General features: G+C 45.4%; 5 protein-coding genes across 11 annotated transcripts; 2 read left to right on the top strand and 3 right to left on the bottom strand.

Annotated features, from left to right (window-relative positions):
* Positions 1–2,107: 2,107 nt before the first annotated feature.
* LOC121530755 (cysteine-rich PDZ-binding protein) lies at positions 2,108–3,669 on the bottom strand. Its single transcript, XM_041836014.1, has 5 exons — positions 3,548–3,669; positions 3,089–3,154; positions 2,943–2,997; positions 2,734–2,846; positions 2,108–2,613 (listed from the first exon to the last, which is right to left on the bottom strand). The coding sequence occupies exons 1-5, from the start codon at positions 3,561–3,563 to the stop codon at positions 2,549–2,551; spliced, it is 315 nt and encodes a 104-aa protein (XP_041691948.1). The 5' UTR covers positions 3,564–3,669; the 3' UTR covers positions 2,108–2,548.
* Positions 3,670–3,770: 101 nt separating this feature from the next.
* On the top strand, positions 3,771–7,634 carry LOC121530691 (phosphatidylinositol-glycan biosynthesis class F protein). Its single transcript, XM_041835889.2, has 6 exons — positions 3,771–3,998; positions 4,281–4,538; positions 4,635–4,726; positions 4,826–4,942; positions 7,022–7,130; positions 7,245–7,634. The coding sequence occupies exons 2-6, from the start codon at positions 4,311–4,313 to the stop codon at positions 7,356–7,358; spliced, it is 660 nt and encodes a 219-aa protein (XP_041691823.1). The 5' UTR covers positions 3,771–3,998; positions 4,281–4,310; the 3' UTR covers positions 7,359–7,634.
* Positions 7,635–10,335: 2,701 nt separating this feature from the next.
* On the bottom strand, positions 10,336–12,412 carry LOC121581997 (cytochrome c oxidase subunit 7A-related protein, mitochondrial). Its single transcript, XM_041897485.2, has 3 exons — positions 12,230–12,412; positions 11,733–11,867; positions 10,336–10,817 (listed from the first exon to the last, which is right to left on the bottom strand). Exons 1-3 carry the CDS (start codon positions 12,302–12,304, stop codon positions 10,674–10,676), a joined length of 354 nt encoding a protein of 117 aa, XP_041753419.1. The 5' UTR covers positions 12,305–12,412; the 3' UTR covers positions 10,336–10,673.
* Positions 12,413–22,623: 10,211 nt separating this feature from the next.
* Positions 22,624–30,543, bottom strand: LOC121581989 (potassium voltage-gated channel subfamily G member 3-like). Its single transcript, XM_041897474.2, has 4 exons — positions 29,735–30,543; positions 27,959–28,133; positions 27,547–27,613; positions 22,624–24,940 (listed from the first exon to the last, which is right to left on the bottom strand). Exons 1-4 carry the CDS (start codon positions 30,153–30,155, stop codon positions 24,356–24,358), a joined length of 1,248 nt encoding a protein of 415 aa, XP_041753408.1. The 5' UTR covers positions 30,156–30,543; the 3' UTR covers positions 22,624–24,355.
* Positions 30,544–37,621: 7,078 nt separating this feature from the next.
* On the top strand, positions 37,622–68,427 carry LOC121587218 (metastasis-associated protein MTA3). 7 transcript variants are annotated; one of them, XM_041904273.2, is made up of 20 exons: positions 37,622–37,899; positions 43,751–43,818; positions 44,471–44,564; positions 44,747–44,873; positions 50,326–50,389; positions 50,522–50,639; positions 50,726–50,828; positions 50,938–51,037; positions 51,168–51,356; positions 59,261–59,335; positions 59,484–59,542; positions 59,759–59,877; positions 60,031–60,188; positions 60,353–60,575; positions 62,806–62,898; positions 63,040–63,201; positions 63,287–63,315; positions 63,701–63,831; positions 64,521–64,548; positions 68,240–68,378. In XM_041904273.2, exons 1-20 carry the CDS (start codon positions 37,872–37,874, stop codon positions 68,297–68,299), a joined length of 2,028 nt encoding a protein of 675 aa, XP_041760207.1. In that variant the 5' UTR covers positions 37,622–37,871; the 3' UTR covers positions 68,300–68,378. The 7 variants fall into 7 exon arrangements, with proteins under 7 accessions (XP_041760207.1, XP_041760265.1, XP_041760157.2 ...); XM_041904331.2 differs by having other exon boundaries at positions 64,496–64,548; positions 68,240–68,358; XM_041904223.2 differs by lacking the exon at positions 64,521–64,548 and having other exon boundaries at positions 63,704–63,831; positions 68,240–68,427.
* Positions 68,428–69,921: the final 1,494 nt, after the last annotated feature.

Below are 69,921 nucleotides of genomic sequence, written 5' to 3'. Positions count from 1 at the left end.
TACAATTTTTTTTCTGAGGTCTTTGCTGATTTCTTTTGATTTTCCCATGATGTCAAGCAAAGAGGCACGGAGTTTGAAGGTAAGCCTTGAAATACATCCACAGGTACACCTCCAATTGGCTAAAATGATATCAATTAGCCTATCAGAAGCTTCTAAAGCCATGACATCATTTTCTGGAATTTCTCAAGCTGTTTAAAGGCACCATCAACTTCTGACCCACTGGAATTGTGATACAGTGAATTATAAGTGAAATAATCTGTCTGTAAAGAATTGTTGGAAAAATTACTTGTGTCATGCACAAAGTAGATGTCCTAACCGACTTGCCAAAACTATAGTTTGTTAGCAAGAAATGTGTGTAGTGGTTGAAAAACGAGTTTTAATGACTCCAACCTAAGTGTATCGAAACTTCCGACTTCAACTGTATGTAGACACTGTTATGGTGCTGCAGCACAGGAGGCTGGTGAGAGGAGGACAGCTCATAATAATGGCTGGAATGGAGTGGTATCAAACACATGTTTGATACCGTTTTCTTTATTCCATTCCAGCCATTACTATGAGCCCGCCCTCCCAAATTATGGTGCCACCAGCCTCCTTTGTACTGGAGATAATGGGCACGTTCCACAGCGGGAAGCAACAACCAATGGTTGCATGCCACATCAAAGACTGTGTCATTGATTGACAAATTGCTATAATATATTATGTTAGCTGATAGTTAAAATTAAATTAAATAAATTGGTCATTTAGCAGACGCTCTTATCCAGAGCGACTTACAGGAGCAATTAGGGTTAAAAATTCCTATCCAGTTGTGAGACGTCAGCAACATCTAAGCATAGGAATGTGCCCCAAGACTATGAAGTTGAAAAGGTGGAATTCCCCTTTAATAGAGTTTGTATTTGTAACAAATACAATTTGTTAAAAGTGTATTTGAGCACTAGTCAGGAAAACCATCACTATAGTTTATAAGCCAGTATGTTCTACTATAGCTACACTGAGTGTACAAAACATTAGGAACACCTGCTCTTTCCATGACAGACTGACCAGGTGAAAGCTATGATCCCTTATTGATGTCACCTGTTCAATCCACGTCAATCGGTGTAGATGAAGGGGAGGAGACAGGTTAAAGAAGGATTTTTAAGCCTTGAGACAGTTGACATGGATTCTGTATGTGGGCCATTCAGAGGGTGAATGGGCAAGACAAAATATTTAATTGCCTTTGAACGGGGTATGGCAGTAGGTGCCAGGCGCACTGGTTTGAGTGTGTAAGAACTGCAACGCTGCTGGGTTTTTCATGCTCAGCAGTTTCCCACGTGTATCAAGAATGGTCCAGCCAACTTGACACAACTGTGGGAAGCATTGGAGTCAACATGGGCCAGCATCCCTGTAGAACTCTTTCGACATCTTGGAGTCCATGCCCTGGCGAATTGAGGCTGTTCTGAGGGCAAAGGGGGGTGCAACTCAATATTAGGAAGGTGTTCCTAATGTTTTGTATACTCAGTGTATATTTCCTATTATGTGTAACAATGTTTTCCTCTATGTTGCCATATTTATTATTTTCATGAATCATGTTTGTTCTCAATAAAACTATATCACTACGATGGTAGTGGTTTGGCACTTCCTTTCTGTGCGACAGGCTGGATGTGTGTATGGTGGGGTAGAGTGGAGAGCCTGAGAGGTGATCAGGACATTTAAATGTCAATGACTCAGCCAACCTGTTCTCGAACCTGACCCTGGGTTGCACAGGAAGTTACAGCATGCTGCGTCACATCATGCTGATGTCAGAGGTTCTAAACCAATCACTGTGGGGTATACAGCTGACAGAGATGCTGCGTTCACGTGCTAGTCGGAACTAGGAAACGCCGAAATTTCCGACTAGCTAACTGGTTGTAGTTATACACGTGCCGCGTTAAACCAGTTATCAAGTCAGAAATTTCAGTTTCCTAGTTCCGACTAGCACATGAACATGGCAAGAGACACAGAAGAGGGTAATGACTTGTTCATGCCTATTGAATTAGACCCTGTACACTGAACATACATATTTGTTGTAATGTTTTGGTTTTTCGTCTGTGACTACACAAAACAATGGTAATAAATAATCATGTCATTGCCATTACATATTGAATATTTTAATGCACTCAAAAAAACATGACTTTATATAATTCACAAAGAATCGATAAAAGGAAACTCCTGCATCAGAGCCGGTTTTACACAACAGAAGAGAAACCATCAGTTCAGGTATTAAAACTAAAAGTAGTCTCCGATTTGGTGTGTGGAACAGTGCTGGCCACGTATTGCTGCTACAAAGCTGAGGATTATAGGAGTTTTACAATAGAGAGGGAAACCCTGCTCCACATCTCACACACACAGCTGGAAAGAGTAAAAACCCCTTGACTGCATCTCTGCTATGAGAGTTTTAGACAGGGGGTCAAAACAACATGATAAAGTCGTCATTCCTCGTGCACACCATCCTCCCCCTCTATCTTATTTTCTCCCACACTCCTTCTCCAGTCATCCTGGTGGTCACCTTCTCTCTCTCCCGGTCAGAAGCTTGTTAGACAGAGGTCTGCTTGTAGTTCTTGGTGTCCAGAACCTTCTTCCCACACATGGCACAGATACCTAAGAAAGAGAAAGCAATATAAGGGAGATTGTTATCAGGTGAAAGTGTTACACAATTTGCTTCTGAAAGAGCAACCAAAATGTCATATAACATGGGGTGTGTGTAGGTAGATATAGTACCTTTCTTGTAGGCGCAGCCTTGGCAGTAGTGAGATCCTGATTGGTGAACAGAGCTCTTGCAGATTCTGCAGATGCCAAAGCCTGACTTTCCTGGCTTCCCATAAGGATCAAACCTGTTGACAAATTCATATTACTGTAACATAATCATAACCTGACCATATACAACATCAACCTGCTCTCATCATCATTAACAACAACAACAGTCTTACCTGGCCTTCTTAGATGTCAGAGCCTTGTTCTCGTTCAGCTTCCGCCCACCGCTCTCTAAAAAACATAATACAATACTGTAATGAATAAAGAGTATCAAAGAATTCTAAACTATGTAATACAAAATTATGTAACTACACTACTCTACCTGTTGTGTTTCTAGCTCCATCCTTCCAGGTGTCGGGAGTTATCACCCTGCCCAGCTTCTTCTCACCTGAGAGAGAAAGAGAAGAGATAGAGGCCGAGGGTGGAAAAAGAGAGGAAGAAAAGTTCAGAAATATGAGTGGTAGAAATGAAGAAAAAAAAATAGGTCGAGATGGGAATTCATTGCTAGCTGCAGAAGTCACACAAACACTTCTCGTTCGTTCTCTGATACACAGTCGGGCATGTTAATTACGTAGACTAAACAACAAAACAAGCCTTCAACAACAGTTTCTAGCTAGATACCGTAGCTCAGATAAACAGAATCAGCTAACGTTAGCTAGCCAGTTAGCTGGCCAGAGTAAGCTAGCTGGCAAGCTGCTAGCACAGCATCGCTTTCTAACGTAAGCGTTATTACATGCTTTACGGATATAACTTCCTATAATCCCAAAAAGGTCGTACTTACAATTGTCACAAACCATATTTTCTTTGTTTAGACGAAAAAACAACACTTTTTGCTAAGAAATTGTACCTAAATGTGTAGCTCGTGTGTCAACAACGATTGTAAACTTCCTGTTAATCTGGGACATCAGAATCCGATTGGTTGAGCTCCCAGGTGTGGTGAATCGTTATTGGCTGCCAGATATGTCAGTCAATGTAGGGTAGGTTCAAGCATCTGGCCTTGCTCGGCTCCATGTTTACGGAAGTGAGTCTGATGAATGAACACTACATAATGTCCGTGTCGATGTGAAATTTTGAAAAACTGTCACGTATAGTTAATTTGTCTAATTTAGAATAGTAGCTACTGTCATATGTCTAAGGATGAAGCTAGCTAGGCCACAAAGGCAGTAGCTAGGAGCCAAAAAACGTCAACTAGACTCAACGTCGCAACAGCTCAGTAGTAAGAGGTTCTTAAGGTAAGGCTTTTCAGACTATCCACTGGCACTGCCTGTATCTGCCCAAGTTAGTTGGTTTTGTGCTAATAGCTGTTAAAGTTATTACCAGGGGGGTTAGTGGTTCAGACTATTATGATGATCATTTACAATGCAACCAGCCTGGTCTGGCATCCCTGAGTCTGCATCTGTTAACCATGCCTTTATTGCACAGGTGGTTGTGCACTCGCCCTGTAACGGCTACGTCTTTTCCTCTCAATCGATGCAACATGATACCATAATACCATATTTCCTATCCCCGTACAGGTAGACCTGACCAGACCTCTCTCCAGCACAATGTGGGACCAGGAGATCAGACAGATGGCATCCAGCCACGCCATCATGGCGTCGGGGGTGTTTATGGCGACAGTGGTGCCGGCGGTGCTAGTGCCGGGTTTCTCTGTGTACGGGACACACCTGCTGTGGCTGTACTCTGTTGCCGGGGCCGTCGCCGTGGTCAACATCACCCTGTTCTGGCTGTTGGGGGTCAGCCCTCCCACCAAGAAACACACTATCACCTACAAGGTACAGAGGCATACACACATCTGAGGTTATGATCAGTTTTATATCAGACCAGTACTGAATAGTATAAGCTGATCATCTCCTCTTCCTCTCCTCCAGGTGTCTAGGTTGGTGCGTTCCTGTCTCTACCTGCTCCTCTCCTGTCTGTTCTTCCACACTGTAGTGATCCTGTATGGAGCACCGCTCCTGGAGTGAGTTCTGCCAAGAGTGTGTGTGTTTCCAACTGCCAAGATTGAGTGTGTCAGATTGTGTTGTACATCTTTGTTTCTGACTCTTTTCACTGTGTTTAGGACTGCGTTGGAGACGTTCTCTCTGGCGGTGTTGTTGACCAGTCTAACCACTCTGAGGTGTGTGTGTGTCCTTGGGCCCAACGTCCAGGCTTGGATAAGAGTGTTCAGCCGACATGGGTACTACCTCTATCTACATCTACTTCTGACTCTCTCGGTCTCACACATTTCCTCATCCTCATATTCTCTCTCTAGTCAAACTCTCTCTTCAACTAGGGCTGGCTGATATCGAATTAATTCGATTAATTTGAATTTGAAATTAGCGCGAAGTTCCAAATGCCTGTATCGTTTTTATATTTTTCTGTTTTTGAGTGTTTGTCTTTTTGGCCTCATCTCCTTCGCTCCGTCTGTGCTGTGCACCTTGCCACTTGCACACAGACACCAAGCTCCTCCGCCTGTCACTAACAACAACGAAGAGCATCTTCTTCCTCTCTGACAACAAGCCGTTTCAACTCGCTATTTGCATTTGAGGTTTGGTCCAACATAATCGGTAATATGGACACCAAAACACATTTTACTGTAATAGAGAACTTAACCTTTGTAAATGTATCCTTTTTATGTCTCAACTCCCAAAATGTAGAACAGAGCAGACTCTACAAGACGGGAGTATCAATGAACATGATTGTGAAAAATGTACTGTATACGCAGTTTCTGTCGCGCGCGGCATTGCAGTACCGCTAGCAGCATTTTAGCCAGACGGTTATGTGCTAGCTGTCTAGTCTGTGTTTTATAGATGTGCAATGAGCATAAAAATCCGTATTTATATAAGCAATTGGCAACTCGTTCTCATTCTGAGAAATAACCATCTTATCCAGGTAGGTCACTTGATTTCAACATTGAAACAAAGTGAACAGGCTATATTGTTCAAACAGTTGGAGACAGACAGGTGGGTGTGAATGTATAACAGTTCAACTGTTCTACCTTGTTAGCAAGCAAATAGATACAAGTTTGCTTTAATATAAATATAAATATTAGCTGGCTACTCACTAACAGGTGGGCTTGTGCTTGAGAGATTGTTTATTAGACCTGTGTTAATTTCCTATAATGTCTGCTACCAGAAGTTGGTCATTATTAGTGGATGAGCATGCTTCTGGTTAAATTTGTAATAAAAAGGGCATTTTCATAGACAGACTTGAAACAACATAAAAAGCAGGTTAAACTATTTTGATCAAATAATTAAATTATTAGTGGGCCTTAGGGTTGAAGGCTTATATTTAGGCCTAGGTATAATTGTACAAGCCCTGAATTCATTAGATTATTCCCGACTGTTTGAAATGCAGTGTATTGATAATTAATTGTGTAACAAAGCTTATTTAGATAACTTAGTTTTTTAAAATCGAGATATCGTGAATCGCCCATACGTTTGAAAAATTTGAGATTTTTAGGCCATATCGCCCAACTCCTCCTTTCTCTCTCTCTCGCCCTCTCTCTCGTATGTCCACCAGGAGGCAGTCTTCAAAACTACATCACAAGCTTCACAATGACGACGCTTTGTGTGTGTCTGTGAATGTGAAATGTGTATTTAGTGCCAATAGTCTACACCCCATTGAACTTTTGTCACATTTTGCTGGCTTAAATTAAATTATATATTTTCCCCTACATATCTACACAACCTACACTTTTTTAAATTGAATGAAAGTTATAGAACATTTTCCAAATTAAGAAAAAAAAAACTGAAACATCATAATTGGGTAAGTCTCCACCCCCCTGAGTTAATACTAGGTGGAAGTACCTTTGGCAGTCATTACCGCTGTGAATCCTTTTCATTAAGATTCTACCAACTTTGCACAACTCTTAGGGCGACATATATCCATAGTTTTTGTCAAAATCGCACAGGCTCAGTAAATTTGGTTGGGAATCATTGATGGGCAGCGATATTTAAACCTTGTCTCAGATTTTTTAAGCAGATTTAAGTCAGCACTGAGACTGGACCACTCAGGAACACTCAGAACCTATTGGAAAGCCATTCTGGTGTGTCGTTTACATAAAGATGTGTGTAATTGCTCCGCAGAAAAATAAAACCCTATCATAGGGTTACGTTTTCAGAAGACAGGTAGGTTTTCCTGTAACATTTTTACATTTGCTCCTTTCATATTTATTTTGATCCTAACAAACTCCACAGTCCCTGCCGGTGACAAGCATACCCATAACATGATGCTGCCAACACAATATTTGTGTGTGTGTGTGTGTGTGTTTCAGGGCCATGTCAGTGTGGGACACCTCTCTACAGATGGTGGTCGGCTGCAGTGTTGTTGGAGCCTGGCTGGGAGCCTTCCCTATCCCTTTGGACTGGGACCGACCCTGGCAGGTCAGAACACACACAGACAGAAAGGCCATGAGTAGATTGACACGATTCTTTACTTTCATATCAGCAAGCCATGTCTGTTCTACACAATGTATTTCTATCTACAATTGTCTGTAGGTGTGGCCCGTCTCCTGCAGTCTGGGTGCAGTGATTGGTTACCTGACTGGGCTAGTCGCCGCCCCCGCCTGGATCCACTGGCACCGCAAACACCTCACCTACAAGAGCAAGTGATGGACTGGGGAGAGAGTGAGGAAGTGATCGACTGGGGGGAGAGAGTGAGTGAGGAAGTGATGGACTGGGGAGAGAGTGAGTGATTGTGTTTGTATACGTGCATGCGGTTTATATGACAGTCCTCCAGGCAGCTGATCCATTATCCCTGTAGTAATCCTATATTCCATTGGTATCTGAATATGTATTGGAGTGTTGGAGTAGACAGGCCCTCTCCTGTAAAATATGTTGCCATGTAAAAAGATTTTGACAAATAAAGTCTTAGTTCTCTACAAACTTTTTCTTTGTAATCCTCTGATTATGGTTAATCCAATAGGCTTGTAACTGGGTAATTACAGACAAAAAAACACAAACAGCCACAGATGTGCATTACACACACTGCTCCATTAACTCTAATAACTGCCATCTTTCAATGTCACAACTTATTGTATTCATTTTCTGTACTATGGCTAGGCTATTGTGTGTGTTGCTGTGTACTGAAAGGTCATTTGTCTTTCTTCTTCCCTGGAGAACTGCTCCAATCTTTACCTTCTGTTCAGGGAGTGAGATGGAGAGAGTGTGCAGTAAGAAAGAGAGTGGGTGGAAAGAGAGGAGAAAGGGGGGGGTGCAATAAGGAGAGAGAGAGAGGGGGTGAGTGGGTACAGAAATTGGCTGTGGAATGAGTCAATACTCTCTCTAATTGAGGGACTAACATTTCATGACCATTTGTCTTCAGCGGTCTCATCATACAAGCTCTCCCTCATTTTTATTACCCTCTCTCTCCCCCTCCTTTTCTGTCTTTCACCCTCTTCTTTCTCGCGCCCTTCTATTCTTTCTATATAACCCCCTCCTGTCTGTGTGTGTGTGGGGGGGGGCAGGTAGAGATACTGAAGTTCTCTCCAGTCGCTCTTTTTCTAAGAGCAGGAACAATAGAACACATGACAGAGAGCTGCAGTGGGCCATCGTGACACTCAACCACAGAGAAATGGTGAAGGAGGTAGACAGTAGGTAGGGATTGGATGAGGAGAGACGGTAGGTAGGGATTGGATGAGGTAGAGACGGTAGGTAGGGATTGGATGAGGTAGAGACGGTAGGTAGGGATTGGATGAGGTAGAGACGGTAGGTAGGGATTGGATGAGGAGAGACGGTAGGTAGGGATTGGATGAGGTAGAGACGGTAGGTAGGGATTGGATGAGGTAGAGACGGTAGGTAGGGATTGGATGAGGTAGAGACAGTAGGTAGGGATGAGGTAGAGACGGTAGGTAGGGATTGGATGAGGTAGAGACGGGGAAGGGGTAGATGTATTGTATGTGTAGCTGGGCAGCATAGTGTCGGCCAAGCCAAAGGAACCTATAGATGTAAAACCTTAGCAAAGAAAATTAGAAAAGAGCCTGACATGTCTCTTTGGCTTATAGAGGCAAAGAGGAGCATCCGTCATAACAGCACAGCCACCCACCCCTCTCTACAAGAGACGAAAGATGTCCAAGAGCCAAGTGAACAGCAGCTCAGACTGCACCAGATGGAGGTCTTTCTTAAACACATCCTTCCTCTGGCAGACCTGTGGTGCTGTCTAAAGCTGTGTGGGAATAGAAGGTCTGTCACATCTCCATTCTAAAGCTGTCGGTCAGAGAGAGAGCGAAAGAGAGCCAATGATGTACAGTGCATTCGGAAAGTATTCAGAGTCCTTGACTTTTTCCACATTTTGTTAGGTTACAGCCTTATTCTAAAATGGATTAAATTGTTTTTCCCCATTTTTTTACATTTTTAGTCATTTAGCAGACGATCTTATCCAGAGCGACTCACAGTTAGTCAGTGCATACATTTTCCTTTTCAGTCCCCTCATCAATCTACACACAATACCCCATGACAAAGCAAAAACAGGTTTTTAGATATTCTCATTTATATCATAAATAAATAAGAAAAACTGAAATATTACATAAGTATTCAGACACTTTACTCTGTACTTTGTTGAAGCACCTTTGGCAGCAATTACAGCCTTGAGTTTTCTTTGGTATGACACCTGTATTTGGGGAGTTTCTCCCATTCTTCTGTGTAGATCCTCTCAAGCTCTGTCAGGTTGGATGGGGAGCGTCGCTGCACAGCTATTTTCAGGTCTCTCCAGAGATGTTCAATCGGTTTCAAGTCTGGGCTCTGGCTGGGCCACTCAAGGACATTCAGAGACTTGTCCAGAAGCCACTCCTGCGTTGTCTTGGCTGTGTGCTTAGGGTCGTTGTCCTGTTGGAAGGTGAACCTTCGCTCCCAGTCTGAGGTCCTGAGCACTCTGGAGAAGGTTTTCATCAAGGATCTCTCTGTACTTTGCTCCATTCATCTTTCCCTCTATCCTGACTAGTCTCCCAGTCCCTGCCACTGAAAAACATCCCCACAGCACGATGCTGCCACCATCATGCTTCACCATAGGGATGGTGCCAGGTTTCCTCCAGACATGAAGCTTGGCATTCAGGCAAAGAGTTCAATCTTGGTTTCATCAGACCAGAGGATCTTGTTTCTCATGGTCTGAGAGTCCTTTATGTGCCTTTTGGTGAACTCCAAGCGGGCTGTCATGTGCCTTTTACTGAAGAGTGGCTTCCGTCTGGCCACTACCATAAAGGCTTGTTTGGTGGAGTGCTGCAGAGATGGTTGTCCTTCTGGAAGGTTCTCCCATCCCCACAGAGGAACTCTGGAGCACTGTCAGAGTGACCATCGGGTTATTGGTCACCTCCCTGACCATGGCCCTTCTCCCCCGATTGCTCAATTTGGGCAGGCGGCCAGCTCTAGGAAGAGTGTTGGTGGTTCCAAACTTCTTCCATTTAAGAATGATGGAGGCCACTGTTTTCTTGGGGACCTTCAATGCGGCAGACTTTTTTTGGTGATGAACTACACGCAAGCAATAAATGACTGTAGTCTACATTTCTATAGAAATATACTACGACTCTGAGGGGGGGTTGATGCAGACGAGACACAGTCGGGTGCTTTGGGAACCAAGCCAATAAGGGACAGAGGATCACTGGGTAGTTAACTGCTTTTATCACATTTATCAACTATTTTTATACAAATGTGCCAGACATACATCATATAATTACGTTAATATTTTTGTTCCTCCTCATCATCAACATCATAATTTCTCTGTATAGTTTCAGTCTTAGAGCCGTGGATGACGTGATAGGGGTGAGTCGGGTTAGTTGATCCTAGGCCAAGCCAGGGGTGTATTCAGTGAGGTGAAACTTTCAGAATATTATACAAATAAATCAGAACACTTCTGTAACATTCCCCCCTTCTGAACAGACCCCTGGTGAACTTGGCTGGTCTGAGCTGGGCTTGGGATATAGGGCTGGACTGGGTTTAGGTCGTTTTCCTGGGTTGTGCAGCCATGTAGAGGGCCACGAGGCAGTAGAGTGCGCCTCCTACTGTCAGAGCCATGGTGGTGCGGTACAACAGTCTGTCAGGGACACCTCTCTTCAGATGAACTGGAATACCATCTGACGTCTGAGGCAGGGACAGAGAAAGAGAGAGGGACTGTTAAGCCCAAAACACACAGGGAGAGTTGTATTTTACGTGTGTGAACGAGCGTGCTCACGCTGTAAATACAGGGGAGTGAAAAAGACAAAACAGACATCTGCGAGCGTCAATGGCGTCACGAGCATATAGCAAGTCAAATTAGAAAGAACGTTTCTTTTTCTCGCGGAGCAATGCTGGTCAAATTAGCCGATAAGTTGTCAGAAAATAGACTGTTTGTGCATCGTAACATTGAATTGTGACATATATAGTTAAAAAGTGTCTATTTAGTGTTGCTAAGTTTAACTGCCAGTGCCAACATTATGTATAGGATAGAGCTTATAATAAATGATGTAACAATGCATGAATGCAACGACATTCTATACATTTATCAACTGGATTGTGTTTCGGAATTGCACATCACGTTGTCGATGTCATTTATTGTCGATGTCATTTAATGACAGTAGGCTATCACCGTTGTAGCTTACAGCCAATTTCATTGATGAAATTCAAATAAAGTGCATGTTTGGGGAGGGCCTTGGGTAATTTGTAGAAAAGGAATTAGAAGAGATGTTATGATCTTCCCTGTGATTTGTTGTAGTTTAAAATGTATTGGGCTGTAGGCTAGGGTTTATCAGTAAAATAGGCTACCTATATAAAAAAAAACAATGGCAGTATATCAGTGTTGATTTCCATCAAAGGCATATAACCTAGGTGGGCTATGGCTGGAAAACTCAAGGAACTCCAATTTCGAGAGAGAATACAACTGTTTATTATGGCTTTTTATGACAATCATGCTGCCTTACGTTACGCAGTGTATGAATTAATGCCAACTTCACATCGTTGACAGACATCGCCCCGTGTGACTTGGGCTTTAGAGGAAAGAGAGAGGGGGGGAGTGTGTACCTGGAACAGTCTCTGGAAGTCTGGCACCTTGTTCACCCCTAGGTATTCCATCATGGCCCCTGACTCTGACACCATCTTGGTGGGTGTAGCAAACGTCATGGTGGGAGGCTCTGCTGGCAAACCAGGCCTCAGACCCTGGAAAAGAACACACAGTTTTATCTCAACACCAACAAGTTAGGACAACTCATTTAAGCACTTTTGACAAGCAATATAACCAGGTGCTAGTCAACTCAGTAAGGACAGGAGGGACGCTGCCACCTCTGGACATAGCTAACTAGTTACACAAGCAATGAAGTTAAGGTTAAAAAGTAGAAATATACGTATCCCTATTAATACAACTCAAAAGAAATACATTTTTCACGTTTAGGCTCGGCCTCTTGGATACCCCACGACCTTTGTTCTGTCAGGCATCGCCGCACCGTCAGTTAATGAAGGTCACTGACGCTGGGTACCCAGCCTCTCACTGTCCGACTAGTGCAGTCTTCTCCCGGACTTACCTGCGGGCTGTAGGCGGTGGCCGGTGCCGACCCTGTCAACCTCTGGCTGAAGCCGCTGAACTTGTAGTATGTCATGTTGCCAGCTGAAGGACAGGTCAGATGGTGATTAGTTACGGTTACAACACACAGCTTCCCTCGAGAAAAACACCCGGCGAAAAGGGTCTTTCCTGAGGCAGCGTCGAAGGAAAGTGACGTAATGAGGTGTCTCTGCACTGCCCGTTCATAAATACAACCGCTATGTCTACCCTATGGCCTCACCACAGTACCAAAGAGTATTGCGTCCCTTTAAAATTTTAAGTAGAAATTGTGCACCAGTATTGAATTTTAAATGCCTGTTATATTAAATGAAGTTTCCTTTAACATAGACCACATGGACAATGAAATCAATCAGATTTTTAATATGAATAAAGACTTGCTAAAGTGCCAAAATTCTGCATTTTGAAATGTCCCTTTGTGCACCCTCTGTTACTTCTATGAAGATTTCAATCCACATAACCCCAAGATTTCTGCACGTTTTCATGATCAGTGTAAAGCCATAGTTATTTTGTTGCTTTGAGAAAGTCATTTCTGAAGATTATTATTTATTTTATGTTATTAATGATTCACATAGGCTACGTCTGTGCCATTATTTTAAGGGCAACCCCGTTATGTGAACTGAACTCACATTTTAAAATGGTGAAAATATATATATTTTTCTAAAGAAACATTGAACATCTAAAAGCCAAATCATAGTGTAAAAGCAGGTGAGCTGGTTCTACTGTTTTGGGCCATTTTCTGGTGTTTTTGTGGTGGAAAACTAAGTGGTTTGAGCGTAACACGTCAACCCTGTTACCCATTGATAGACAGGCTATTCATGTTTTAACAATGTAAAAAGATTGTGTGAAGCTTGCATTCAATTGCCACACCCTGTTGCACACAACACGCTTACATTCCCCCTGTCACAACGGGATTTACGGCTGATTTAAAATCAAATCAAATCAATTTTTATTTGCCACATGCACCGAATACAACAGGTGTAGACCTTACAGTGAAATGTTTACTTACAAGCCCTTAACCAACAATGCAGTTTTTTAAAGAAAAAATCTAATACAAAAAGTGTTAAGTAAAAAATAGATAAGTAAAAAATAAAAGCAAATAACTAAAGAGCAGCAGTAAAATAAAATAACAGTAGGGAGGCTATATAAAGGGGGGTATCGGTACAGAGTCAATGTGTGAGGGCACCGTCAAGTTGAGGTAATTGAAGTAATATGTACATGTGGGTAGAGTTAAAGTGACTATGCATAAATAATAAACAGAGTAGCAGCAGCGTAAAAGAGGGGGATGGGGTGGAGTGGAGGGGCAGTGCAAATAGTCTGGGTAGCCATGATTAGCTGTTCAGGAGTCTTATGGCTTGGGGGTAGAAGCTGTTAAGAAGCCTTTTGGACCTAGACTTGGCGCTCCGGTACCGCTTGCCATGCGGTAGCAGAGAGAACAGTCTATGACTAGGGTAGTTGGAGTCTTTGACAATTTTTAGGGCCTTCCTCTGACACCGCCTGGTATAGAGGTCCTGGATGGCAGGAAGCTTGGCCGCAGTGATGTACTGGGCCGTACGCACTACCCTCTGTAGTGCCTTGTGGTCGGTGGCCGAGCAGTTGCCATACCAGGCGGTGATGCAACCAGTCAGGATGCTCTCGACAGTTAACTTTTTGAGGATCTGAGGACCCATGCCAAATCTTTTCAGTCTCCTGAGGGGGAATAGGCTTTGTTGTGCCCTCTTAATGACTGTCTTGGTGTGTTTGGACCATGATAGTTTGTTGGTAATGTGGACACCAAGGAACTTGAAGTTCTCAACCTGTTCCTCTACAGCCCCGTCAATGAGAATGGGGGCGTGCTCAGTCCTCTTTTTTTCCCCTGTAGTCCACAATCATCTCCTTTGTGTTGATCACGTAGAGGGAGAGGTTGTTATCCTGGCACCACACGGCCATGTCTCTGACCTCCTCCCTATAGGCTGTCTCATCGTTGTCAGTGATCAGGCCTACCACTGTTGTGTCGTCGGCAAACTTAATGATGGTGTTGGCCATGCAGTCATGGGTGAACAGGGAGTACAGGAGTGGACTGAGCACGCACCCCTGAGGGACTCCCGTGTTGAGGATCAGTGTGGCAGATGTGTTGTTACCTACCCTTACCACCTGGGGCGGCCTGTCAGGAAGTCCAGGATCTTGTCGCAGAGGGAGGTGTTTAGTCCCAGGGTCCTTAGCTCAGTGATGAGCTTTGAGGGCACTATGGTGTTGAACGCTGAGCTGTAGTCAATGTATAGCATTCTCACATACAGTTGAAGTCGGAAGTTTACATACACTTTAGCCAAATACATTTAAACTCAGTTTTACACAATTCCTGACATGTAATCCTAGTAAAAATACCCTGTCTTAGGTCAGTTAAGATCACCACTTTATTTTAAGGATGTGAAATGTCAGAATAATATTAGAGATAATTATTTCTTTTAGCTTTTATTTATTTCATCATATTCCCAGTGGGTCAGAAGTTTACATACACTCAATTAGTATTTGGTAGCATTGCCTTTAAATTGTTTAACTTGGGTCAAACGTTTCGGGTAGCCTTCCACAAGCTTCCCACAATAAGTTGGATGAATTTTGGCCTATTCCTCCTGACAGAGCTGGTGTAACTGAGTCAGGTTTGTAGGCCTCCTTGCTCACACATGCTTTTTTCAGTTCTGCCCACATATTTTCTATAGGGTTGAGGTCAGGGCTTTGTTATGGCCACCCCAATACCTTGACTTTGTTGTCATTAAGCCATTTTGCCACAACTTTGGAAGTATGCTTGGGGTCATTGTCCATTTGGAAGACCCATTTGTGACCAAGCTTTAACTTCCTGACTGATGTCTTGAGATGTTGCTTCAATATATCCACATAATTTTCCTTCCTCGTGATGCCATCTATTTTGTGAAGTGCACCAGTCCCTCCTGCAGCAAAGCACCCCCACAGCATGATGCTGCCACCCCCGTGCTTCACGGTTGGGATGGTGTTCTTCGGCTTGCAAGGAACCCCCTTTTTCCTCCAAACATAACGATGGTCATTATGGCCAAACAGTAATTTTTTTGTTTTATCAGACCAGAGGACATTTCTCCAAAAAGTACGATCTTTGTCCCCATGTGCAGTTGTAAACCGTATTCTGGCTTTTTTATGGCGGTTTTGGAGCAGTGGCTTCTTCATTGCTGAGCGGCCTTTCAGGTTATGTCGATATAGGACTCGTTTTACAGTGGATATAGATACTTTTGTACCTTTTTCCTCCAGCATCTTCACAAGGTCATTTGCTGTTGTTCTGGATTGATTTGCACTTTTCGCACCAAAGTACATTCTTCTCTAGGAGACAGAACGCGTCTCCTTCCTGAGCGGTATGACGGCTGCGTGGTCCCATGTTGTTTATACTTGCATACTATTGTTTGTACAGATGAACGTGGAACCTTCAGGCATTTGGAAATTGCTCCCAAGGATGAACCAGACTTTTCCTATGATGTCAAGCAAAGAGGCACTGAGTTTGAAGGTAGACCTTGAAATACATCCACAGGTACACCTCCAATTGACTCAAATTATGTCAATTATCCTATCAGAAGCTTCTAAAGCCATGACATCATTTTCAGGAATTTTCCAAGCTGTTTAAAGGCACAGTCAACTTAGTGTATGTAAACTTCTGACCCACTGGAATTGTGATACAGTGAATTCTAAGTGAAATAATCTGTCTGTAAACAATTGTTGGAAAAATTACTTGTGTCATGCACAAAGTAGATGTCCTAACTGACTTGCCAAAACTATAGTTTGTTAACAAGAAATGTGTGGAGTGGTTGAAAAACAAGTTTTAATGACTCCAACTTAAGTGTATGTAAACTTCCGACTTCAATTGTAGGTGTTCCTCTTGTCCAGGTGGGAAAGGGCAGTGTGGAGTGCAATAGAGATTGCATCATCTGTGGATCTGTTGGGGCGGAATGCAAATTGGAGTGGGTCTAGGGTTTCTGGGATAATGGTGTTGATGTGAGCCATGACCAGCTTTTCGAAGCACTTCATAGCTACAGACGTGAGTACTATGGGTCGGTAGTCATTTAGGCAGGTTATCTTAGTGTCCTTGGGCACAGAGACTATGGTGGTCTGCTTGAAACATGTTGGTATTACAGACTCAGTCAGGGACATGTTGAAAATGTCAGTGAAGACACTTGCCAGTTGGTCAGCGCATGCTCGTCCTGGTAATCCGTCTGGCCCTGCGGCCTTGTGAATGTTGACCTGCTTAAAAGTCTTACTCACATTGGCTACGGAGAGTGTGATCACATAGTCATCCGGAACAGCTGATGCTCTCATTCATGCTTCAGTGTTGCTTGCCTCGAAGCGAGCATAGAAGTGATTTAGCTCATCTGGTAGGCTTGTGTCACTGGGCAGCTCGCGGCTGTGCTTTCCTTTGTAGTCTGTAATAGTTTTCAAGCCCTGCCACATCCGACGAGCGTCAGAGCCAGTGTAGTACGATTCAATCTTAGTCCTGTATTGACTCTTTGCCTGTTTGATGGTTCGTCGGAGGGCATAGCGGGATTTCATATAAGCGTCCGGGTTAGAGTCCCGCTCCTTGAAAGCGGCAGCTCTACCCTTTAGCTCAGTGCGGATGTTGCCTGTAATCCATGGCTTCTGGTTGGGGTATGTAGGTATGGTCACTGTGGGGATTTAAGATGAAATCGTCAACGCTGTTATGGTCAACCCTGTTATGGTCAACCCTGTTATGGTCAACCCTATTACTTTATTAGGCACTTAATAGGCACTTACTATAGTAATAATAATAATAATATGCCATTTAGCAGACGCTTTTATCCAAAGCGACTTACAGTCATAGTATTTTTTCCTTCTTTTTTTAACCTCTTGAGATGGGAAAACTAGTTTTTTATGAAGTTGAAGATGTGCTCTTTATGACAGAATGTTAAAATTAGGTGAAATCTATGTTTTTTTTATGTTCAAAAGGCACCAAATGTGACGAGGTGTGAATGAAGGAGTCAGGCGCAGGAGGTAAAATATCGAAGTCCAGAGTTTATTCCATTTACATAAATCAAACGCCCCAAGTGTCAAACTAAACTATTACAAGGGAAAACATCCACCTTGGCATAAACACAGTGAATAGTAGCTCAACCGAGCTACACGTTCTCACAACAAACAATCACTCACAAAGACAAGGGGAACAGAGGGAACACTTATACAGGACATATGTTGGGAGCTTTTGGGAAAGAGCACAGTTAGAAAGATATGGCATATAGAAGCAAACCGGATGGACATCATGAAAATGATCGGAGAAGTTGAGAGTAGAAGAAGTTCAGGAGCAAAAACAAAAAAAACAAATAAAATATAATTATTGTAAAATTGACTGTGTCCATAAGGTGTAGATAGTAAGTATAGGCTGGAAGTAGAGGCCTGGGCATTGTTGTTCACTAATTTACCCCAAGTAGGGAAAGGATGGCGGGGTTGAAAAGTAATAAAGAGGAGTATATATATAAATACATGGGGGATTGGAAGTGATGCAGACAATTACATTGATAGAAGTTACAATCTATCTGCAATATTAAGCTGATCTACCCCCAGAAAAAATAAAATAATAAAAAATAAAATAAAATAACACTTATACACATACTAATTAGGGGAATGAGCACCAGGTGTGTGTGATTTACAAGACATGACAAGTGGAGTGATGAGAATGGGATCGGCAGTAGCTAGTACTCCGGTGACGACGAACGCCGAAGTCTGCCCGAACCAGGAGGGGGGGCAGCCTTGGCGGAAGTCGTGACAGTACCCCCCCCTCACACCGACGCGCGGTTCCAGCTGTGCGCCGACCCCGGCCTCGGGGAAGGCCAGGAGGACGCGGAGCAGGGCGAGTCGGATGGCAACGGTGGAAATCCCTCAACAGGGAGGGATCGAGGATGACCCGCCTTGGGACCCAGCACCGTTCCTCCGGACCGTACCCCTCCCACTCCAAGAGATACTGAATGCCCCCCACCCGATGTCTCGAATCCAGGATGGAACGGACCGAGTACGCCGGGGCCCCCTCAATGTCCAGAGGAGGTGGAGGAACCTCCCGTACCTCAGACTCCTGGAGCGGACCAGCTACCACTGGCCTGAGGAGAGACACGTGAAACGAGGGGTTAACAACCTGTATGTCACCTCGTTTATTCTCCTCAGGACTTTAAATGGCCCCACAAACCGCGGGCTCAGCTTCCGGCAGGGCAGGCAGAGGGTAAGATTCCGGGTTGAGAGCCAGACCCGATACCCCGGTACGAACACCGGGGCCTCCCTGCGGTGGCGGTCAGTGTTGGCCTTCTGACGACGCACGGCGCACTGGAGGCGAACGTGGGCAGCGTCCCAAGTCTCCTTCGCGCACCGAAACCAGTCTTCCACCGCAGGAGCCTCGGTCTGGCTCTGGTGCCACGGTGCCAGGACTGGTTGGTAACCCAAAACACATTGGAAGGGTGTTAGGTTAGTGGAGGAGAGTTCTGAGCATATTCTGCCCATGGCAGGAACACCGACCACTCCCCCGGCCGGTCCTGACAGTGGGTCCGCAGGAACCTACCCACATCTTGATTCACCCTTTCCACATGCCCATTACTCTCGGGGTGAAATCCAGAGGTCAGGCTGACCGAGACCCCCAGACGTTCCATGAACGCCTTCCAGACTCTAGACATGAACTGGGGACCTCGGTCGGACACTATATCCTCTGGTACCCCATAGTGCCGGAAGACGTGAATAAACAGAGCCTCCGCAGTTTGTAGGGCCGTGGGGAGACCGGCAGGGGAAGGAGGCGGCAGGACTTTGAAAAGCGGTCCACAACGACCAGGATAGTGGTGTTACCTTGGGAGGGGGGAAGATCAGTGAGAAAATCAATACTCAGGTGAGACCATGGTCGTTGTGGAACTGATAAAAGTTGTAGCTTACCCGCTGGGAGGTGCCTAGGTGCCTTACTCTGGGCGCACACTGAGCATGATGAAACATATACCCTCTCGTCCTTAGCCAAGGTAGGCCACCAGTACTTCTCGGTCAGGCAGTGCATTGTACGACCGTTACCTGGATGACCAGAGGAGGGTGACGTGTGTGCCCAGTTGATCAGACGATCACGGATAAGCGCAGGCACGTACTGCAGCCCAGCTGGACACTGCGGTGGAGATGTAATGCCTGCACTATATCTGCGTCCATCGCCATACTACCGGCACCACAATGCATGAGGCCGGGAGTATGGGGGTGTTGTCTCTGGGCCTCTCCTCTGTGTCATACAGCGAGACAACACGTTTTTCGTACCCGGAATGTATGAGAGTGTGAAATCAAACCGGGTAAAGAAGAGGGCTCACCTGGCCTGGTGAGGATTCAGCCTCCTCGCTGTCCGAATGTACTCCAGGTTACGGTGGTCTGTCCAGACGAGGAAAGGGTGTTTCGCCACCTTCGAGCCAATGTCTCCACACCGTCAAAGCTCGGACAACAGCCAGCAGCTCCCGATCACCAACGCCGTAGTACTGCTCCAGCTAGCTTCTTAGAAAAGAAGGCACAGGAGCGGAGCTTGGGTGGCGTGTATTAGCGTTGGGATAAGACAGCTCCTATCCCTACCTCGGATGCATCCACCTCCACTACGAACGGTAGTGATGGATCGGGGTGAGCCAGTACCGGGGCTGAGGTGAACAGACCCCACAATCTACTGAAGGCGAAATCAGCCTCAGCAGACCAGCGGAGACGGGACAGCCCACCCTTCAACATGGAGGTAATGGGCGCTGTGACCTTGCCAAAGCCCCGAATAAACCTTTGATAGTAGTTGGCAAAGCCAAGGAAGCGCTGCTCCTCCTTTACCGTGGTTGGAGTCGGCCAATTATGCACGGCTGTAATGCGGTCTCCCTCCATCTCCACACCTGTGGTGGTAATGTGATATCCGAGGAAGGAGATTGACTGATGGAAAAACTCGCACTTCTCTGCCTTGGCATAAAGATAATTTTCCAGCAGTCAGACCAGTACCTTGCGAACCAGGGACACATACTCGGCGCGCGTAGCGGAATACACCAGGATGTCATCGATGTAGACCACCACACCGCGACCAAGCATGTCCCGAAACACCTCGTTCACAAAGGACTGGAAAACAGATGGAGCATTCATCAAACCGTAGGGCATCACCAGGTATTCATAATGCCCCGAGGTTGTGCTGAATGCTGTTTTCCACTCATCCCCTACCCGAATATGCACCAGGTTGTAAGCACTCCTGAGGTCTAATTTGGTGAAAAAGCGGGCCCCATGCATTGACTCAATCACTGAAGGAATGAGGGGAAGAGGATAACTAAATCGTACCGTCACATTATTCAGTGGTCGATAATCAATGCACGGGCGTAAACTGCCATCTTTCTACTTCACAAAGAAGAAACTCGAGGAGGCAGGTGAAGTGGAGGGACGTATATACCCTTGGCGCAGGGACTCAGTGACGTATGTTTCCATAGCTTCCGTTTCAGCCTGCGACAGGGGATACACATGACTCCTGGGAGGTACAGCGTCTACCCAAAGGTTTATCGCACAATCCCCCTCCTGATGAGGTGGTAATTTAGTCGCTTGCGTCTTGGAAAACGTGAGCGCCAGATCATGGTATTCGGGGGGAATGCGCACGGTGGGGGTACCGTCTGGACTTTCCACCATGGTCGCACCAACGGAAACACCTAGACACCTACCCGGACACTCACGCGACCACCCCGTAAGAACCCTCTGCGGCCATGAGAAATTGGGGTTGTGAAGGGCTAACCACGGGATACCCAAGACTACAGAGTAAGCAGGAGACTCAATAATCATTACATTTACATTTTACATTTTAGTCATTTAGCAGACGCTCTTATCCAGAGCGACTTACAGTTAGTGAGTGCATACATGGTACCTTCCTTAACCAACCCGACCCCTAATGGTCGACTATCAAGTGCTCTGATGGGGAGTGGAATGGTTAGGGGAACCAATGAAATGTCTTGACGGCGTGCAAATGCCCTGTCCATAAAATTCCCAGCTGCGCCTGAATCGACTAGCGTCTTACACTGGGAACCTACCAAGTGATCGGGAAAGGAGATAGATAAAGTACAGTGCGCCGCAAAGGGCTCTGAACCGTTTGGGTGTTCGTTACCTGGGGTGATGCGTGAGTACCCTGCCTACCGCCTCCAGACCCAAAAGAATGTTGACTGCGACGTGAGGTGGATTGTCCCTTCGTGCCACCAGAGTGGCACTGTCGCTGTCCTCCTGCGCTCTCTCGACCAGCGGCTCCCCCCAGCTCCATCTGCTCGGGGTCAGAGTCGTCCGGAGTGGGAACGGGCAGACCCCTACCAGGACATCCTCTGGCTGCTAGCAGATTGTCCAGCCGGATGGCCATGTCCACCAGTTGGGAGAACGATAGCATGTATCCCGGCAGGCTAGCTCCTGTCGAACGTCCTCCCTTAGGTGGCACCGGAAATGGTCGATCAGGGCCCGCTCGTTCCACCCGGACCCCACTGCCAGCGTCCGGAACTCCAGCACGTAGTCCTGAGCGGTCCTCGTCCCCTGCCTCAGATGAACCAGTCGTTTGCCCGCCTCTCGACCCTCAGGCGGGTGATCAAAAACGGCCCGAAAGAGGAGAGCAAACTCCCTGTAGTCCTCCAACGCGGTACCTCCCTCGTTCCACACCGCGTTGGCCTACTCCAGGGCTCTCCCACAAAGGCAGGAAACGAGGACGGATACCTTCTCCCGCTCCCGGGGCTCCGGCCTGATGCTGGAGAAATACAACTCCAGTTGGAGTAGGAATCCCTTACATCGCGCTGCCATCCCATCAAACGCCGGTGGCCGGGATATCTGGATCCCTCCAGGGGCTGGGGTGTAGGTGGCTGGATCCGGTTGACCAGCTGGTCTCGATAGATCGGATCCTCTCCTCTCCAGGCGTTCTACCACCTGAAGTACCCGATCCATCGCTTCCCCCATGTTGGCCAACATCGAGGAATGCTCCTGGCCCTTGCCACAACTCCAGGCATGCGGTCTTCTCCTGCTGACTCCATATCAGATCAGGTGAGTGATTCTGTGACGAGGTGTGAATGAAGGAGTCAGGCGCAGGAGGTAAAACACCGAAGTCCAGAGTTTATGCCATTTACATAAATCAAACGCCCCAAGCGTCAAACGAAACTATTACAAGGGAAAACATCCACCTTGGCATAAACACAGTGAATAGTAGCTCAACCGAGCTACACGCTCTCACAACAAACAATCACTCACAAAGACAAGGGGAACAGAGGGAACACTTATACACATACTAATGAGGGGAATGAGCACCAGGTGTGTGTGATTGACAAGACATGACAAGTGGAGTGATGAGAATGGTATCGGCAGTAGCTAGTACTCCGGTGACGATGAACGCCGAAGCCTGCCCGAACCAGGAGGGGGGGCAGCCTCGGCGGAAGTTGTGACACCAAATTGGTGGAAGGAACTGTGACAGTACCAAAGAAGACAGGGTAACACTTTACAATTAGATTATCTTTATAAAGGTTTATAATTAGTTTATTAGACTACCTGTCAATCAAACATTAGGATATAATAAGTGCACCTAGCTATGCATCCTATCAAAAACGAAGAATGTTCTTCAACTGTGAAATGCTTGCCAATAAAGTTGGATGCTTGAATGAGAGTTCAATTTATAAGCATTTAAAAAGGCAATCGTAAAGCATTAATAACAGTGCAGCTACATAAGGGGGAAGAGGGGGCAGCAAGAGGAAGCAGAGAGTCAGATGAGAGGGAGTGAGAGAGGGATGAACAGGGGATGAGAGGGAGTGTGTGTGTGTGTTTGGTTCACATGTTTCTCCTCTCAGAATCACAGCGACTCACAGGCACAGGCAGCCAATCAACTGCAGACTTCTGTCCAGTCTGAAACTATGGTCTATGTAGCTACACAATTGTTAACAGGATATGTGATGCTCCATACCCGTTACAGCTTGGCTAATGGAAAGCCTCGCAAGGAATTTTTCAACTAACCTGTTCTTACTGGAGCATATTGAGAAAGATATTAAATTCATGTTTTGCACCGAGTGAGGAGTTCCCTTGCCATTTTAGCTGCCAGACAGCTTGCATTTCCCAACATCTTTGCAGGACCTAGTCTTTTTTTATGTGACGCGGCCGCTGCCATGTGTAGAAGTAGACGACAGCGCATCGCACAGTGCGACCAAAACAAAGATCTAGTCACATGCAAGAGGCATTTCTCACTCAATACAAAACGTGGATTTTTTTTATTTATATTTAATTTAATATCTTTCTGAATATTCTCTGGTTTTTGGAAAAAAAACCTGCAACTGGACACAGACATTTATAAGATACACTTTTTACCGAATCGAGAACAAAGAAAGTATCTTCCTTGCTGTATCTCCAAGAACAGGTTAGTTGAAAACTTCATTGTGTGGCTTTCCATTAGCCAATCTGTAATTAATGGAGCATCACATATCCTGTTAACAATTCTGTAGCTACAGTCTATGATCTGAACAGTCTGGTTTGTGTGTTTGTGTTTGTGTGTGTGTGCGTGTGCGTGTGTGCATGTGTGTGTGTGTGCATGTGTGTGTGCGTGCGTGAGCAGCAGCATCACAGCTATGATTGACAGTCATACAGTAACTGAACTAGGCGAGAAACCTGTTGCCCATAGAGACCAGAAACACATAATTTGTCACTTTGTAGTCTGCGAAGTGAAAATGGATAGAAATTCACACATGCATACACACACACACACAGTCTCTGTTGATCTTTTATCCTGAGCTCATGCCGACTGTCTTTTGTCTGTTTCTGTCATCTCTGTCAGGCTATCTCATCCTCTCTTTGTCTCTCTCTTTTTATTTCAGACTGAAACCTACACAAATGGGAAAGATGTCTCTGCGAAAGTAGTTACCATGGGGATACGATGCAAACATGGACTTGTGGTGTGTGTGTGTGTCTTCTGTCATCTACCCTGCGTCCAGATTGTGGCACAGTATTGGTGGAGACACAAGGGACGTACAAAAGTATATTAGTTAATTAAAGTTCCATGTTTAGGGGGAGGGGCCGAAGGGGTCAGTTCAACTGGGCAGCTGGGCGAAGCTGTAGAAGATAACAGTGTGTGTGTGTGTATTCAGTGTGTGTGAATGTGTGTGTACCTAGCAGAGCGGAGCTTCAGTTCGTTGTAACACTGGACAAAGCTGTGGTAGATGAAGGTGATTGGCAACGCCAGAAGAACGATGCCACTGACCACACACAGACCGCCCAGCATGCGCCCGCCAACCGTTACTGGGTAAACGTCACCGTAACCAACGGTCGTCATGGAGATGACAGCCCACCAGGCGGCAGCTGGGATGCTGGCGTAGTCTCCTCCTCTGTTACTGCGGTCGTCAAGGTTACGGTGGTCAGGGTCGAGGCCGTGCTCCAGCAGCTGAGCCAATGCGCTGTATATTGCCGTGGCAACGGTAAGGAAAATGGCGAGGGTTGCCATCTCGTGACGACAGCGGCGTAGCGTCAGCCCAAGAGTCTGCAGGCCCAGGAAGTGTCTGGCCAGCTTCACCAGCCAGAACACACGCATCATCCTCAGAACCCTCAGGGTTACCCCGGCGACGCCTGACAACCCCCCTGCCCCGCCTGGCATCACCATGGAGACGTAGTAAGGTGTGATGGCCGCCACGTCGATCAGGTTCAGCGGCCGACACAGGAAGACCAGCTTGTCCTGGATTCGATTTAGATTTTGGAGTTAGAAAATTAATGTAATGAAAAAATAAGGAAACAGAATGTGTAATAAACACACCATTTTCCCCCTTCTAAATAGTACCAGATAGGGGTTCTTTGACTTGTAACCATAGTGGAACCCTTTTTGGTACTATATAGAACCCTTTTTTTAAGGTTCAATAAAAATCCATGCTCATAAGGTTCTAAAAGGGTTCCGCTATGGTTACAACCCTTTTTGGGGCTATATGAACCCTTTTTTATGGTTCTTTATAGAACTTTTATGGAGAATGTTTCTATAAAAAACCTTTCTCAATCTGAAAGGCTGTTTGTAGATCCTTTTGAAGAACCATACAGGGTTTTTTATTCTGGTCAGCCATATTATATTTTTAAAATGCCATAGGTGTAATTATTGTGTTAATTGACAAGTTGAATCAAATGAGCTACCTCTGGATCATCTAGGGGTCCCTGGGCAGAAATTTGAGAACCACTGACTGATTTAGTCAACTGTTCTCAAATTACACAAGACATACAGTGGGGAAAAAAAGTATTTAGTCAGCTACCAATTGTGCAAGTTCTCCCACTTAAAAAGATGAGAGAGGCCTGTAATTTTCATCATAGGTACACGTCAACTATGACAGACAAAATGAGGAAAAAAATTCCAGAAAATCACATTGTAGGATTTTGTATGAATTTATTTGCAAATTATGGTGGAAAATAAGTATTTGGTCACCTACAAACAAGCAAGATTTCTGGCTCTCACAGAACTGTAACTTCTTCTTTAAGAGGCTCCTCTGTCCTCCACTCGTTACCTGTATTAATGGCACCTGTTTGAACTTGTTATCAGTATAAAAGACACCTGTCCACAACCTCAAACAGTCACACTCCAAACTCCACTATGTCCAAGACTAAAGAGCTGTCAAAGGACACCAGAAACAAAATTGTAGACCTGCACCAGGCTGGGAAGACTGAATCTGCAATAGGTAAACAGCTTGGTTTGAAGAAATCAACTGTGGGAGCAATTATTAGGAAATGGAAGACATACAAGACCACTGATAATCTCCCTCGATCTGGGGCTCCACGCAAGATCTCACCCCGTGGGGTCAAAATGATCACAAGAACGGTGAGCAAAAATCCCAGAACCACACGGGGGGACCTAGTGAATGACCTGCAGAGAGCTGGGACCAAAGTAACAAAGCCTTCCATCAGTAACACACTACGCCGCCAGGGACTCAAATCCTGCAGTGCGAGACGTGTCCCCCTGCTTAAGCCAGTACATGTCCAGGCCCGTCTGAAGTTTGCTAGAGTGCATTTGGATGATCCAGAAGAGGATTGGGAGAATGTCATATGGTCAGATGAAACCAAAATAGAACTTTTTGGTAAAAACTCAACTCGTCGTGTTTGGAGGACAAAGAATGCTGAGTTGCATCCAAAGAACACCATACCTACTGTGAAGCATGGGGGGTGGAAACATCATGCTTTGGAGCTGTTTTTCTGCAAAGGGACCAGGACGACTGATCCGTGTAAAGGAAAGAATGAATAGGGCCATGTATCGTGAGATTTTGAGTGAAAACCTCCTTCCATCAGCAAGGGCATTGAAGATGAAACGTGGCTGGGTCTTTCAGCATGACAATGATCCCAAACACACCGCCCGGGCAACGAAGGAGTGGCTTCGTAAGAAGCATTTCAAGGTCCTGGAGTGGCCTAGCCAGTCTCCAGATCTCAACCCCATAGAAAATCTTTGGAGGGAGTTGAAAGTCCGTGTTGCCCAGCGACAGCCCCAAAACATCACTGCTCTAGAGGAGATCTGCATGGAGGAATGGGCCAAAATACCAGCAACAGTGTGTGAAAACCTTGTGAAGACTTACAGAAAACGTTTGACCTGTGTCATTGCCAACAAAGGGTATATAACAAAGTATTGAGAAACGTTTGTTATTGACCAAATACTTATTTTCCACCATAATTTGCAAATAAATTCATTAAAAATCCTACAATGTGATTTTCTGGAATTTTTTTCCTCATTTTGTCTGTCATAGTTGGCGTGTACCTATGATGAAAATTACAGGCCTCTCTCATCTTTTTAAGTGGGAGAACTTGCACAATTGGTGGCTGACTAAATACTTTTTTTCCCCACTGTATGTAAATCTTTCACAAAACAAAAACACTAGCCACAATCAGATGTAATGACACAACACACTAGATAAACTGGAATGACACTCTCGCTCACGGTTGCACAAAAAGGAGCTGTACGTAAATCACGCCCCAAAATATTCGAATGAGCCGCCCTACATTTTAATTATCACTAAAAGAGCAAAGAACCATTGAAGAGCTCAAAGTGTTCTTTGAACCATTATGGTTCCACATAGAACCATCACCCTTACCAAAAGACCCTTGAGGAACCCTCATATTTTACATTTACGTCATTTAGCAGACGCTCTTATCCAGAGCGACTAGGGTTAAGTGCCTTGCTCAAGGGCACATCGACAGATTTTTCACCTAGTCGGCTCAGGGATTAGAACCAGCGACCTTTCAGTTACTGGCACAAACGCTCTTAACCACTAAGCTACCTGCCGGGCCATTTTAGTGTGTAAAACCAAGAAGATAACACACCTTAGCCACGAGGAAACGCACCACACACTCCGCTGTGAACCAACCGATACACACCGCCTCCACAATCCTGTAATAAGAAGGAGGTGTAAAGGAAACAGGTTGAAAAACAGAAACACGGAGAGGGGAAAGGAATGGAGGGACACAGAGAAGAAGAGAGGTCTGTTAGTGTTAATGTAACCAGTCAAAACATCCCCCTGATGTTGTAGCTAAGTCTGATTGCTTATTGATTCGCTACCAGGTTATTAGAGGTCTCTGTGTGTGGATAATGAATGTTTTAAATGAATGCCAATGGCTGTCTGCGGCGCAGCATTCGGCTGCTCATTGTCACAGATCAATCTTAAGCCCACCCCAGTTCGACTGATATGCCATGACCCCTGCTTGCGTGCGTGTTTGTGAGTGTGTGTGTGTGTACCTGTGCTCCTCCACTGTGTTGTGTTTGGCGGTGTCCCAATCTGGCAGCGTGCTCATACACAGCATCACCATGGAGATGATGACGAAGATGACGGATAGCAAAGCGAGGAGTTGAGCCACCACCGATGACCCCGGTTCCTCAAAGGTCCGACGCATCCACTCTAGCCACCCCGATCCTACACACACACACACACAAATATACACACACACACAGACACAGACAGTGACGTCATGCCCATAGGGGGCACAAAGGCACTTGGCCCCTCAGATTTGTCCTATTTGTTTATTTTTCAGATGTTAGTGGTTCTTTCCCAGGTGCAAGGAGCAAAGAGATGCCTGGGCTGGATGCTACTCTAGTGTGTGCAGTATTGTCAGTGGAGGAGAGAGAGTGTAAAGCGACACACACAGGATTTGATTTTAGCTGCTGGTGATGGAGGTATGTTTGTAAATTAATTTGATTAAGCTATACTGAACAAAAATATAAACCCAACATGTAAAGTGTTGGTCCCATGTTTCATGAGCTGAAATAAAAGATCCCCAAAAAATTTCTTATACGCACACAAAGCTTGTTTCTCTCAAATGTAGTGCACAAATTAGTTTACATCCCTGTTAGTGAGAATTTCTCCTTTGCCAAGATCATCCATCCACCTGACAGGTGTGGCATATAAAAAAGCTGATTAAACAGCATGATCATTACACAAGTGCACCTTGTGCTGGGGACAATAAAAGGCCACTCTAAAATGTGCAGTATTGTCACACACGTTTTGAGGGAGCGTGCAATTGGCATGCTTACTGCAGGAATGTCCACCAGAGCTGTTGCCAGAGAATTGAATGTTAATTTCTCTACCATAAGCTGCCTCCAACGTTGTTTAGAGAATTTGGCAATACGTCCAACCGGCCTCACAACCGCAGACCACATGCAACCACGCCAGCTCAGGACCTCCACATCGGGCTTCTTCACCTGCAGCATTGTCTGAGACCAGCCTTTTCGTGGGGAAAAACTAATTCAGATTTTGCTGGGCCTGGCTCCCCAGTGGGTGGGACTGGCTCCCAAGCCCACCCATGGCTGCGCCCCTGCCCAGTCATGTGAAATCCATAGATTAGGGCCTAATGAACTTATTTCAATTGACTGATTTCCTTATATGACCTGTAACTCAGTAAAATTGTTGAAATTGTTCCATGTTGCGTTTATATTTTTGTTCAGTATATGTAGCCTATTGACTCCTTCTTGATGAATAAATAAAATGCTAATGTTTTGTTGTTTCTCTGTAATACTAGCCACCTAGCAATTTTATGAAGTTGGAAATTCATAGACAGCTAATTCAAATTCAGTGCCTATGAATTCCTAGACATTTTCCACTGTGAAATTCATAGACAGATTTATGCATGCAAAGATTGACGGCCATTTAGATTGTTCTTTTCAAAACTCAAATAACAATAAATAGATACACAATTGACTAAAATGTATTTAATTATTGGGTCATGATACTATATACCAGTGTGTTGTACTAAACTCAAGCCATAACAGTTCTTAATGAATCAATGTGCATCATTAATTAAAATGACAATTGAAAAGGTAAAGAGGTATGCTTAGATAACCTATGCAGAAAAGTATACTTTTTTTAAAATACAGAATTAGGCATAATATACCAGTGCACACACACACACACTAGATTGCAGGTGTTTGAAAAATGCAAAAAACCCACTCCCCCCCATCCTCATGTTTTTGTGCCCCCTCTAAAATAATGGGTGCATGACGCCCCTGACACACACACACCTTTCTCCACCTCCACCTCGCTCAGGGACTCGTTGTCCTCCGCGCGCATAATCAGGTCCTCTTCGGAGTAGCCGGTGTCGTCTAGTCTCCGCTGGCAACAGAACTCCAGATGCGCGCTCCCAAGCCCCCAGTACAGCATTTCGCTGTAAAATGAGAGCGCGCACACTCCCGGGACGAATCGGAGCTTCCCGGAACGCAAATAGAGCATAATGAAGACAAAGGCTTGCGCGTGCCGGTCGAAGAAGAACTCATTGCTGTCCTGGTCGTAGTCGTCGCAGACCTCGAGGACTTCTTTCTCCGTGACACAGGCGTGCAGGCGGCTCACGCGCTGTAGCGGGAAATCACGGATCACCTCGCGGGGGAAGGCGTACCGGGTACCCCCCACATTTAGCACGCAGACACTCTTCTTACCGAACTTCATCACTCTCTCCGGCCCACGGTAGCCTAACCGTACACTCACAATCCAGAAAGGTCCTCAGGGCTGGTGGTGTCCCATCTCCTCTCCAACCATGGAGGTCAAAAGTCAAGCAAACCAAAGCACTCTGGACGTAACCATCAGGCAGAGCAGAAACTTCCTATACTGTCTGTATAGACCCGGGTTCTCCGGATCCGTCCTGGCGCACTGCTTGACTCCAGGCTCTCCTCTGTGTTTTACGCACTGCCAGCGCCTGGCACAAGACAGGAGATAGACTCAAACTGACCTCCACTATAGATAAAAGGGTAATGTCTCTGCTCCCATGGATTGATGAATCAGGTTGCGCTCAGAGCGGGATGGAAACTGCTCCTCTCCTCTCTCTGCTCCGTGTGCATCAAACACTCGCTTTCCTCCACCCCTCTCCCTCTCTGTGATGTCACAAATCTCTCCCTTCCTCAACACACACACACACACGCACACACACACAGCCCAGATAAACATTACGCACCATGGTAACACGTCTGGGATAGAGCTGCCAACGAGAGGCGATCAGAACATGAAATAGGGCCGTTTTTGAACAGCTTATAGCCTATACTTCACACCCACACACAGACTCACAGACAGACAGACAGACAGACAGACAGACAGACAGACAGACAGACAGACAGACAGACACAAAGAGCACAAATTACATTGGAAATGATTACTTGGCAGTGACAGCCTATAGTTTAAAAAATGTTTTATGTTAATGCAAGTGTTATGGGCTATGTTTTTATTTAACCTTTATTTAACTAGGCAAGTCAGTTAAGAATACATTCTTATTTACCGGCCAAACCCAGACGACGCTGTGCGCCGCCCTACGGGACTCCCAATCACGGCCGGTTGTAATAAATCCTGGAATTGAATCAGGGGGTCTGTAGTGACGCCTCAAGCACTGAGATGCAGTGCCTTAGACCACTGCGCCACTCGGGAGCCCATGTTGGTTAGAACAGATATACACTGTAAAACATTTCCTGTTAAATTTACAGTAATTTACTGGCAGCAATTGGCCAGTAAGTTACTGTCATTATTTTTACAGTACATCTACTGTAATCCATTTTACGGTAATCCATTTTACGTCACCTCAAATGTTACTGTAATCTAATTTACAGTATATTACTGGAATTACCCATGCAGCGACATGTGACCAAGTGTTCTTTGCAAGTTTTTATTTTTACATTTACATTTACATTTTTGTCATTTAGCGGGCACTGTCAGTGCATCACAGTGATAGCAAGTAAAACGTTTCTGTAACCGTTACTGTAAATGTTGTTGTAGTTAATGTATTGGTCTTCAAAATAATTGTAATTAAAACAAGATATCTTATGATATATCTCTGACTATCTCTGGATAGTGCCATTATATTACTGAGATATTCACGGTAACTTGATGCCAGAGCAATGAAACACAGTACAATACAGGCCAAGTGGCTATTCGCTTGTAAGAAAATTATTTCGACAGTATTTTATTGTAATTACAAGGGTTGGCGCTAGGCATTCACATATTACAGGATATTAAGGAATACTTGCACTCCTAGAAGCATAATCAAATGGCTTCCAAACTGGCCATGATTAAAGGGCAAAACAGCTTGACTGGACATGGGTACATTTTCAACCATTGAAATATTTAAGACCCCCTACCACTCTGATCTGCTCCCTATATACATTTAATAGCTAGGGAACTACCGCGACATATCACTTGAATTGGTACAGGAGTCTCACTAACGGGTGCAACAAATATAGCCACCTACAAGGCACGCCTCAAAATATGTTAATGACTAAGAAACAACAATAACATGCACTAATTAGTGTTCAAAAGGTTTTTGGCACTCCAGAAATGCATTATGGTACTGTATTCAGAATTACAGTACATTTCTGGCAGCAATTGTCCAGTAAGTTAATGTAGAGTTTCAGGACAAGGTTTGTAGAATTCCTAAAATACAGTATATTAGTTGCTCTGGATAAGAGCGTCTGCTAAATGATGTAAATGTAAATGTATATTACTGCATCTATGGGGGTACATAACTTGCTACATTTGCACACACTGTATATATATTTTCTGTTGTATTTTATGACCTTATGTTTTTTTTTACCCCATATGTAACTGTGTTGATGTTTTTATCGCACTGCTTTGCTTTATCTTGGCCAGGTCGCAGTTGTAAATGAGAACTTGTTCTCAACTGGCTTACCTGGTTAAATAAAGGTGAAATAAAAAAAATAAAAAAAACATTCTCATTCAGGGTTGCAACTATACAAGACACGCCTTAAAATATGTTAATGAGACAGAAACTCTTTCCCTGCACACATTTTCTTCTTCTTCTTGTTCTTCTTCTTGTTCTTCTTCTTCAGTGGGGTTTTTCGGCGGTTGGCATCCATTTTTCATTTTAGACATTTAGCAGACACTCTTATCCAGAGCGACTTACAGTTAGTGAGTGCATACATTTATTTTTTCATACGTTATGGTGCATTTGCACACATTTTTCCAACAATGCACTATAATTAATACTGTGAAACACATTTACGGTATTTTACTGTGCATTCTACAATGCTTTACTGTTGAAATTACAGAAAGGTCTTACAGTGTGCTGTAAAACAAATGTACGGTATTGTACTGTGCATTCTACGGTAATCTACTATGTTCAGTTTATACAGTATCATACTGTTGTGTAACCTAGTGCAGTAAAGCAACATATAAGAAATTCTATAGGATAACCTGGAGGAACTGCAGAATAGGCTATAAGGTGACGCAGCATGCGGTAACAAAACTCAAATTACTTATAATATAATAATATGCCATTTAGCAGACGCTTTTATCCAAAGCGACTTACAGTCATGCGTGCATAAATTTTTGTGTATGGGTGGTCCCGGGGATCGAACCCACTACCTCGGCGTTACAAGCGCCGTGCTCTACCAGCTGAGTTACAGAGGACCAAGGCTCCTACTGGGGAGTGCCATTATGGCCGACCAGTGGTTTCAAAGCTTTCTTAGTGATATGTGCGTGTGTGTGCTTGCTTGTGTACGCGTGTGTGTGCTTGTGTGTGTACGCGTGTGTGTGCTTGTTTGTGTACGCGTGTGTGTGCTTGTTTGTGTACGCGTGTGTGTGCTTGTGTGTGTACGCGTGTGTGTGCTTGTTTGTGTACGCGTGTGTGTGCTTGTGTGTGTACGCGTGTGTGTGCTTGTTTGTGTACGCGTGTGTGTGCTTGTGTGTGTACGCGTGTGTGTGCTTGTGTGTGTACGCGTGTGTGTGCTTGTGTGTGTACGCGTGTGTGTGCTTGTTTGTGTACGCGTGTGTGTGCTTGTGTGTGTACGCGTGTGTGTGCTTGTGTGTGTACGCGTGTGTGTGCTTGTGTGTGTACGCGTGTGTGTGCTTGTTTGTGTACGCGTGTGTGTGCTTGTTTGTGTACGCGTGTGTGTGCTTGTTTGTGTACGCGTGTGTGTGCTTGTTTGTGTACGCGTGTGTGTGCTTGTGTGTGTACGCGTGTGTGTGCTTGTGTGTGTACGCGTGTGTGTGCTTGTTTGTGTACGCGTGTGTGTGCTTGTGTGTGTACGCGTGTGTGTGCTTGTTTGTGTACGCGTGTGTGTGCTTGTTTGTGTACGCGTGTGTGTGCTTGTGTGTGTACGCGTGTGTGTGCTTGTTTGTGTACGCGTGTGTGTGCTTGTGTGTGTACGCGTGTGTGTGCTTGTGTGTGTACGCGTGTGTGTGCTTGTGTGTGTACGCGTGTGTGTGCTTGTGTGTGTACGCGTGTGTGTGCTTGTGTGTGTACGCGTGTGTGTGCTTGTGTGTGTACGCGTGTGTGTGCTTGTTTGTGTACGCGTGTGTGTGCTTGTTTGTGTACGCGTGTGTGTGCTTGTTTGTGTACGCGTGTGTGTGCTTGTGTGTGTACGCGTGTGTGTGCTTGTGTGTGTACGCGTGTGTGTGCTTGTGTGTGTACGCGTGTGTGTGCTTGTGTGTGTACGCGTGTGTGTGCTTGTGTGTCAAGTCGCAGTAGGCCTAGGCTAGCTCCCTCAAGTTACGTATATAAACCCTGGATTGCTAATGCTACGCTATACGTATATAAACCCTGGATTGCTAATGCTACGCTATACGTATATAAACCCTGGATTGCTAATGCTACGCTATACGTATATAAACCCTGGATTGCTAATGCTACGCTATACGTATATAAACCCTGGATTGCTAATGCTACGCTATACGTATATAAACCCTGGATTGCTAATGCTACGCTATACGTATATAAACCCTGGATTGCTAATGCTACGCTATACGTATATAAACCCTGGATTGCTAATGCTACGCTATACGTATATAAACCCTGGATTGCTAATGCTACGCTATACGTATATAAACCCTGGATTGCTAATGCTACGTTTTGGCCATCAAGAGGCTTTGAAACCACTGGTCGGCCATAATGGCACTCCCCAGTAGGAGCCGTCCTCCATAGGAGTTAATAGAATTCAAATCAAATCAAATCAAATCAAATTGTATTGGTCACATGCGCCGAATACAACAGGTGCAGACATTACAGTGAAATGCTTACTTACAGCCCTTAACCAACAGTGCATTTATTTTAAACAAAAAAAAGTAAAAATAAAACAACAACAAAAAAAGTGTTGAGAAAAAAAGAGCAGAAGTAAAATAAAGTGACAGTAGGGAGGCTATATATACAGGGGGGTACCGTTGCAGAGTCAATGTGCGGGGGCACCGGCTAGTTGAGGTAGTTGAGGTAATATGTACATGTGGGTAGAGTTAAAGTGACTATGCATAAATAATTAACAGAGTAGCAGCAGCGTAAAAAGGATGGGTGCAAATAGTTTGCAGTGCAAATAGTCCGGGTAGCCATGATTAGCTGTTCAGGAGTCTTATGGCTTGGGGGTAGAAGCTGTTGAGAAGTCTTTTGGACCTAGACTTGGCACTCCGGTACCGCTTGCCGTGCGGTAGCAGAGAGAACAGTCTATGACTAGGGTGGCTGGAGTCTTTGACAATTTTGAGGGCCTTCCTCTGACACCGCCTGGTATAGAGGTCCTGGATGGCAGGAAGCTTGGCCCCAGTGATGTACTGGGCCGTACGCACTACCCTCTGTAGTGCCTTGCGGTCGGAGGCCAAGCAGTTGCCATACCAGGCGGTGATGCAACCAGTCAGGATGCTCTCGATGGTGCAGCTGTAGAATTTTTTGAGGATCTGAGGACCCATGCCAAATCTTTTCAGTCTCCTGAGGGGGAATAGGCTTTGTCGTGCCCTCTTCACGACTGTCTTGGTGTGTTTGGACCATGATAGTTCGTTGGTGATGTGGACACCAAGGAACTTGAAGCTCTCAACCTGTTCCACTACAGCCCCGTCGATGACAATGGGGGCGTGCTCAGTCCTATTTTTTTTCCTGTAGTCCACAATCATCTCCTTTGTCTTGGTCACGTTGAGGTAGAGGTTGTTGTCCTGGCACCACACGGCCAGATCTCTGACCTCCTCCCTATAGGCTGTCTCATCGTTGTCGGTGATCAGGCCTACCACTGTTGTGTCGTCGGCAAACTTAATGATGGTGTTGGAGTCGTGCCTGGCCATGCAGTCATGGGTGAACAGAGAGTACAGGAGGGGACTGAGCACGCACCCCTGAGGGGCCCCCGTGTTGAGGATCAGTGTGGCAGATGTGTTGTTACCTACCCTTACCACCTGGGGGCGGCCTGTCAGGAAGTCCAGGATCCAGTTGCAGAGGGAGGTGTTTAGTCCCAGGATCCTTAGCTTAGTGATGAGCTTAGAGGGCACTATGGTGTTGAATGCTGAGCTGTAGTCAATGAATAGCATTCTCACGTAGGTGTTCCTCTTGTCCAGGTGGGAAAGGGCAGTGTGGAGTGCAATAGAGATTGCATCATCTGTGGATCTGTTGGGGCGGTATGCAAATTGGAGTGGGTCTAGGGTTTCTGGGATAATGCTGTTGATGTGAGCCATGACCAGCCTTTCAAAGCACTTCATGGCTACAGACGTCAGTGCTAGGGGTCGGTAGTCATTTAGGCAGGTTATCTTAGAGTCCTTGGGCACGGGGACTATGGTGGTCTGCTTGAAACATGTTGGTATTACAGACTCAGTCAGGGACATGTTGGAAGATGTCAGTGAAGACACTTGCCAGTTGGTCAGCACATGCTCGGAGTACACGTCCTGGTAATTCTACAGTATTTCAACTAAATATTTCAGGGACAAAATTACATGTATTAAAGTATTTTGTTGTTGTTGTTGTAGTGGGGCCAGTAACATTAGTAATCACAAAAAATTACACTTTAAGGAAAATATGTTTATAATGTTTTTATTTAAAGCTCACATAATATAATTTAAAAGTATGCATTAAAGCCACAATATGTAATTTTTTTGGGGAACCTACCAAATTCCCATAGAAATGTGAGTTATAGATCTTTAATTCTCATTAAATTCTCATTAAAAGCGAGTGCGAAGAGCCTTGGCGTGACCCTGGACAACACCCTGTCGTTCTCCGCTAACATCAAGGCGGTGACCCGATCCTGTAGGTTCATGCTCTACAACATTCGGAGAGTACGACCCTGCCTTACACAGGAAGCGGCACAGGTCCTAATCCAGGCACTTGTCATCTCCCGTCTGGATTACTGCAACTCGCTGTTGGCTGGGCTCCCTGCCTGTGCCATTAAACCCCTCCAACTCATCCAGAATGCCGCAGCCCATCTGGTGTTCAACCTTCCCAAGTTCTCTCACGTCACCCCGCTCCTCCGCACACTCCACTGGCTTCCAGTTGAAGCTCGCATCTGCTACAAGACCATGGTGCTTGCCTACGGAGCTGTGAGGGGAACGGCACCTCCGTACCTTCAGGCTCTGATCAGTCCCTACACCCAAACGAGGGCATTGCGTTCATCCACCTCTGGCCTGCTGGCTCCCCTACCTCTGCTGAAGCACAGTTCCCGCTCAGCCCAGTCAAAACTGTTCGCTGCTCTGGCACCCCAATGGTGGAACAAGCTCCCTCACGACGCCAGGACAGCGGAGTCACTCACCACCTTCCGGAGACATTTGAAACCCCACCTCTTTAAGGAACACCTGGGATAGGATAAAGTAATCCTTCTAACCGGTTCTAAGCGGTTTAGATGGTACAATGATTCTCTACACAATGATTGCTTGTTTTGTCACACAAACTGAAATTAGGCGGACTATTAGAATTTTTGCAACCAGGAAATGGCGGAGAGATTTCTGCATATTGCACCATTAAGGTGTCTGTAATAGAATAAATGTGGCAAAAACGAATGTAGACATTAATAAATTAATTTCTATAGCTTCTAAAATATGTTTTACAACGGTGAGGGAGTGCCAACATGGAGACACGGTGGCTTCATCACAGCACTTCCTATTCGTCACCTATTATATATAAATTATAAATCGTTGGTTCCCTCCCCCGGGACCGCCACTAGAAGCCTGTGGTTTCGGGTTGATCCGAGTCTTTCGGCTGTGTGTGTGTGCCCAGTACTACTGTATTGTACTGTGAGAAGGCAGGCAGATAGGGGGCACCTCACCAACATCTCCCGCTCAACTCCACATTCAACCCCCCCACGAACTCACTTTCTAACTTCAACGTTTTTTTAAAACCGACCACAGGACTTTAACAACTGATCTCTTTATTTATTCATTCTATTTTCGTTTAGTTTATGGTTTGTGTTTTTACAGTCCGGGAGGGCAGAAATGGCCGCCAACATGTACCGGGTCGGAGGTATGTCACAGGGTTTTTGATGAAGTCGAAACATGCTAATTTTCTCTCAATACCAGGAATGTGTGCTATTTTATCTCAGAGATAGCTATAGTGTAATTTATTATAATAGACAGGCAAACGTGTGCAGTCATTTACAGGATGCATGGATTTCCAAATATTTGGGATTCTAATGGGTCAGGCCTCGCGACTATCGTATCGTGGCCATACCAGTCAGCTAGCCATTAGCTAGCATGTTACACCATAAACATTACTATTTTCTACTTTAGCTTTATGCACTCTTATTTTCAAGTAATATCCAATTTAATCTACACATGCACAGCCATGCATTGCATGATTTGGCGTGTGCACGTTGGATTGTCTTTATGATTATTGTTAGGAAGATGTGCCTTTGTATTTGGCTCCTTTTTGGCACGCATCCATGTATTACGGCTCCTTATTGTGTTAGCTAACAGCTAGCTAACTAGCCTCCTGACTAGAAGTGCTTGCTTTGTTGCCAATGCCATTAATTATCTTAACCGCTATAGCCAGCTAATAATGCTCTATTGTTTGACAGTGTGAGGGGAATGGCCCATGCATCTGTTTTTGGTAGTTTTACTGATACTCAGATCCAGGTAGTTAGCTATGCAGTTAGTTTTACCAGGTTATCCACCTAGTTAGCTGTTTTCTTTTTTAGCAAGCTAGCTGTTGGTGGCATTCGATTCCGACATTGTCTCATGGCGTCGCGTGAAAGTCTTTCACGTTTGCAAGACTAGCCAGTGGGGAAACACTATTTTCACGACACTTCGATACAGAAGTCACTATTTTTGTACCAGATTATGAGACTGAGGTTAAGGTTAGGAACATGGTTAGGGTTAGCGAATATTATTTCCTGACTTGCTACGAAAATCCCTTTGTATCGAAGTGACGTGAAAATATTGTGTCCCAGTAGCTACTGTTTTATGATAATTATCCCAGAGCATCTGCCCTGGGCAACAAAGGTTGCGGTAAAGGATATTATCTTGTATGTATAATAACGTAAAACACTTCTGGGTGAATAGATTATCTGGCAACAATGTAACGATGCTTTTTTTCTACTCGGCTACAGAGTATCGGAGTGTGTGTCACGTGGATGTCTGATCTGTTGTCATCTTTTTCAGAGTTTAGGGCTGTGTTTTCCACCGGATGTCACTGCTGTGTGTTTGCATTGTATCAAGTTTCAAGTTGTCATGTCACGTACAGTGAAATTGCTTTCTTGCAAGCGACAAACCCAACAATTCAGTAATCAATATCAATGTAGCACTACATATAAGGAGGTAGAACAAAAACAATTGAGATGTTGTGTTACTGGCCTACACGCAATACCCCATAATGTCAAAGTAGAATAATGTTTTTAGATTTAAAAAAAAACAAATTAATGTAAAGCTGAAATGTCTGGAGTCAATAAGTATGCAACCCCTTTGTTATGGCAAGCCTAAATAAGTTCATGAGTAAACATTTACATAACAAGTCACATTATAAATTGAATGGACATGGTGTGCAATAATAGTGTTGAACGTGATTTTTGAATGACTATCTCATCTCTGTTCACCACACATACAATTATCTGTAAGGTCCCTCAGTCGAGCAGTGCATTTCAAACACAGATTCAACCACAAAGACCAGGGAGGTTTTCCAATGCCTCGCAAAGAATGACAACTGTTGGTAGATGGGTAAAAATGGAAAAATAAGCAGACATTGAATATCCCTTTTCAGCGTGGTGAAGTTATTAAATCAGTGTTGGATGGTGTATCAATACACCCAGTTATTACAAAGATACAGGCATCCTTCCTAACTCAGTTGCCGGAGAGGAAGGAAACCACTTAGTGATTTCACCATGAGGCCAATGGTGACTTTAAAACAGTTACAGAGTTCAATGGCTGTGTTAGGAGAAAACTGAGGATGGATCAAGAATATTGTAGTTATTCCACAATTTTTACCTAATTGACCAAATAAAAATATTCAAAAACATGCATCCTGTTTAAAACAAGGAACTAAAATAATACTGCATGTGGCAAAGCAATACACTTTTTGTCCTGAATACAAAGTGTTATGTTTGGGGCAAATTCAATACAACACATTACTGAGTATCAAATCAAATCAAATCAAATTTTATTGGTCACATGCGCCGAATACAACAGGTGCAGACATTGCAGTGAAATGCTTACTTACAGCCCTTAACCAACAGTGCATTTATTTTAAACAAAAAAAGTAAGAATAAAACAACAACAACAAAAAAGTGTTGAGAAAAAAAGAGCAGAAGTAAAATAAAGTGACAGTAGGGAGGCTATATATACAGTAAAATAAAGTGACAGTAGGGAGGCTATATATACAGGGGGGTACCGTTGCAGAGTCAATGTGCGGGGGCACCGGCTAGTTGAGGTAGTTGAGGTAATATGTACATGTGGGTAGAGTTAAAGTGACTATGCATAAATACTTAACAGAGTAGCAGCAGCGTAAAAAGGATGGGGTGGGGGGGGCAGTGCAAATAGTCCGGGTAGCCATGATTAGCTGTTCAGGAGTCTTATGGCTTGGGGGTAGAAGCTGTTGAGAAGTCTTTTGGACCTAGACTTGGCACTCCGGTACCGCTTGCCGTGCGGTAGCAGAGAGAACAGTCTATGACTAGGGTGGCTGGAGTCTTTGACAATTTTGAGGGCCTTCCTCTGACACCGCCTGGTATAGAGGTCCTGGATGGCAGGGAGCTTTGCCCCAGTGATGTACTGGGCCGTACGCACTACCCTCTGTAGTGCCTTGCGGTCAGAGGCCAAGCAGTTGCCATACCAGGCGGTGATGCAACCAGTCAGGATGCTCTCGATGGTGCAGCTGTAGAATTTTTTGAGGATCTGAGGACCCATGCCAAATCTTTTTAGTCTCCTGAGGGGAATAGGCTTTGTCGTGCCCTCTTCACGTCTGTCTTGGTGTGTTTGGACCATGATAGTTCGTTGGTGATGTGGACACCAAGGAACTTGAAGCTCTCAACCTGTTCCACTACAGCCCCGTCGATGAGAATGGGGGCGTGCTCAGTCCTCTTTTTTTTCCTGTAGTCCACAATCATCTCCTTTGTCTTGGTCACGTTGAGGGAGAGGTTGTTGTCCTGGCACCACACGGCCAGATCTCTGACCTCCTCCCTATAGGCTGTCTCATCGTTGTCAGTGATCAGGCCTACCACTGTTGTGTCGTCGGCAAACTTAATGATGGTGTTGGAGTCGTGCCTGGCCATGCAGTCATGGGTGAACAGAGAGTACAGGAGGGGACTGAGCACGCACCCCTGAGGGGCCCCCGTGTTGAGGATCAGTGTGGCAGATGTGTTGTTACCTACCCTGTCACTCCATATTTTGAAGCATAAGGGTGGCTGCATCATGTTATGATATACTTGTAATCGTTAAGGACTGGGGAGTTTTTCAGGATGAAAAATAAATCTAATGGAGTTAGCTCATTACAGGCAAAATCCTAGAAGAAAACCTGGTTCAGTCTGCTTTCCACCAGACACTGGGAGATGATTTCACCTTTCAGCAGGACAATAACCTAAAACCCAAGGCCAAATATACACTGGAATTGCTTACCAAGACAACATTGAATGTTCCTGAGTGGCCTAGTTACAGTTTTGACTTAAACCGGCGTGAAAATCTATGGCAAGACTTGAAAATAGCTTAACAATTATCGACAACCAATTTGACAGAGATTGAAGAATTATGCAAATGTTGTACAATCCTGGTATGCAAAGCGCTTAGAGATTTACCCAGAAAGACTCACAACTGTAATCGCTGCCAAATGTGATTCTAGCATGTATTGAGTCAGGGGTGTGAATACTTGTGTAAATTAGGTATTTAATTTTCAACACATTAAGCAAAATAAATTCTAAACATGTTTTCACTTTATCATTATGAGGTATTGTGTGCAGATGGGTGAGATTATTAGGCTGTAACACAACAAAATGTGGAATAAGTCAAGGGTTATGAATACATAGGCGGCAGGTAGCTCAGTGGTTAAGAGCGTTGTGCCAGTAACCGAAAGGTCGCTGGTTCTAATCCCCGAGCCGACTAGGTGAAACATCTGTCTGTGCCCTTGAGCAAGGCACTTAACCCTAATTGCTCCTGTAAGTCGCTCTGGATAAGAGCGTCTGCTAAAGGACTAAAAATACTTTCTGAAGGCACTGTATGTATAGGGGTAAGGGGACTAGGCATCAATATATATGATAAACAGAGTAGCAGCAGCTTAAATTGTGATTGTGTGTGTGTGTAGAGTCAGTATAAATGTGTGTGCATGTTATGTGGTTGTTGAAGTGTCAGTGTGCATGAGTGTGTAGAGTCCTGTGAGTGCAAGTCAGTCCATGTAGCCATTCTGTTAGCTATTTAGCAGTCTTATGGCTTGGGGATAGAAGCTGCTCAGGAGCCTGTTGGTGTCAGACTTAATGCACCGGTACCGCTTGCCGTGCGGGCCTTCCTTTCACACTGCCAGTTATAGAGGTCCTGTATGGCAGGGAGCTCGGGCCCAGTAGATGTACTGGGCTGTCCACACCACCCTCTGTAGGGCCATGCGATCGAGGGCGATGCTGTTGCCAAACCCGAGTGGCGCAGTGGTCTAAGGCACTGCATCTCAGTGCTTGAGGCGTCACTACAGACCCCCTGGTTCGATTCCAGGCTGTATCACAACCGGCCGTGATTGGGAGTCCCATAGGGCGGCGCACAATTGGCCCAGCGTCATCCCGGTTTGGCCGGTGTAGGCCGTCATTGTAAATAAGAATTTGTTCTTCACTGACTTGCCTAGTTAAATAAAGGTCTTACTGACGTTGAGGGAGAGGTTGTTGTCCTGGCACCACACTGCCAGGTCACTGACCTACACCCTTTAGGCTGTCTCATCGTTGCCGGTGATCAGGCCTACCACCGTCGTGTCGTCAGCAAACTTGATGATGGTGTTGGAGTCGTGTGTTGCCACGCAGTCGTGGGTGAACAGGGAGTACAGGAGGGGACTTAGCTCACACCCCTGTGGGGCCCCCGTGTTGAACGCTGAGCTGTAGTCAATGAATAGCATTTTCACATAGGTATTCCTCTTATCTAGGTGGGTGAGGGCAGTGTGGAGTTCAATTGAGATTGTGTCATCTATGGATCTGTTGGGGCGGTATGCAAATTGGAGTGGGTCTAGAGTGTCTAGGAATTGATGTTCCATAACCAGCCTTTCAAAGCACTTCATGATTACAGATGTGAGTGCTACAGGGCGGTAGTCATTGTTGCATGAAGCCTTAGAGTTCTTAGGAACAGGAATGATAGTAGTCATTTTAAGACGTGGGGATTATAGACTGGGACAAGGAGAGGTTGAAAATGACTTTGAATCAATATTATACTATATAATATTATTGCTATGATATTATAGCTACTCTGTTAATGTGTAATCTGGCTATTGGACCATTTCTGGGCCTGGAACCGGCCCTGTGTGTATCTCGTAACATAGCAAGCATATTTGATGATGGTTGACATGCATCTATAGGTAAGCTATCAGGTAGGGGTGCCACTCTCAGACCTGATTGAGGTGTTCAACTGTGAACTGAACCACCAACTCTCAGAAAGAGTTTGTGTGTGACTGTGTGTTCCCTGGCTCCCATTATTTGACTACTGCAGCCTCTGCCAAGGGTTTTGGATCTTTATGGCACAGCCAGGATACAGTGGCCTGGCCCACAAACTGCAGAGTCACTGGTTCAAGCCACATTGGTTGTTCTCCCCTGTTGTTGAATTAGGTGTTAGAACAGGGCTGGAATAAAAGCCTGCACATCCAGTATCTGGAGTGGTTATACAGTATGGCAGGCAGTGTGTTAATGTGATGTTATTGTGTTCTCTTCCAGACTATGTATTCTTTGAGAATTCCTCCAGCAACCCTTACCTGATCCGCCGGATAGAAGAACTCAACAAGGTAATGCCCTCCTTGGGGTGTTTGTGTGTAGGTAATTAAAGTAATCTGGCCGATGTGCCTGACAGTGAATAAGCTGCCTGTCAGTTCTGTGACTTTTCCTCTCCTGCGTTAGTGTGTGTATGTGAGATTGTGTGTGTAATATGTTGCATAGCGACAGATGTTACCTGCCTTCAACTGCCATTTCCATGGCAACCGGCAGGTGAGAATGGGCACACCTCCTCCCTCCCCCAGTACCGCCCTCTCTCCTCTCCATCCGTACCTCCTTCCCTCTCTCCTCTCCTCCTACATGCCCTTCCATCAGTGTGTTTAATCTCAGAGGAGACAAAACATCTGTCTGCCCAGCTATATCCACATTCAGGCAATGTATCAATGCATCTATCAGTCAGTGTCGTGGCTATTGGGCCAGGGAGCAAAGTCTCATGGGAAATAAAATTTTTGGTCTTCTTTGTTAGTTAGTCATTGTATTTCCCTGCCCCTCTCTCTAAATGCAATTCAAGATGCTGTTTTTAAAGTGTTGGAACTCCCTCTCCTCCTCGCATAAACAGCCAGTGGTAAATTTGAGGAGTAATATTTATTTATTTGTGATAAGTTAGTGTTCTAAGAGTTGACTTTATCTCTCTCTCTCGCTCTCTCTCTCTCTCTCTCTCTTCAGACTGCCAGTGGCAATGTGGAGGCCAAGGTGGTGTGTTTCTACAGAAGGAGAGACATCTCACACAGTCTCATACAGTTGGCTGACAAACACGCACGTAGGTGGCCCTGTGTGTGTGTCCGTCCGTCCGTCCATGTGTGCTTTTGTGTATCAGTGTAACAGTAGGGGGTAGCTGAATGTCTGCAGGGTTTCCTGATCCATACAGCAGGGGTCCAGGCTCAGACAGTCATGTTTAGTGTGTGTGTGTGTGTGTGTGTGTGTGTGTGTGTGAACGTACAGAGGACCTAGAGGAGGAGAAAGAAAGTCCGTCGGAGGCGGACCTGACAGACAAACAAGAACACCAGTTACGCCACAGAGAACTGTTCCTCTCGCGCCAATATGAGAGTCTACCAGCCACACACATCAGGTACACTCACTCACTCATTTACACACACACACGCCAGGGAATTTTGGAGGACGGTAATTGGTCAGCCAAATGACTGCGGTCATCGTAATAACCGTTTGATTAGCAAACAAACAAAATATACACTACTGTTCAAAAGTTTGGGGTCACTTAGAAATGTCCTTGTTTTCGAAAGAAAAGCAATTTGTTTGTCCATTAAAATAACATCAAATTGATCAGAAATACAGTGTAGACATTGTTAAAGTTGTAAATAGCAATTGAAGCTGGAAATGGCAGATTTGTAATGGAATATCTACATAGGCGTACAGAGGCCCATTATCAGCAACCATCAGTCCTGTGTTCCAATGGCACGTTGTGTTTGCTAATCCAAGTTTATCATTTTAAAGGCTAATTGATCATTAGAAAACCCCTTTTGCAATTATGTTAGCACAGCAGAAAACTGTTGTGCTGATTTAAAGAAGCAATAAAACTGGCCTTCTTGAGACTAGTTGAGTATCTGGAGCATCAGCAATTGTGGGTTCGATTACAGGCTCAAAATGGCCAGAAACAAATAACCTTCTTCTGAAACTCGTCAGTCTATTCTTGTTCTGAGAAATGAAGGCTAGTCCATGTGAGAAATTGCCAAGAAACTGAACATCTCGTACAACGCTGTGTACTACTCCCTTCACAGAACAGCGCAAACTGGCTCTAACCAGAATAGAAAGAGGAGTGGAAGGCCCTGGTGAAACAACTGAGCAAGAGGACAAATACATTAGAGTGTCTAGCTTGAGAAACGGACGCCTCACAGGTCCTCAACTGGCAGCTTCATTAAATAGTACCCGCGAAACACCAGTCTCAACGGCAACAGTGAAGAGGTGACTCCGGGATGCTGACCTTCTAGGCAGAGTTGCAAAGAAAAAGCCATATCTCAGACTGGCCAATAAAAAGAAAAGATTAAGATGGGCAAAAGAACACAGACACTGGACAGAGGAAGATTGGAAAAAAGTGTTATGGACAGACAAATCGAAGTTTGAGGTGTTCGGATCACAAAGAATAACATTTGTGAGACGCAGACCAAATGAAAAGATGCTGGAGGAGTGATTGATGCCATCTGTCAAGCATGGTGGAGGCAATGTGATGGTCTGCGGGTGCTTTGCTGGTGGTAAAGTGGGAGATTTGTACAGGGTAAAAGGGATCTTGAAGAAGGAAGGCTATCACTCCATTTTGCAACGCCATGCCATACCCTGTGGACGGCGCTTGATTGGAGCCAATTTCCTCCTACAACAAGTCAATGACCCAAAGGACAGCTCCAAACTATGCAATAACTATTTAGGGAAGAAGCAGTCAGCTGGTATTCTGTCTATAATGGAGTGGCCAGCACAGTCACTGGATCTCAACCCTATAGAGCTGTTGTGGGAGCAGCTTGACTGTATGGTACGTAAGAAGTGCCCATCAAGCCAATCCAACTTGTGGGTGGTGCTTCAGGAAGCATGGGGTGAAATCTCTTCAGATTACCTCAACAAATTGACAACTAGAATGCCAAAGGTCTGCAAGGCTGTAATTGCTGCAAATTGAGGATTTTTTGACGAAAGCAAAGTTTGAAGGACACAATTATTATTTCAATTAAAAATCATTATTTCTAACCTTGTCAATGACTACATTTCCTATGCATTTTGCTATATTTCCTATTCAAACTAATTTCATGTATGTTTTCATGGAAAACAAGGACATTTCTAAGTGACCCCAAACTTTTGAACGGTAGTGTATATATATTTTTAAAGATGGAATCCGCAGTAGGCGGAAACAGTGCCACGGCCGCCCCACCAACATTGTACTTGTTTTTGTTGCTGAGCTGAGGAGACGCTCTTCAATCGCGAGTGCAATGATGTCCGAGGGGAAAAAACTGTTTGTTGTTTGCAGTGACTTCTTTGTTGTTGTAATATCGCAAACGAATGTGTCAGTTTCCCCATTAAGGATTTCAGCTTTAAAATACATTTTCTCCTCTCCTCCGCTCCTGACTGAATGTGCTGATGCAGGGAGGGGGGCGTTGCCGAGGCAACCAAAGACTTGTTTGCTACAACACCTTGCTTGTTACAGCAGAAACTGACTCAATCCACGAATGCCCAGCCGTCCCATTTTCAGTCAGCTGTTTGTTCCATCCATCCATCCACACACACACACACACACACACACAATCCCCCCTGCTGTAACAGGCAGTACCCCTGAATTCACCCAGCCACTGTTTAACACAGACAACAGTGCTCATCCCCCCCCCTCCTCTCCGTCTCTCCCTCCTCTCCCTCTTTCAGGGGGAAGTGTAGTATGGTTTTAGAACACCTACTCATTCAAGGGTTTTTATTTATTTTTACTATTTTCTACATTGTAGAATAATAGTGAAGACCTCAAAACTATGAAATAACACATATGGAATCATGTAGTAACCAAAAAAGTGTTAAACAAATCAAAATATATTCTTCAAATAGCCACCCGTTGCCTTGATGACAGCGTTGCACACTCTTGGCATTCTCTCAACCAGCTTCACCTGGAATGCTTTTCCAACAGTCTTGAAGGAGTTCCCACATATGCTGAGCACTTGTTGGCTGCTTTTCCTTCACTCTGCGGTCCGACTCATCCCAAACCATCTCAATTGGGTTGTGGTCGGGGGATTGTGGAGGCCAGGTCATCTGATGCAGCACTCCATCACTCTCCTTCTTGGTAAAATACACAGCCTGGAGGTGTGTTGGGTCATTGTCCTGTTGAAAAAGAAATGATAGTCCCACTAAGCCCAGTCCAGATGGGATGTCGTATCCTCATGAGAGCCAGTTTCATCATAGTGCTTGATGGTTTTTGCGACTGCGCTTGAAGAAACGTTCAAAGTTCTTGAAATGTTCTGTATTGACTGACCTTCATGTCTTAAAGTAATGATGGACTGTTGTTTCTATTTGCTTATTTGAGCTGTTCTTGGACATTGTCTTTTACCATATAGGGCTATCTTCTGTATACCCCTCCCCCCCTACCTTGTCACAACACATCTTTGCTTATTTGAGCTGTTCTTGCCATAATATGGACTTGGTCTTTTACCAAATAGGGTTATCTTCTGTTTACCCCACCTACCTTGTCACAACACAACTGATTGGCTCAAATAAATTCCACAAATTAACTTTTAAGAAGGCATACCTGTTAATTGAAATGCATTCCAGGTGACTACCTCATTTAGCTTTGCTTTATCTTGGCCAGGTCGCAGTTGTAAATGAGAACTTGTTCTCAACTGGTTTACCTGGTTAAATAAAGGTGAAATTAAAAATAAATAAATAAAACATCTGGTTGAGAGAATGCCAAGAGTGTGCAAAGCTGTCATCAAGGCAAAGGGTAGCTATTTGAAGAATCTCAAATATAAAATATATTTTGTTTAACACTTTTTTTGTTACAACATCATTCCATATGTTATTTCATAGATTTGATGTCTTCACTATTATTCTACAATGTAAAAAATAATTTAAATAAATAAAAACCCTTGAATGAGTAGGTGTGTCCAAACTTTTGACTGGTGGTGTGTGTGTGTGTGTGTTATATATATATATATATATATATATATATATACAGTGCTATGAAAAAGTATTTGCCCCCTTTCTAATTTTCTCTACTTTTGCATATTTGTGATACTGAATGTTATCAGATCTTCAACCAAAACCTAATATTAGACAAAGGGAACATAAGTGAACAAATAACACAACAATTACATATTCATTTCATTTATTTCATAAACAAAGTTATGCAACACCCAATTCCCCTGTGTGAAAAAGTAATTGCCCCCTTACACTCAATAACTGGTTGTGCCACCTTTAGCTGCAATGACTCTAACCAAATGCTTCCTGTAGTTGTTGATCAGTCTCTCACGTCGCTGTGGAGGAATTTTGGCCCACTCTTCCATGCAGAACTGCTTTAACGTGTGGGTTTTCAAGCATGAACTGCTCGTTTCAAGTCCTGCCACAACATCTCAATTGGGATTAGGTCTGGACTTTGACTTGGCCATTCCAAAACTTCCAATTTGTTGCTTTTTTAGCAATTTTCATGTAGACTTGATTGTGTGTTTTGGATCATTGTCTTGCTGCATGACCCAACTGTGCTTCAGCTTCAGCTCACAGACAGATGGTCTGACATTCTCCTGTAGAATTCTCTGATACAGAGCAGAATTCATGGTTCCTTCTATTAAGGCAAGTCGTCCAGGTCCCGAGGCAGCAAAGCATCCCCAAACCATCACACCACCACCACCACCATGCTTGACCTTTGGTATGATGTTCTTACTGTGGAATGCAGAGTTTGGTTTTCGCCAGGCATTACTGGAACCATGTCGTCCAAAAAGTTATACTTTTGAATAATCTGTCCATAGAACGTTCTTCCAAGAGTCTTGATGATCATCCAGGTGCTTTTTGGCAAACTTGAGTCAACTTTTTGGACGAGATGGGTCCCATTATGCCTGGCGAAAACCAAACACTGCATTCCACAGTAAGAACATCATACCAAAGGTCAAGCATGGTGGTGTGATGGTTTGGCGATGCTTTGCTGCCTCAGGACCTTGACGACTTGCCTTAATAGAAGGAACCATGAATTCTGCTCTGTATCAGAGAATTCTACAGGAGAATGTCAGGCCATCCGTCTGTGAGCTGAAGCTGAAGCACAGCTGGGTCATGCAGCAAGACAATGATCCAAAACACACAATCAAGTCTACATGAAAATTGCTAAAAAGCAACAAATTGGAAGTTTTGGAATGGCCTAGTCAAAGTCCAGAGCTAATCCCAATTGAGATGTTGTGGCAGGACTTGAAACGAGCAGTTCATGCTTGAAAACCCACACGTCACTGAGTTAAAGCAGTTCTGCATGGAAGAGTGGGCCAAAATTCCTCCACAGCGACGTGAGAGACTGATCAACAACTACAGGAAGCATTTGGTTGGAGTCATTGCAGCTAAAGGTGGCACAACCAGTTATTGAGTGTAAGGGGGCAATTACTTTTTCACACAGGGGAATTGGGTGTTGCATAACTTTGTTTATGAAATAAATATGTAATTGTTGTGTTATTTGTTCACTTATGTTCCCTTTATCTAATATTAGGTTTTGGTTGAAGATCTGATAACATTCATTATCACAAATATGCAAAAGTAGAGAAAATTAGAAAGGGGGCAAAGACCTCTTAATAGCACTGTATATATATATATATATCAGTGGAGGCTGTTGAGTGGAGGACGGCTCATAATAATGGCTGGAACTGATTATTTTATTTTCATGACGATCTTCATCCATAACCGTTGGTGACACAGTTATACAGTTATTGTACCAGCCCTAACACACACACACAATCCCCCCTGCTGTAACAGGCAGTACCCCTGAATACACACTCACCCAGCCATTAAACCGTGTGACACAGACAACAGTGCTCACCCCCCCTCCTCTCCGTCTCTCCTCTCTCTCTCTCTTTCAGGGGGAAGTGTAGTGTGGCATTGTTGAATGAGACTGAAGCTGTTCTCTCCTACCTGGACAAAGAGGTAAGAAGGGTTGTGTGTAGGTATGTCCTGCTATCAAAATGCCTCCCATACCATTCTCATGTGTCAGCTTTGTGTGTGTGTAACGTGTGTGTGTGTGTGTGTGTATTGTAAAAACGTGTGTGTTTTCCGTAGGATACGTTTTTCTACTCCCTGGTTTACGACCCTACCCAGAAGACACTGTTGGCTGATAAGGGAGAGATCAGAGTGGGACCACGCTTTCAGGCCGACGTACCTGACATGCTACAGGAGGGTAGGCACACACACACACACCACACACACACACCATACGTTCTTCACACACACACACACACCCTCTGACTGACTGTATCTTTGTAGGTTACTCAGATGAACGTGACCAATCAAAGCTAGAGGAGAAGCTGTGGGATCCTGACTGTCCTCTCTCCAGCAAACAGATAGACCAGTTCCTGGTGGTGGCACGGTACGACCTTTAACCTCTAACCCTTGACCTCTCAGTTCCTGTTTGCCGTACCGAAGACCCACGTACCCTTGATCTCTCTAGCCCTGACCTCAAAGCTGTGTGTTTGTAGGGCGGTGGGGACGTTTGCCAGAGCGCTGGACTGTAGCAGCTCGGTCAGACAGCCCAGTCTACATGCGAGTGCAGCCGCCGCCTCCCGAGACATCACACTGGTGAGACACACACCATTTTTTTATTGTCCTGAGTTTGACTGTTCGTCTAAGGATATAACCTTCTCTAACATTGATGGATAAACTCGCTCAAACTTTCTATCTGCCTTTGTGTGTGTCCTTGTGTGTGTAGTTCCATGCGATGGACACGCTGCATCGTCATGGTTACGACCTGTCCAGTGCGTTGAGTGTGTTGGTGCCGTCCGGTGGGCCGGTGTTGTGTCGGGACGAGATGGAGGAGTGGAGCGCCTCGGAGGCAGCCATGTTTGAAGAGGCTCTGGAGAAATACGGAAAGGACTTCAATGACATAAGACAGGACTTCGTAAGTCACAGTCTCAAAGTGTGTGTGTGTACATTGTGTGTTTCAAGTTTTTGTCACATGTACAAGTAAAGTGAAATGCCTTTCGATGCAGTAACCAATATCAGTATATATACCCAATATATTTACCATCAAAATATTAATATTAACGTAAGAAGCTATGAAGAGGGTCAGTTCCAATAAAATATTTATAATGTGCAGGGATACTGGAGTGCTAGAGGTAGATATGTAATGGGATAAGGATGTATGATAAACAGAGTAGCAGCAGCGTATATGATGATTGTGTGTGTTTAGAGTCAGTATGAATGTGTGTGTGTGTTCTAATTTAAGCATGTGTGTGTGTTGGACTGTCAAGAGTCAGTGTGTAGAGTGTGCATAGAGTCAGTGTGTAGAGTCAGTGTGTAGAGTGTGCATTGTCAGTGCATAGAGTCTGCATAGAGTCTGCATAGAGTCTGCATAGTCAGTGCGTAGAGTCTGCATAGAGTCTGCATAGAGTCAGTGCGTAGAGTCAGTGCGTAGAGTCAGTGCGTAGAGTCAGTGCGTAGAGTCAGTGCGTAGAGTCAGTGCGTAGAGTGTGCATAGAGTCAGTGTATAGAGTGCGTAGAGTCAGTGCGTAGAGTCAGTGCGTAGAGTCAGTGCAAAAATATAAATAAAATAAAGGGTTAACTCAGATAGTCCGTGTAGCCATTTTGTTAGCTATTTAGCAATCTTAAGGCTTGGGGAGAGTGCTGTTCAGGAGCCTGTTGGTGTCAGACTTGTTGCTCCGGTACCGCTTGCTGTGCGGAAGCAGAGAGAACAGTCTATGGCTTGGGTGGCTGTAGTCTTTAACAATTTTCCGGCCTTTCCTTTCACACCGCCTGGTACCGAGCTCCTAGATGGCAGGGAGCTCAGCCCCAGTGATGTACTGGGCTACAGTGCCTTGCACATGTATTCATCCCTCTTGGTGTTTTTCCTATTTTGTTGCATTACAACCTGTAATTTAAATATATTTTTATTTGGATTTCATGTAATGGACATACACAAAATAGTCCAAATTGGTGAAGTGAAATGAAAAAAATAACTTGTTTCAAATAATTCTAAAAAATAATTAACGGAAAAGTGGTGCGTGCATATGTATTCACCCCCTTTGCTATGAAGACCCTAAATAAGATCTGGTGCAACCAATTACCTTCAGACGTCACATAATTAGTTCAATAAAGTCCACCTGTGCGCAATCTAAGTGTCACATGATCTGTCACATGTCAGTGTATATATACACCTGTTCTGAAAGGCCCCAGAGACTGCAACACCTCTAAGCAAGGGGCACCACCAAGCAAGCGGCACCATGAAGACCAAGGAGCTCTCCAAACAGGTCAGGGACAAAGTTGTGGAGAAGTACAGATCAGGGTTGGGTTATAAAAAAATATCAGAAACTTTGAACATCCCACGGAGCACAATTAAATCCATTATTCAAAAATTGAAAGAATATGGCACCGCAACAAACCTGCCAAGAGAGGGCCGCCCACGAAAACTAATGGACCAGGCAAGGAGGGTATTAATCAGAGAGGCAACAAAGAGATCAAAGATAACCCTGAAGCTGCAAAACCCACAGCGGAGATTGGAGTATCTGTCCATAGGACCACTTTAAGCCGTACACGCCACAAAGCTGGGCTTTACGGAAGAGTGGCCAGAAAAAGCCATTGCTTAAAGAAAAAAATAAGCAAACACGTTTGGTGTTCGCCGAAAGGCATGTGGGAGACTCCCCAAACATATGGAAGAAGGTACTCTGGTCAAATGAGACTAAAATTGAGCTTTTTGGCCATCAAGGAAAACGCTATGTCTGGCGCAAACCCAACACCTCTCATCACCCCGAGAACACAATCCCTACAGTGAAGCATGGTGGTGGCAGCATCATGCTGTGGGGATGTTTTTCCATCGGCAGGGTCTGGGAAACTGGTCAGAATTGAAGGAATGATGGATGGCGCTAAATACAGGGAAATTCTTGAGGGAAACCTGTTTCAGTCTTCTAGAGATTTGAGACTGGGATTCAGGTTCACCTTCCAGCAGGACAATGACCCTAAGCATACTGCTAAAGCAACACTCGAGTGGTTTAAGGGGAAACATTTAAATGTCTTGGAATGGCCTAGTCAAAGCCCAGACCTCAATCCAGTTGAGAATCTGTGGTATGACTTAAAGATTGCTGTACACCAGCAGAACCCATCCAACTTGAATGAGCTGGAGCAGTTTTGCCTTGAAGAATGGGCAAAAATCCCAGTGGCTAGATGTGCCAAGCTTATAGAGACATACCCCAAGAGACTTGCAGCTGTAATTGCTGCGAAAGGTGGCTCTACAAAGTATTGACTTTGGGGGGGTGAATAGTTATGCAGGCTCAAGTTTTCTGTTTTTTTGTCTTCTTTCTTGTCTGTTTCACAAGAAAAAATATTTAGCATCTTCAAAGTGGTAGGTATGTTGTGTAAATCAAAAGATACAACCCCCCCAAAAAATCAATTTTAATTCCAGGTTGTAGGGCAACAAAATAGGAAAAATGCCAAGGGTGGTGAATACTTTCGCAAGCCACTGTATCTGCTGTATAACTTTTTGAGGATTTGAGGGCCCATGCCAAATCTTTTCAACCTCTTGAGGGGTAAGATGCGCTGTATGTGGACAATTTTTTAAGTCCTTAGTGCAGGGTTTCCCAAACTCGATCCTCTGGAACCTAAGGGGTGTTTTGGTCTTTGCCCTAGCACTGCACATCTGATTCAAATAATCAACCCATCAAGCTTTGATCATTTGAATCAGCTGTGTAGTGGGGGGATCGAGTTGGGGTCCCGAGGATCGAGTTTGGGAAACGCTGCATTAGTGATTTGGACACCGAGGAACTTGAAGCTCTCGACCCGCTCCACTACAGCCCTGTTGATGTGAATTGGGGCATGCTCGCCCCTCCGTTTCCTGTGGTCCACGATCATCTCCTTTGTCCTGCTGACGTTGAGGGGGAGGTTGTACTGGCACCACACTTTCTTTTCTTTTTTTTCTTTTTTTTTACCCTTATTTTACCAGGTAAGTTGACTGAGAACACATTCTCATTTTACAGCGACGACCTGGGGTATAGTTAAAGGGGAGAGGAGGGAGGACGAATGAGCCAATTGGAAGCTGGGGATGATTAGGTGGCCATGATGGTATGAGGGCCAGATTGGGAATTTAGCCAGGACACGGGTTAACACTATCCACTCTTACCATAGGTACACACTGCCAGGTCACTGTCCTTCCTGTAGGCTGTCTCATCGTAGCCGGTGATTACAGATGTGAGTGCTACAGGGCAGTAGTCATTGTTGCATGAAGCCTTAGAGTTCTTGGGAACAGGAATGATGGTGGTCAGCTTGAGACGTGGGGATTACAGACTGGGACAAGGAGAGGTTGAAAATGACTGTGGATATGCCTGCCAGGTGGTCTGTGGATATGCCTGCCAGGTGGTCTGTGGATATGCCTGCCAGGTGGTCTGTGGATATGCCTGCCAGGTGATCTGTGGATATGCCTGCCAGGTGATCTGTGGATATGCCTGCCAGGTGATCTGTGGATATGCCTGCCAGGTGATCTGTGGATATGCCTGCCAGGTGATCTGTGGATATGCCTGCCAGGTGATCTGTGGATATGCCTGCCAGGTGATCTGTGGATATGCCTGCCAGGTGATCTGTGGATATGCCTGCCAGGTGATCTGTGGATATGCCTGCCAGGTGATCTGTGGATATGCCTGCCAGGTGATCTGTGGATATGCCTGCCAGGTGATCTGTGGATATGCCTGCCAGGTGATCTGTGGATATGCCTGCCAGGTGATCTGTGGATATGCCTGCCAGCTGTACTGCGCATGCTCTGAGAACGCGCCCTGGAATACCGTCCGGCCCTGTGGACTTACGAGTGTTGACCTGATTTTAAAACCTCTGTAGCTCAGCTGGTAGAGCACGGCACTTGTAACGCCAGGGTAGTGGGTTCGATCCCCGGGACCACCCATACACAAAAATGTATGCATGCATGACTGTATGTCGCTTTCGATAAAAGCATCTGCTAAATGGCATATTATTATTATTATTATTATTATTATTATTATCGGCCTCGGAGAGCGAGATATAATAATAATAATAATAATAATAATAATAATATGCCATTTAGCAGACGCTTTTATCCAAAGCGACTTACTGTCATGTGCGCATACATTTTTACGTATGGGTGGTCCCGGGGATCGAACCCACTACCCTGGCGTTACAAGCGCCATGCTCTACCAATTGAGCTACAGAGGACCACGAGATCACCCAGTCCCCTGGGTCAGCGGGGGCCCTCGTGCACGGCTCTGTGTTATTTTTGTCGAGGCATGCATAAAATGCATTGAGTTCGTCTGGTAGAGAGGCATCGTTGGGCAGATCACGGCAGGGTCTTCCTTTGTAATCTGTAATGGACTGTAGCCCCTGCCACAAGCGGCGGGCGTCGGAGTCTGTGTAATAGGATTCCACCTTGTTCCTATTTTGTCCTTTTGCTTGTTTGATGGCTCTGCGGAGGTCGTATCGTGACTTATTGGACTTGTTTGTGTCCTCAGCTGTAGCCTCTGGGTTGTCTGCGGTAGCCCTGTGTGCGATAGCCCTGTGTGCGGTAGCCCTGTGTGCGATAGCCCTGTGTGCGATAGCCCTGTGTGCGATAGCCCTGTGTGCGGTAGCCCTGTGTGCGGTAGCCCTGTGTGCGATAGCCCTGTGTGCGATAGCCCTGTGTGCGATAGCCCTGTGTGCGATAGCCCTGTGTGCGATAGCCCTGTGTGCGATAGCCCTGTGTGCGGTAGCCCAGTGTGCGGTAGCCCTGTGTGCGGTAGCCCTGTGTGCGGTAGCCCTGTGTGCGATAGCCCTGTGTGCGATAGCCCTGTGTGCGGTAGCCCTGTGTGCGGTAGCCCTGTGTGCGATAGCCCTGTGTGCGGTAGCCCAGTGTGCGGTAGCCCTGTCCTTTAGCTTTGTGCCAACCTCTGTGTTAATCCAGGGCTTTTTATTGGGGAAGCAGCGAACCTTACCTGTGGGGACAACATTGCCGATGCTTTTCCTAATGAAGCAGGTGACAGAGGTGGTTAGCTCGTCGATGCTATTGGCGTAGTCCCGGAACATATTCCAATCAGCACTAGCAAAGCAGCCTTGTAGCATAGCCTCCGATTTGGAGGACCATTTCTCGGCAGGTAGCTTAGTGGTTAAGAGCGTTGTGCCAGTAACCGAAAGGTCGCTGGTTCTAATCCCCGAGCCGACTAGGTGAAAAAGTCTGTCGATGTGCCTTTGAGCAAGGCACTTAACCCTAATTGCTCCTGTAAGTCGCTCTGGATAAGAGCGTCTGCTAAATGACTAAAATGTAAATGTAAGAGTGCATCACGGGTAACAGTGGTCTTTAACGCCCCTAGTGGCGAATGATGGAAGTACAGTATGTTAGAGGGCTGCGGGTCAGAGGTTATTGGGGCTTGGTCTGCATTTTTCATGCTGCAGTTGGGAGCGGGCAGTCAGACCGACATCTTTGGGATTAAAAATATTATTCTTGTCCCGCTGATTATTTGGAAATGTTTGTCTTTCTGCTTTGTATGTGTTAGCCTACCTATTGTATTACAAGCACATCTTTGTCGCATTATTCACACACACTCAGAATTCGCTGTTTCAAGTTTAGTAGCCTACCTCTCCTCTCCTAGTTGGGCGTGCGAGATCAAGTGCGCCTGGTATAAGTGTGGTCTCAATGAAATAGAGTAGGCTACCTATGCATGGGTGTGGAATCACTGGGCAGTTATCTTTCCAAGGAAATAAAATTAAATATGATTATACTATACACTCACCGGACTGTTTATTAGGTACACCCATCTAGTACCGGGTTGAACCCCCCTTTGCCTCCAGAACAGCCTGAATTGTTCGGGGCATGAATTCCACAAGTCGGAAACGGGACACAGGGATGTTGGTCCATGCTGACGCGATGGCATCACGCAGTTGCTGCTGTTGGACGGCAGTACCCCACCGCCACCAGCCTGTACCGTTGACGCCAAATCCTGACTCTGCCATCAGGATGACGCAACTGGAAACTGGGATTCGTCAGACCAGGCGATGTTTTTCCACTCCTCAATTGTCCAGTGTTGGTGATGGCGTGCCCACTGGAGGTGCTGCTTGTTTTTAGCTGGTATGAGTGAAACCCGGTGTGGTCATCTGCTGCAATAGCCAAGCCGTGACAAGGATGGACGAGTTGTGCGTTCTGAGAGGCCTTTCTGCACACCTCTGTTGTACTGCGCCATTATTTGTCTGTTTCTGGACCACCTGTTAGCTTGCACCATTCTTATCGACAAGCTGTTTTTGCCCACAGGACTGCCGCTGACTGGATGTTTTTTGTTTGTCGCACCATTCTCTAGAAACCCTAGACACTGTCGTACGTGAAAAGCCCAGGAGGGCGGCTGTTTCTGAGATACTGGATCCGGCGCGCCTGACACCGACAATTATACCACGCTCAAAGTAGCTTAGGTCACTCGGTTTGCCCATTCTAATGTTCAATCGAACATTAACTGAATGCCTCGATACCTATCTGCCTGCTTTACATAGCAGGCCACATGGCTACATGACTCACTGTCTGTAGGAGCGATCCATAAGAAACTGCCTATAGTTGACCCACTCCTAAAAGGTAGTCTACAAAACATAGCTCAAGAGAAAGGGCAAGTCTCTCCAACTCTGCTCTCTTCAAACTGCGTCTAGCCTATTGGCTGATATAGCCCAGTAATACAGATAGCAGTGTTGTGTTCGAGACCACCTCAAGACCAAGACCGGAGGGGGACCATGGCTGGCAAATGCGCTGAGTCACATACATTGTGAATAACATTGCGGGACTGCGGTTGGGTTTGGGAGCAGTTCTTGCGGTAGCAGGTGGTAGTCGGACAGGAAGCCAGCGGGTGTGGGAGTGGGTGCGGTATGAAAAGCTGTGGGTGCGGGTGGGAGCGGTATTAATTAATCAGTCCCGCGCAGACCTCTACATTACATGTATTAAATGACAAGCAGGAAACCTCCGGGCTGTATGGTTTCCTGCTTGTTTATAGCCTCGTACAGTTCATTAAGTGCCAGCTTGTTGTTTTTCTTGTCCTGAGGTGGAATGTATACAACAGTCACGATAACAGCTGAAAACTCTCTCAGGAGGTTGAAGGGTTGGCATTTGACCATCAGGTATTGCAAGACCGGTGAACAATAGGTCAAGAGTTCAGCACACTATTTGTTGTTGATGAAGAGGCATATCCCTCCCCCTCTTAACTTCCCTGAATCCAATGTCCTGTCTGCTCAGTGAATGGAAAATACTTCGAGTTGGATAGCCACGGGGGGTATCTTGTCCGAAAACCATGTTTCAGAAAAGCAGAGAATATTGCAGTTACGAGAGTCCCGTTAGTAGCAAATCCGTGATCGGAGGTGATCCATCTTATCAAGAGACTACATTGGCCAATAGAATGGAGGGAAGAAGTGGCCGGTTTTCACTTTGCCGTAATCTTGCCAGGGCTCCCCTCTCCTGCCTCTTTTTCGCCGGCATTTCCTCTTGGATAGCTGGAAAAATTGGGTCAGAATTACACAAATAGCCCAGGGCAGATGAGTCGAAATTAAAGCTGGAATTTGGTTGGTTAGTAACTGCCGATCTGATGTTCAAAAGTTATTGTCGGTCATTTTCTGCAAAAAAAAAAGGATAAACGCTAAAAGAATCACTAAATAGAAAAGTTGTGTTGGAGCTCGCAAGATGGCAGCCATACAGTATGGCACCATCTTATATTTTTGTGTGTGTTTGCATCTGAGTTGGGTTCAGAATAAACCTGGTCGGCCTGCTCTTCAATATTCATGAGGGATCTGACACGCAGACGTCAAAAACATGAGCATTGTTAAAACCATCTCTCTCCTTTTCCCCCTCTTTAGCTACCATGGAAGTCTCTGACCAGTATAATAGAGTATTATTACATGTGGAAGACAACAGACAGATACGTACAGCAGGTGAGTCTCCATATCTCTACACCACTCCTGCTAGCTAGCTAGCCAGCTAGCCTAGCTGTTAGCGACATCGCAGCATCCAGTGCCAAGCTGTCCTCTGGTCTTATTGGCTAGCAGTCTAACCGTCCTCTCTGTGTTTCTCTCTGAGCAGAAGAGACTGAAGGCAGCAGAAGCAGAAAGTAAACTGAAGCAGGTTTACATCCCCACATAGTAAGTGTGTGTGTGCGCGTGTGTGTGTGCGCGTGTGTGTGTGTGTGTGTGTGTGTGTGTGTGTGTGTGTGTGTGTTTGATTGATTGAGTGTCTGTTTGAAGTGTTTGTGTGTGAGTGTTGGTGCACAATCACGTCCATATACAGTGTGTGTCTTCACCCGTTAGAGGATTCATATTGAAGATTTGTTGTGTATCTACCTCCCTCTCGTTTTGCAGCAACAAGCCCAACCCTAACCAGATCTCAGTGACCAATGGGAAGATGGCGACGGTGAATGGGGCAGGGCCTGGAGCCTACCAGGCAGCGGGGGGAGGACGAGCCTGCGAGAGCTGCTACTGTAAGTACATCCAGCCATCCTTCTCTCCATCCCTCATCAGAGACTGGTGAACAGTGTTTAAGAGGATGACTTATCGATCGACTGTTAGATATTGATCGTGTTTATTGATTATGCGTTGATGAGATGTGTGAGTCCTAACATGTATGTGTACAGCGATGCAGTCAGCCCAGTGGTACTCGTGGGGGCCGCCCAACATGCAGTGTCGCCTGTGTGTGTCGTGCTGGATGTACTGGAAGAAGTACGGTGGCCTTAAGATGCCAAGCAGAGCGGAGGGGCCCGAGGAGAAGACCCCACCCAGCCCTGTGCCCAACGTAAGACCTCACCTTTAACTACCACACATCTCCCCTTTAACCCTGTACCCCAGGGGCTTATTCTGCATATTCAATGTTACTGAACATTCTGATATAAATATGTAATGTAGTACAGTTGTTTTTCTCCGTCATGGAGAACAGGTACTCATGTCAGCCCTCTCTAGGAGCCTCGGTCGCGCGGCCACGGCCCCCGCCAGTCCAGTCACATGGTGCCGGTGCGTAACAGCGGCAGCCCCAAGTCCTCCACGAAGACAAAGCAGGCCTTCCTGCTGCATGCCACCCACCTCACCAAGCTGGCCCGCCACATGTGCCGCGACATCGTCAGACTGCGACGCGTTGCGCGGCGCCCCTTTGTGCTCATTGACTGGGCTGCCTTAAGGGCTGAGTGTGAGAGCTCCTTCAATTCCTAACTTCTGCCTCCTCACACACACACACACACACACACACACACATTGACACACACACACACACACATACACACAACCACCGCCCCCTCCTTTACCTTGACCCCCCCTTCACCCCATCCCCTCACCTCGCTCCTTCTCCTTCCTTCCTCCCTCTGTCTGTTTCTCTCTCTGTTTTTGTTATATTGTATTATTATTATATTATTATTATTTTGGTTTTGTATTTTCTCCCCTGTTTCCAATAAAGACTGCCGGTCCTCATGACTTTTGAGTTTCATCATCTGTTCATCTGTTTGTTTTGTTTTTATGTGTCTCTCTCAACTGAACAGCTATTATAGCCGTTTGAAATCCATACAAGCACACACTCTTCTCAAACATGTCTCAGAACGGGTCATTTTGTACACATGCATGCCACAGACACACACACACACATGCTATACATGCCCACCCATACACAAACACACAACTTCCTATTCTCCAGGCCGCAGAATGTGAGCGTATATTTGCTAAGGTTAGTTAGAAGTGGAGGAGACATATTTTACTAAGAGAAGCTCTATTTTGCATAGCGCAGTGCGTGTTACATTAATGAGCCTTCATATGCTTTTTCTGCAAGGAATTGTGTGTATGAGATATGAGTGATTGGTGTGATTGATTGAGAGAAGTTTCATTGGAGCTCATGTGATGACATGGAGGGATATAGAGGAGAGGGTGGCAAAAAGGGTGAGTTCAGGCAGTAGTGGCTTCTATGAAGATGACGATGGTGGTAATCGGCCTTCCATTCTCAGCTTTTCTTTCTGAGTTTGAAGCTCGTTTTTTTTCTTCCTGTTTCTGTGTTGTCAAGCCAACTCCAACACGTGCTCCCATTCTGTCCTGTAAGCCACTCTCACATGCCCATATCAGGATGTTCCTCTGTTCCAGTCATATCTTCTATTTATCTCTATTTCTCCTACCTCGAATTGCTCTCTATTTTTCTTTCTCTTTCTCTCTTCCACTCCCGCTCTTCCTCTCTCTCCATCCCTCTCATCTCTCTCTCTCCGTCTCTTCCTCTCTCCATCCCTCTCATCTCTCTCTCTCCGTCTCTTCCTCTCTCTCCATCTCTCTCTCTCTCCGTCTCTTCCTCTCTCCATCCCTCTCATCTCTCTCTCTCTCCGTCTCTTCCTCTCTCTCCATCTCTCTCTCTCTCCGTCTCTTCCTCTCTCCATCCCTCTCATCTCTCTCTCTCTCCGTCTCTTCCTCTCTCCATCTCTCTCTCTCTCCGTCTCTTCCTCTCTCCATCCCTCTCATCTCTCTCTCCGTCTCTTCCTCTCTCCATCCCTCTCATCTCTCTCTCTCTCCGTCTCTTCCTCTCTCTCCATCTCTCTCTCTCTCCGTCTCTTCCTCTCTCCATCTCTCTCTCTCTCCGTCTCTTCCTCTCTCCATCCCTCTCATCTCTCTCTCTCTCCGTCTCTTCCTCTCTCTCCATCCCTCTCTCCGTCTCTTCCTCTCTCCATCTCTCTCTCTCTCCGTCTCTTCCTCTCTCCATCCCTCTCATCTCTCTCTCTCTCCGTCTCTTCCTCTCTCCATCCCTCTCTCTGTGAATGTGACAGTGGGAACTGTAATAAAGTCACAGCTGAAACCATTCTCTGAGTCCTTGTGCTTCATTTGTCTGTGTACCTGTCATCACTCCACCACACTCATCAATTGGTCAGAGGACCAGACAAGGCCTGCCCCTATTGGAGCATGGACTCCACCCATCTCTGCCTGCTTCCATCACACCCCAGTCACAGCCTCACTGTGTGTGTGTGTGTGTGTGTGTGTGTGCGTGTTTGTGTGCATGCATGTTATGTGTGTGTTATAAGGGTTGTGCTTTATATATTTAGTGTGTGTGAGCTCTGCTGCTACATCTTCCCATAACCACCTCATACAGTAAGTAATCTAACACAGTGTTTCACTCTCAAACTGCTTTCAACTCATACTGCAGCTTGTTACAGTTTAATTAGTAGATTACACAGCTATTAGTTGGTAACGGTTAGTTTCGGAGCTTTCAGATAAATTCTGTATTATTCAACAATTCAAGAAAACTACACAGCATGCCGCCAATGTTAATACCTTTTCTCTGTTTGAAACATTCTCAGTATTCTTGACTGAATGACATAGTACAGCTGCTTTTGTCTGTCACTGGCGCTGTTTGGTGATTGGTCAGTAGTAGAGCTGCTGTGTGGTGATTGGTCTAGATATGTTGCGGCTGTCGGAGGGGCAAGTCGGGCGACCGCCCAGAATCCGGACCACCCAGAGGAGTACCCTGACCAGCATCCTACAGTTCCTGGGTAACACACACACACACACAACGCCTAAACAATGGAGAAAGTTATATGAGTAGTCCACAAGGAATGACATTCTCCTATGACAACAAAACAAGAAAAATGGAGTAATATGGGTGGTCAAATGTGTGGTGTAATGTGTTCCAGAGTCCCGGCCCGCGATACACACCCCCCGTTCTCACCGAACCCTTGGCCTTCAAGCCCCTCCCCCTCGCCGCCTCCTCTCTTCTCTCCCTCACGGTCCCCATGGCCTTCTGGGTAAACGCAGCTTCCACCACCACACCAGAGCCGAGCCGGAGAAACGCCCAGGTACACACATACACTTGCACACACACCTACAATCACACACACTCCAACTAATCTCTATCATGTTGTCTCCTGTGTCCTTCTGTAGAAAACCCAGGCCAGACAACGGTACCAGTGGTGAGTAACAGTTTCTCTTTTACTAAACACAGGACTTTAAATAGGTGGTGTTCCTGCTTGACTACATTGCAGATGCATGATAGGTCTCAAATCGGCTGGATAGGTGTTTAACATATCAGCTAATCACATCATATGAAATACCAATCTGCCCGATTGCTGCTCCAGTTGATGACGTGGCACACAACCATTGGCTGATGATGCAATACAACGTCTGCAATGTAGTCGGGCAGCAACTCTACCATAGACTTCAAACACAGACATTTAAGGTTGACGCCACAATATTACATCATTAAGCATGGCAGTTGTTTTTTTATTGGAGGATTATGAGGTGCTTGTATTTGACTGTCTCGTTCTGGAGTAATTGTTTGTGATTGGCTCTTCCCAGCAGAACGGCCGTATCAGTGGAGGCGGGGGGACCAGGGGCAGTGCTAGGGGCGGAGTCATGATTAGGAAGAGACGCCCAAACTTGATTGATGCCCCCGATGATAGCTTCTTCTTTGTCTCCCGGGAGACCAGGTAGGGGTGGCCTTTGATTGGCAGCTGGCCTGATGATGCGTGAGACCGTCTTGTGTGTGATTGGAGAGTGACGGCTTATTATGCCGGGGACTGACAGCTGATTGGGCTGAAGCAGCTGTGTCCTAACAAGCTTCGACGACCATGACTCACCAAGCACAAAAATAGAATACCAGAGATCAGGGCGTAGAAATGTAATTAATAAACAGGGCACTGCTGTGGGTTGAGATCCATCAGGAGTTGAGTGAGCAAACTGGGCCTAATGGGTCTTTAGATATAGTTTTGCTATTCAACAACTTGCTAGGGTAAGGGTTAGTGGATAGTTAGTTGAAGATATTTTACAGGGGACTAACAAGGAGACAACTGTAGGGTTGTAAACAGGGCTGAGACTGAGGCCACTGCCAAGCTGACGAATGGGACTCCAGAGGTAACCAAATATTCTAATCTCATACAAAACACACTCACATGATGTAATGCCTCTTAATGTCCGCACACCTTGGCCTGTATTCAAAAAGTGTCTCCGAGTAGAAGTGCTGATCCACGATCAGTTACATAAAATCCTGTATTAGCACTCCTACTCTGAGACTCTTTGGGAATACAGGTCCTGACCCCTGACCTCTTGTGCCCTGTTGCATCGTGGGTCGGCGTGTGTTTCCCTTCCTGTCAGTGACTGGCTGCTTGTCTCATTTCAGTGCTGCAGCCGTTACACAACTGCTCACGGTAAGCCCCCCACCCCGCACACACACACACATGCACACTCACATGCACGCACACGCACATACAAGCACACACACGTGACCTGGGTTACCTGTGGAGTCTGTTTCTCACTTGTGCAGCGTACAGTCCAGTCAACTTGATAATGCACTCACACACACACTAACATACACACACTCAGTGTCCATGAACCATTGCCACCCGCATCACCCCCCTTCTTCACTGGATGAAGGGTTATTTTAGACTAACTGAGATTGAGCAGATTTCAGCGGAAATATCATTACTGCATTACTGGAGCATCCATTTACATCATCCCACTGTGTGTGTGTGTGTGTCAGGAGACTTCATCTTCCCAGAATCACAGGAATGGAATATGCTAATGAGTCTCATATGTTTGGCTGACTGACACTAACGACAGATGATGGAGATGGTATATTCTTTATTAGAACCAATCAGAGCTCAGGTCAGGCTGGTGGTGTGTGTGAGCATAGACGCGGGAAGTAGGGGTGCTGAGAGGACAGGCTTGTAGGGGTGCACCCCCTGAAAAATCAGAATATCTCCCCCCTTGAAAACACAATAAATAAATACATCTACAAATATTAAAACGCAGCACCCCCACCCCCAACCTACTTCCTACGGCTATGTGTGTGTGTTTCTAAGCAGAAAGAGATTAGTCTCCATTAATAATGTTCAGACATACACGCCTGCACAGGTAGAAGAGTAGGTTGGGATAGCCGGAAATGGACTGGTAGGAAATCCGTCCAGAGCCTTATGCGTTACAGTGAGGGAAAAAAGTATTTGATCCCCTGCTGATTTTGTACGTTTGCCCACTGACAAAGAAATTATCAGTCTATAATTTGAATGGTAGGTTTATTTGAACAGTGAGAGACAGAATAACAACAAAAAAATCCAGAAAAACGCATGTCAAAAATGTTATAAATTGATTTGCATTTTAATGAGGGAAATTAGTATTTGACCCCTCTGCAAAACATGACTTACTACTTGGTGGAAAAACCCTTGTTGGCAATCACAGAGGTCAGACGGTTCTTGTAGTTGGCCACCAGGATTGCACACATCTCAGGAGGGATTTTGTCCCAATCCTCTTTGCAGATCTTCTCCAAGTCATTAAGGTTTCGAGGCTGACGTTTGGCAACTCAAACCTTCAGCTCCCTCCACAGATTTTCTATGGGATTAAGGTCTGGAGACTGGCTAGGCCACTCCAGGACCTTAATGTGCTTCTTCTTGAGCCACTCCTTTGTTGCCTTGGCCGTGTGTTTTGGGTCATTGTCATGCTGGAATACCCATCCACGACCCATTTTCAATGCCCTGGCTGAGGGAAGGAGGTTCTCACCCAAGATTTGACGGTACATGGCCCCGTCCATTGTCCCTTTGATGCGGTGAAGTTGTCCTGTCCCCTTAGCAGAAAAACACCCCCAAAGCATAATGTTTCCACCTCCATGTTCGACGGTGGGGATGGTGTTATTGGGGTCATAGGCAGCATTCCTCCACCTCCAAACACGGCGAGTTTAGTTAATGCCAAAGAGCTCCATTTTGGTCTCATCTGACCACAACACTTTCACCCAGTTCTCCTCTGAATCATTCAGATGTTCATTGGCAAACTTCAGACGGGCATGTATATGTGCTTTCTTGAGCAGGGGGACCTTGCGGGCGCTGCAGGATTTCAGTCCTTCACGGCGTAGTGTGTTACCAATTGTTTTCTTGGTGACTATGGTCCCAGCTGCCTTGAGATCATTGACAAGATCCTCCCGTGTAGTTCTGGGCTGATTCCTCACCGTTCTCATGATCATTGCAACTCCACGAGGTGAGTTCTTGCATGGAGCCCCAGGCCGAGGGAGATTGACAGTTATTTTGTGTTTCTTCCATTTGCGAATAATTGCACCAACTGTTGTCACCTTCTCACCAAGCTGCTTGGCGATGGTCTTGTAGCTCATTCCAGCCTTGTGTAGGTCTACAATCTTGTCCCTGACATCCTTGGAGAGCTCTTTGGTCTTGGCAATGGTGGAGAGTTTGGAATCTGATTGATTGATTGCTTCTGTGGACAGGTGTCTTTTATACAGGTAACAAGCTGAGATTAGGAGCACTCCCTTTAAGAGTGTGCTCCTAATCTCAGCTCGTTACCTGTATAAAAGACACCTGGGAGCCAGAAATCTTTCTGATTGAGAGGGGGTCAAATACTTATTTCCCTCATTAAAATGCAAATCGATTTATAACATTTTTGACATGCGTTTTTCTGGATTTTTCTGTTGTTATTCTGTCTCTCACTGTTCAAATAAACCTACCATTAAAATTATAGACTGATCATTTCTTTGTCAGTGGGCAAACGTACAAAATCAGCAGGGGATCAAATACTTTTTTCCCTCACTGTAGTACCCTGGCGTAAACATCCCCACCTGATGCAAAATTGGTAGCTAGCTAGATGGAGCTCACAGATAATATTTTCAATGAGTGTATTTCTCAAGTGAGTAGTTTGCATGCGCCACGGCAGCTAACATTAGTGTTACAAGCTTACAACCACGAAATTAGCCTAGCTATCTGCGTACGCATTGTGTCCGCCTCTATCATGTTTCAGAGAGGATTTTAAGGCCGCCAATTTTTTTTCGCCCCTTTCGAAATTACCAAGAAAATCCCCCATGTTCCCCAGACCTAGTGCTGTTGCCCTAGGTCTGGGATTTCCGAGACTATGAAATAATATATTCAACAAAAGGTACTAGAGACTGTGTGTGCCACACTCATACATTTTCCATGACTCTGTGACTGGTCCTGCCTCACTAAATGGAGTGATCAATATTACGGATTATATCACGCAGAGAAACTCTATTAACATCATGACTCTTTATAATCAACACTCAGTCATTCACAGGACAGCCCTGCCCTCAGGACCCATCTCTCTCTCCATCTCCCTCTCTCTTTTCTTGATGCTTTAAAATACAATGGCCTAAACCACACAAGATGCACGTACACACCACATGAGGCTGCTGAGGGCAGGACGGCTCATAATAATGGCTGGAACGGAGCTAATGGAATGGCATCAAACACATGGAAACCATGTGATGTATTTGATACCATTCCACTAATTCCGCTCCAGCCATTACCACAAGCCCGTCCTCCCCAATTAAGGTGCCACCAACCTCCTGTGGTATACACTCACACACAGTGTCTGTATTAACCTGCCCTAATTAAATCCCAGCCTTGTACTGGAGGTAATTGATGTGTTTTTCTGTTCAGAGAAATTATGAGAGAGAGAGAGAGAGAGAGAGAGAGAGAGAGAGAGAGAGAGAGAGAGAGAGAGAGAGAGAGAGAGAGAGAGAGAGAGAGAGAGAGAGAGAGAGAGAGAGAGAGAGAGAGAGAGAGAGAGAGAGAGAGAGAGAGAGAGAGAGAGAGAGAGAGAGAGAGAGAGAGAGAGAGAGAGAGAGAGAGAGAGAGAGAGAGAGAGAGAGAGAGAGAGAGAGAGAGAGAGAGAGAGAGAGAGAGAGAGAGAGAGAGAGAGAGAGAGAGAGAGAGAGAGAGAGAGAGAGAGAGAGAGAGAGAGAGAGAGAGAGAGAGAGAGAGAGAGAGAGAGAGAGATAGTAATTGACTCCCTGGAACAACAGCCCTTTACTTAATGTCTCTCTGTGTCTATCCCTGTGTTCTAATGTTCTGTTGAGGTCCCCTCTGATGTTGTGTCCTGTCTCTCCAGGAGGGCAAGGCGGCTGCTGTCTCGGTCCCAGCTGAGACGCGCCTGTCGGCAGCCCTGTGAGCAGATCACCCTGCGCAGGGCCTCCCAGGCACCACTGCAGGGGCCGCTCCTCGCCCCTCCACACCCCAGCCTCCGGATGAGGGGACCCATCGTCATCCACGACTGACCACTGACCTCTGACCCTACAGTGAGGGGAAAAAAGTATTTGATCCCCTGCTGATTTTGTACGTTTGCCCACTGACAAAGAAATTATCAGTGTATAATTTTAATGGTAGGTTTATTTGAACAGTGAGAGAAAGAATAACAACAACAAAATCCAGAAAAACGCATGTCAAAAATGTTATAAATTGATTTGCATTTTAATGAGGGAAATAAGTATTTCACCCCTCTGCAAAACATGACTTAGAACTTGGTGGCAAAACCCTTGTTGGCAATCACAGAGGTCAGACGTTTCTTGTAGTTGGCCACCAGGTTTGCACACATCTCAGGATTGGATCTTCTCCAAGTCATTAAGGTTTCGAGGCTGACGTTTGGCAACTCAAACCTTCAGCTCCCTCCACAGATTTTCTATGGGATTAAGGTCTGGAGACTGGCTAGGCCACTCCAGGACCTTAATGTGCTTCTTCTTGAGCCACTCCTTTGTTGCCTTGGCCGTGTGTTTTGGGTCATTGTCATGCTGGAATACCCATCCACGACCCATTTTCAATGCCCTGGCTGAGGGAAGGAGGTTCTCACCCAAGATTTGACGTCCATCGTCCCTTTGATGCGGTGAAGTTGTCCTGTCCCCTTAGCAGAAAAACACCACCAAAGCGTAATGTTTCCACCTCCATGTTCGACGGTGGGGATGGTATTCTTGGGGTCATGGGCAGCATTCCTCCTCCTCCAAACACGGCGAGTTGAGTTGATGCCAAAGAGCTCCATTTTGGTCTCATCTGACCACAACACTTTCACCCAGTTCTCCTCTGAATCATTCAGATGTTCATTGGCAAACTTCAGATGGGCATGTATATGTGCTTTCTTGAGCAGGGGGACCTTGCGGGCGCTGCAGGATTTCAGTCCTTCATGGCGTAGTGTGTTACCAATTGTTTTCTTGGTGACTATAGTCCCAGCTGCCTTGAGATCATTGACAAGATCCTCCTGTGTAGTTCTGGGCTGATTCCTCACCGTTCTCATGATCATTGCAACTCCACGAGGTGAGATCTTGCATGGAGCCCCAGGCCGAGGGAGATTGACAGTTATTTTGTGTTTCTTCCATTTGCGAATAATCGCACCAACTGTTGTCACCTTCTCATCAAGCTGCTTGGCGATGGTCTTGTAGCTCATTCCAGCCTTGTGTAGGTCTACAATCTTGTCACTGACATCCTTGGAGAGCTCTTTGTTCTTGGCCATGGTGGAGAGTTTGGAATCTGATTGATTGATTGCTTCTGTGGACAGGTGTCTTTCATACAGGTAACAAGCTGAGATTAGGAGCACTCCCTGGGACACCTGGGAGCCAGAAATCTTTCTGATTGAGAGGGGGTCAAATACTTATTTCCCTCATTAATAAATAATAATAATACTTAAAATGCAAATCAATTTATAACATTTTTGACATGTGTTTTTCTGAATTTTTTTGTTGTTATTCTGTCTCTCACTGTTTAAATAAACCTACCATTAAAATTATAGACTGATCATTTCTTTGT

The sequence above is a fragment of the Coregonus clupeaformis genome, chromosome 1, assembly GCF_020615455.1.
Source record: "Coregonus clupeaformis isolate EN_2021a chromosome 1, ASM2061545v1, whole genome shotgun sequence".
NCBI classification, from domain to species: Eukaryota; Metazoa; Chordata; class Actinopteri; order Salmoniformes; family Salmonidae; genus Coregonus; species Coregonus clupeaformis.
Note: the sequence above shows the minus strand (reverse complement) of the source record. Positions and strands in the feature narration are given on the sequence as shown.

Coding starts and splice junctions, on each gene's coding strand:
- LOC121581989 (XM_041897474.2), bottom strand. CDS start 30,155: ATGAAGTTCGGTAAGAAGAGTGTCTGCGTGCTAAATGTGGGGGGTACC. Junction 28,134..29,734: donor CGAGGTGGAGGTGGAGAAAG/GTGTGTGTGTGT, acceptor GTGTGTGTGTAG/GATCGGGGTGGCTAGAGTGG. Junction 27,614..27,958: donor AACACAGTGGAGGAGCACAG/GTACACACACAC, acceptor TTCTTATTACAG/GATTGTGGAGGCGGTGTGTA.
- LOC121530755 (XM_041836014.1), bottom strand. Junction 2,998..3,088: donor TGGAGCTAGAAACACAACAG/GTAGAGTAGTGT, acceptor TATGTTTTTTAG/AGAGCGGTGGGCGGAAGCTG. Junction 2,847..2,942: donor CTGACATCTAAGAAGGCCAG/GTAAGACTGTTG, acceptor ATTTGTCAACAG/GTTTGATCCTTATGGGAAGC.
- LOC121581997 (XM_041897485.2), bottom strand. CDS start 12,304: ATGACATACTACAAGTTCAGCGGCTTCAGCCAGAGGTTGACAGGGTCG. Junction 11,868..12,229: donor CCACCGCCTACAGCCCGCAG/GTAAGTCCGGGA, acceptor GTTCTTTTCCAG/GGTCTGAGGCCTGGTTTGCC. Junction 10,818..11,732: donor ACTTCCAGAGACTGTTCCAG/GTACACACTCCC, acceptor TCCCTGCCTCAG/ACGTCAGATGGTATTCCAGT.
- LOC121587218 (XM_041904163.2), top strand. CDS start 37,872: ATGGCCGCCAACATGTACCGGGTCGGAG. Junction 51,038..51,167: donor CCTCCCGAGACATCACACTG/GTGAGACACACA, acceptor TTGTGTGTGTAG/TTCCATGCGATGGACACGCT. Junction 59,336..59,483: donor CAGACAGATACGTACAGCAG/GTGAGTCTCCAT, acceptor CTCTCTGAGCAG/AAGAGACTGAAGGCAGCAGA.
- LOC121530691 (XM_041835889.2), top strand. CDS start 4,311: ATGTGGGACCAGGAGATCAGACAGATGGCATCCAGCCACGCCATCATG. Junction 4,943..7,021: donor AGAGTGTTCAGCCGACATGG/GTACTACCTCTA, acceptor TGTGTGTTTCAG/GGCCATGTCAGTGTGGGACA. Junction 7,131..7,244: donor ACTGGGACCGACCCTGGCAG/GTCAGAACACAC, acceptor AATTGTCTGTAG/GTGTGGCCCGTCTCCTGCAG.